The sequence below is a fragment of the Pleurodeles waltl genome, chromosome 5 (genome assembly GCF_031143425.1).
Source record: "Pleurodeles waltl isolate 20211129_DDA chromosome 5, aPleWal1.hap1.20221129, whole genome shotgun sequence".
Lineage (NCBI taxonomy): Eukaryota > Metazoa > Chordata > Amphibia > Caudata > Salamandridae > Pleurodeles > Pleurodeles waltl.
This window is the reverse complement of record NC_090444.1, coordinates 1,303,776,942-1,303,849,030: the sequence shown is the minus strand read 5'-3', so window position 1 is coordinate 1,303,849,030 and position 72,089 is coordinate 1,303,776,942.

Here is a 72,089-nt window from a genome sequence, read left to right as displayed (position 1 = left end):
TTCTATCAGGTTCTATCAACATTAATAGAATAACAGCTTATTTAAAATAAGAAAATAATTGGAAAAAAACAAACAGTGGCCTAGTGACCCTGAAAGGGGGCAAACATTTGCATATTTTGCTTCAGTGGTTCCCCAAAGAGGGCAGGGGCACCACCAATTAATAAAAGGCATTTTGGGCTGCCAAGCATGCAGCAGCCCCAACAAAAAGAATACCACAACCCTTTTGCTTCTGCTGTGGTTCAAAGGTTCTGGAGTGTGGGGACCACTGCTGGTGGGTTCTAAGGCTGCACTTGCAGCCTGTAAAATATAGAAATAAGGTCTGCCATTACAATGTAGTCTAATGTTTAAGCTATAGTGACAGTGACAAAGTTCAAATTACATCATGGTCAGTTTTCATAAAGGTCATTGAGAGGTTTTAAAATGTTTTATTGACAATCACAAAGCTAACAGTTAATCCTTTACTTGTCTTATTGAATGCCATTGGAAGATTGTATCATCCGACTGTGACATACTGCTGCTTTTATAAATGTGGTGATAACCTGACAAAATCCAGTAGGCCTGCATTTTGAGAACTGTACCACATTGATTACATCTAGTACAGTGTTGTGGTACTATGGTTATAAGTTTCAGGACTTTCTAGGGGTGTCACCAAGGGCATATTAAGTAATGTAAGCTTAATAAAGTACTTCTCTATGTTGTAAGTAAAAAGCACTGATTGGTCAATGATTTATTGAGTGTCGATTGTTGCATGCTTACTCATTGAGGTACTTGAGTAGGCTTTGGACTGCTGTGCATCTCTATCCTGAGAGAGACAAGTGCTACAATGGCATACTCAGTTGCCAAAAGAGAGGGAAGATTTTGGATTTTTACTTTAGAAGGACCCTCACGTTTCACAATTAAGGCTAACCCACTTTCTTACAGGACAGATTTTCTATTATCACTCTTAACTGAGCTACAGAAGGGAACCTGTTGACCTTTGGAGGGGTTAGATTTACTACTCCCATTCCAACCTAAGCAACAGTAGGGAAATGGAATTTGGATGGGTCAGATTTACTTTTCCCACTACAACCCAGGCAACAGGAAGAAAAGTGTTGGACTTCTGAAGAGACAAATTTACTATTCCCACTCCAACCCCAGCAAAAATAAGGAAAATTATGAACTTTGGATGGGTGCTATTTACTATTTCCAGTTTAATCTGACCAGCAGTAGAAAAGGGTTAGTACTTCAGAAAACATACATTTAATATTCCCAGTCCTTGTTAAATCGAAGACAATATACTACATAAAATACAACTAACTAAATATAAAAAAACATTAAAACATTACACGATTATTATTATTCCCACTAAAATCATATCAAACACAAAACATTTAGTATTTGAAAAATATTAAGTATTATTATTACTACAAATTAAAATGTAAAAATAAAAGTAATAAAAAAATAGCTATGAAAAATATGGCTAAAATATAAATCATTAGATATAATAGAATGCATGAAAGTTAGAAATAATATTTAATTAAAACATAAATTAATTAAAAACGGTATCTAAATTAACAAAAAAATAGATCAATTTAAAATATTTTATCATATTCATAAAGATAATAAATATGTCACCAATTAATAACCAATCAGTACATTTTAGTTTATTACCAATATATTTATAAATATAACCAAGCCTATTTCCATAAAAATACAATTACACCTGCCCTACTGCTCCATAAACCCCAAAATCTGCGAACAATTAAAAAAAAGTATATAATTTAAATAAAATCAAACAGCACAATATCAGGATTTTATTGCAATGAGATTTAAATTAGTGTATGCTCTTCTATTTCAATTACCGATAATTTAGGACTATGGCAAGGATTCCAGAATTGTGCAATTGTCTAGCTCATGTCTTGTACAGGACAGTTTTTCCTTTCTTTATTTGTTTCCAATTCAAAGGTGGCTTAAGCAAGCAGAAATCGAGCTCACTCTGAAGCTCTTGATTCAGTCTATGCCACATGTGACATATCTTCTTTCCCTACTTTTTCCATTGTGCGGATTCAAGGAGAATTGTAGTAACAAAGAGCTGAAGAAACAAGAGGCAATATCTAAAAGGGCCTAATACGAACATCAGTCACACGCCTTACTCTTACCTGGCAATATTCAAATCACCTTTTGCCCAACAGAATCTGTCCTGTTATTTACCTCCTCTTCTCTGACTACTGCCTTTCAAAATATCTGCCAAGGTACTGTAGTCATCAGAAACTATAAATCACTGCGTTGCCGCCTGGTCCCTTGCATTCTTTGTAAATAGGTGTCATGTGAACTAATTCACTTTGTTTCTGAGTGCCACTGCTATATTGCTTTTTTAATTGCCACTAATTTGTCTGTTTCCTGAAACTAGGTGCAATTGTGATTTGACAGGTGTAAAGCCTGTTTATTGTTCCTGGGTGCATCTAAATAACAGCTTCGTATGCCAGTGGAATCCCTGGATGTTCCATTCTTGTAGCTGGTCTGAACCAAACTGCTTGCTCTCCCTTGAGACTTGTTGGTGAAAAATAAAAAAACTCATTGACCATGGTTCTTCTAGTAAGGTAAAATAGAAGGAGCTGGAATAGCAAAAGAAAGAAGATTTATTTGACCTCAGATTAAATTGGGGGTGTAAGTCCCTTGTTTGGAGATTTAATGCATTCCTGAAAAATATCAGTGTAGCTATATCCAAAGTCGAAAATCAGGCTTGAGAAGGTGAAGGGCATACATCAAGAACTCCAGAAAGATGAAGGACATACATCAGGGCCTTCAGTAGAAAAGGAGGAATACAACCAATCACCAGTGTTTGTTCAGGCTCCTCTTGCAGCAACAATGGCACGTTGGTTATCAGCCACCATGTCACCAGCCTTACTAGTGGCTAATTGCAGAGATTAGAACATGGAGACATGGATTCTGATCCCATCAAACTTTTAACACATTGTACCTCACTGTATCTCCCTCTGCATTCAACTGTAATTATATGTAATGTAAAACATGTAATATTTGTAATGTACTCTTCATATATTGCTCATTCATCACTTATCACCTCACCACTGACTTATGGTGACATTCTGCCTCATTTGTTCCACTACATTGTTTTGATACACAACATTTCTAGCACAAATGCTTTGTTTACAAATGCATTTATTTATTTAGAACGAAAATATGAGCCCATAACAGGACCTTGCATATTCCTAGTTGCATATTTTGGACTTGGCACTTTCTGCAGGGTCATCCCCAAATATTTGGCATTAGCCCATCTATGTTCTGGACCCGTTTATGTTGATGTTTAGGACTCTGCACACTTTCCACTGCTAGCCAGTGCTAAAGTTTGTGCAGTCTCTCCCTTAAGTATTGTGAAATTGGCTTACACCCAATTGCCACATTTAATTTACTTGTAAGTCTCTAGTAAAATGGTACTGCATGTACCCAGGGCCTGTAAATGAAATGCTACTATTGAGCCTGCGAAGTGCCAAACAAGGAGGGGATGAGCCTGTTTAGAGTCAGCAAAGCTATGCCACAACTAACATGTAAACAGACAAAGTTTGCCAATGATGACTAAACATTAATCATAATGTTTAAGGCCACATAACTGAATTATTGCAGTCTTAAATGTATTGAATTATTTGCAAACCATTCATAATAATATCAAAGTGTGACAGTCATATACAGAAAAAACCAACACACAAGAAACATGTGTCAAAGACTGCTAATGATGACCAACAAAAAATTAAACTAAACAGAAATAACAAGAAGCACGCAGCACACAGCTTTGTTCTGCAAGACTTCCGTCACATTGCTTTGAAGCTAGAGCGCTGCTATGGCCTCCTTTTAGTCACTCACTATCCCTGTATACCCTGATCCCTCATGATGAGGGTCTTGCAGCCATTGAGAATTATTTGGAAAAGAGGCCTAGACTGCATCAGATTCACATTGAATTGATTGTCAAACTGGCGCGATTTTCAATCTCATATTAGAAACATTTCTAATGCTCCAAGGTACTATGAGTATTTTCCCACATAGCCTTCTGTCTGCGTTCAGCAAAACAAACTGCTTGTTATTTCCCCTTACACAAGACCTCCAGTTTTGTAGATTGACCGTAACTTAAAACAAAGAATATAGGATCACATTATGAGTTGCCTTAAATTCCCGGGGGGAAGAGAGGGAGGGCGGGTCTGGCCTGTATTCCCTTCTCTGAATCTGCAAATTAAAAGTTGAAGTCTCTGGAATGGGAATTCCAGAATTACCATGTTATTTTCGGCACATGGATCCCACTTCAGGAGCTAGATTCTGGATCCTTTACCTCTGGCATTTTAAATCTGCACTGATCAGTTGCGGGTGGACCTGTATATCATTTTATCAGGGTGTTTTTCCAGCCAGGCCAGTATTCCGGCTTCAGATAATCCTTGTTTACGGAATGCTGTGCCACTCAGTATGGGCCAGAATGGTATTCCCTCTGTTGGAGAGTAAACATTACTAATAAAATGTGGGTAGATAAATCGTATTAATATTGTGTACTAAAAGGCCTAATTAGAGAAACTCGTGCTAAAAAGTGCAGGTCTGAAATGTGGTTGACATGGTGTTCGTCACCTAAAATGATATGCAAAATAATAATTAATGTTGAAAATGCATTTTAATGAATCTTAACTGTTTGAACTGACAAAAGATAATAATGATGAGTGAAACTAATAGTTTGAAATTATTATTGATTAATTAAATAATGTGCTAAATATGGTTTGACTATTAAAACTGTTTTATTATTCAAGTATTAGCATTAGTAAAATACCTGACCTTTAATATTTTACCACAGCAGTCTGTTGCAATTCTATGGTGACTTCATTGAAATTCGTTTGCAAACTTTGTGTATTAAATGTCCTATTGAAAGCTCACATTGAAAATCTACTGTCTTGTTCCAGTCCATTCAATCTGTACTTGCTTGAGATAATTTCTGAATTTTTTAACAATAGGCCTAAGTTTCTGGTAGGAAGTAATGTTAGTTAAAGTGTCATGTTTTGTGCTGTTTTCTACAGTGTTGTTATTCTGCGGAAACTGCTGACTGACTGGAGAGGAGTGTCAACATGGGCCTCTCTCAAAGAAGCCATGAGGAAAGTTACAAACTGAAGAAGAGATCAAATTAATTGGTTGTTCATGGTCACACCACATAGTCTTGTCCAATAGGAGTCTAGTTAGTGGTTTTTGGGACTAGGCAACGTTCTAGATGATGCAGTTCAGAATTTTTCCAGTTATGTTCAGATGCAGTTATGCAGTGTTATGCTCAATTCTATATAGATGGCTTATGACTCAAGCAATTCAGATACATTAAGCCAAACTTCACTAAACTGTTGTCCTTTTCATGTTCCTAATGCTGATCGCTGAAGACCTACTGTTTCCTGTGCTCAGCTGACTGAAACTCTGCTAACTGCTGTCGCTCTTAGGAGAAGTATAACCAAATGTGCATTTGTTTTTCTTTTACAGCTTTTCCCTTGAAAATTCAACTGCATATTTTTGTTAGCACCATAGTTTAAATGTTTTCCAAATTATCTTTTGTCCTATTTTGATTTTTGCATGTGACAAAGCCCATCCCCACACATGTATTTTGAATTAGAATCTGGTAGTAAAAATGCCTGACCCAATAATTAAAATGTTTGTTTATGAATTGATTATGACTGATTCAACTGTACAACTAATGAAATCTGTTGTTATTTCAACAAATAATTTTGTTGTTAATTAGCATAATTCTATTGAAGTGTTTTGGACAGCCTGTGTTGTTTCTGTATTGCTATCATTTGTTTTTGCATATTATTTTTGTGACTTTAGCATTGTTAATATAAGGGCAATAAATGTTTGAACTTTACTAATATAGTGTGGTGATTCATGGCCACATAGGGCATGGTGAGTGTAACTTACTGACTCCTTATTGCATTTTGTTGTTGTTTATGGCTACTGGTTCATATTGTTTGATTTAATGAGCTTATTACTCCAGTCTGAGTCAAAAAATATGAGTCGGCCTCCGAGGGTAGTAGATGTCACTGCCCTATTACATGTCACCTTAGCCTAATTTAGGAGGTCACACGCCCCCACCTCCACCTGGGAAAATGATCTAACCAGCTCATAATAGAGTTCTAATTTGTACCAACATTTTGGTACAGAAGCTTGAAGTCCTGGCTTCCAGTATCGACACCAATGGCATTTATTATTGTAATATTGTATGTATTGCATATACCGAATATTATTGTATGCAATTGTACTTTTTCGCATGTATCAATATGAGCCTTCAATACCCGACGGTTGGTAACATACACAATGGGCCTTTTTGGTATAGAAGATGCCAATACTCTGGTTTAAACCATTTGCATACTCAAGGTGAACATAGCAGAATCAACAGTTTTTTTGTAGTGGAAATCCATGTTTGGGATCCAGAAAAATGTGTTTTTTACACTGTACCCATCTAGGTGAGTAAATGCACCCTCATAGGTTATATTTAGATTGTGTTGCAGATTCCGAGGCCCATATTTATGGGAAAATGACGGAGCGCGATGCTGCGCCAACATTGGCAGCGCCGTGCTCCGTCATTTTCACAATGCAGGGATGTGCCGTATTTAAGTGAATACAGTGCACCCCTCTGTTGTCCCCTATGCTGGCACTAAATTTAGCTGCCAGCGCCAATGCAGGCATCCTTGCACCATTGTGCAAGGATGTCTGCGTTGAGGAGTGTGAATGTTTATGTGCGGGAAGGGGCCCCTTCCCGCACATAAACAATCACTAATGGCACTTTGGCAATTCTGTGTGTGCTGCAGAAGTGCCAAAGTGTCATTTTGAAATGCTTGTTTATGTGCAGGAAAGGAAACATTCCCGCACATAAACAAACATTTCTGGCATTTTGCTCTTTCTGCAGTACCCATAGAAATAGCAAAAAATGAGGGGAAATAAAAGTGTTCCTCCCCGTTGTTCCTTGCTAACCCTACCCCTGGAGGAGGTGGCGTTAGATTTTGGCGCTGCCTCAGGTTTACGAAATCTTGTAAATCTGAGGCAGTGTCAAAATGCAATGGGTATTGCTGTGGCACGCCTACAGCAGCACCCATTGCACGCCTCTCTGACGCAGATAACTGGGTCGGAGGGGCCCATATTTACAAGGAGGTCTAATGCCACAAAAAGTGGCGTTGCATCTCTTTGTAAATATGGAGCAATCCATTTAAATATTTGTGGATATTCACAAACCTTTCATGGCCCATGGTTGTTGGGTGTGAAGAGAAAATCATGTCCCAACAGGGAATATATTTCCCCTTGGAGAATTAAAAAAAAAGTTTTTAAGTCAGATCACACTATTGCAAGGTATGCATAAAATATACGTTTTGCATTAAGAAAATGGCTTTCTGTTTGAGCATCTTAGAATTAACAAAGAATTCCAGAACTATTCTTGAGAAACTGTATCTGTCCTCACTGTTAAGCAGTCCTCGGAAATGTAATCCAAACTTTATCCTAAACTGAAGTGACTGCATTGCTTTATAGTGTAACTACCTAGTCATATACCGGCACTGTGCCATATGTATTGTGCAATCAGATAATAGAGAACCAGTTTAGAAATATGTCGTGATGGGATGCAAATTCGAGGTCAAAATTGAGGCACTGGAGAAAGTTTTCCTTGTGGAGCCTGGTGACAACTTATTATCTTGAGACGGATATGGGGGAAGTGTTGCCTCCACAATACATGAGCGCCAGTTGCTACTGGTGACATTTAAAAGTGGTGGGGCATAAAAGTTGTAAATGAGAATTATGTTGCAAGCAAATGAGTTCTCCCCTCAATAAACTTTTGAAAAAAAGAGCAGTAAAATGTAACATTTTAAAGCATATCTGAGAAGGCTAGATGGTTTATAAAGCAGTTGTGAACATGTAGTCCAGTGGTGTAACACAACGTGTGGGGGCTCCCTTGCAAGATATGCTGAAGCTCCCCACCAATCACATCAGTAGTGACTGGTAGGTGGTGAGGGGCCCTCTCCAGTATGGGTAAGCCTGCGCCCCTCCAAACACCGCAGTGGGCTGCGTGAGCCTCTGTTACGCCTCTGATCTGGTCTAAAAATATTTAAACAAATTAAAATATGGCCCCTATCTTACTGCATTAAATATGATCAATAGTTACTGTAGTCTGCAAATTGTACAGTGTGACAAGTAAGTTTTTAATGTTCTCACCTGTATACAAGTCTTTCTCTCTGCACTACATCTGGCTGGTCAAACTGAAAGATCTGATCTTCATGCCATATTGATGATCTCATAACAATCATGGTCATTGCAAAATGATTCCAGGGCTGGCAGATACATCTGTGTGATAAGTAACATAAGAGAGGTGCACGGCGCACAAATCCCTAGAACAGGGCCGACTTTAGGGCAGTGGACTGGTGTAGCCACACTGGGTGCTGACGTGGAGGAGCGGGACACTGTGTTTAGCAAAAATGTATGATTTAATAGCACCTGCTGCAGAGTTACTTGTGCGCCCAGCTTTCGGGCTGCAATATAACTCTTGTGATTAATATTCTTGCTAAAGACAGAGACTGAGTTTTGGCTAGTGCAGTTTTGCCACGCCATAAAGTAGCACAGAGTGTTAACATGGCTGCTGCAAAGAACAGATCTGTATTTTATGTGGATAGCTGAGTGAATTAGTAAAGTCAACCTTTACTAGTGCTTTAAAACAAATGAAATGTATTTGAGAGATGGGCTATGGAGAGAGGAGGGTCACTTTTGATCGCTGGTAGTGAGGGAACCCGAGAGAGAGGGGTATGGGGGGACATCAAACAAGATTGTTGCACCAGGAGTCACCAGCGCTCAAGCCAGCCTTGCCCCAGGACACGAGAAAAAGGGTCTGTAGCCAGATTACAGGACATTTATTAGATGTGGACAAGCCAACAAATTAGAACCAAGGGTCTGACCTAGATCTTACAGCTCCTGCACAAGCAAAGTCCTGAAAATATTTGAGATGTAAATCATACAATAAATACAAAAAGTATATTTCTTTAACATGTGAACCTTTGCCATTAATAAGGCACATTATAGCAGTAGGAACAGAAGTACTTGTTAAAAGTGATAGCTTTGTACAATTGTTAGTCTGATCTCACAGATTTGAAAGTGCTAGCATATGCGATAATAAAGATAAAAGAGTTTTGGTGAAATAAATTATTTCCCCAAGATCACACAATTTAAGAGGGGGAAGCTGTGATTTATTCAGCTTTTCTGGGTTCATTTTGTACAAGTCAGCCAGGAAATCGGTATTTATTTGTCTTTCCTTATGTTAAGGCTTTGGGTCTCATTACGAGTTTGGGAGTCTGTTGAATGCCATTGCGGTGGTGGTGCTCCGACTGCCGTATTACGAGTCATAGAGGTCTACGGAGCAAAGACTACCATGGTTTGCACCGCCAGGCAGCACAGACCGCTGCAGTCACGAGGCAGCACAAAGAGGCTGGTGGAGCCTGTGTTGCTTCTGGACATAGTATGTGGTTGCACAGCATCAATGTCACCATGGTGGTCCAACGACCATGTCTCAGAAGGCAGAAACGGACAGTATAAAGGGAGACACTCACCTGAAGACAGCCTCACACGTCTGATGCCACCATGGAACCCATCAGACACTTCCTTCTGCTGTTTTTGATCATCAGAGTACAAAATCAATGCTGCGCACCCGACCATAAGTACACACGCCTACCTGTTTCATTAACCATTACAACAGATCGTAGCGTTGTCATCCACATCATATTGGGGGGGGTCACACTACGGGCACCAAGTACAGACATCATCATGTAAACAGTCCAAATCATACATGAAGACGGACACATTCACAGTCACAATTTACCCCTTTTGGGCAGCTCACTCACACTGCACAGCAACACTGCACAGGCACAGGGATAGTGAAGGCTACACAACATTGTCACACACATCATCAACAACGCTCAGACATCACATATACAAATGCAACTCACACACTCACATTCCACACAGACCAGGGACTGTCATCACATACAACACACATATGTATCGATATGGTATGGAACACAAGCAGAAGCAGCCCTGCAATGCACACACATATCACAGTACCAAATGGAAGGACAGTGGCATGCCCAATAGACAGGAAGACAAATAGGCAAAGAGCACTATGCTAGCAGTACCTGCACAATAGGGATGGGGGCATCAGGAGCATTCAGGGAAGGAAGCTGCACTGGGACACATATCTCTTTGCACATGAACCTACAACATCATTTGCGCAGGAAATGTCCCTACATTTGTCTCAGGGGCAAACAGTACTAGACCCAAATGTCATGCCCATCTGCACAATGTGGAAGTGCAAGCCACCAAAGCACATACAACTCCAACTGCATGGGACATACCTCTACAGGAACTAGCTGCAAGGTACACACATCTAAATGGACACATGCATACTCAAATGCAAACGAAGCTAGCACAACTGAACACACTCCATGTCTGCATAAATAAAACTCAAGCTGACACACAACAGAAGAATACATTAGCCATATCAGGGGACAAGTCTAACACCATACATGCTCACATTGGACAACACAAGATGAAATAATTACCATAACAAACAGTGCACAATGCCATGACACCACCATTGCATTTACATCCACATATCCATACACTCAACATATACCCTTCGCTCGGGGGACACCAGCACTGCCCCCAAAGTCAGATACTGCAAACAACAGCAAATGGAGCAGCAAGCTGGCTCAACCACACACAACTGTAGCCACACAATAAGTCACTCAGGAACAACATTAAGGTAGAAAAGGAATTGCAGGGCAAATGTATGCCCAAAAATAACAACTGTTTGAGTTTAATAAACAAAAAATATTTTAAGTCCAAAGGCCGTTGGCCAGTCCAAAAGCAGTTCAGTAATAGCACAGTGTTGTGCCTAAACTTGACTCCCTATTGCCATGGAACCTCCACAGGAAGGTGCATCAAGGGGGTGAAGGGTTTTGGAGGGGGGTTTGGGCTTGGGCTTGGGAGGGCTGGTCTTCTTGGGAAGAGTGGGCTTCTTCTTGGGAGGGAGACGTATGAGTACTTCCAGGGGGCAGGGTAGGCCCAGGAGGTGGAAGGGAGGGGCTGTGAGCTGGGTGGGGGACTCTTGGGTTTGGGAATGGGGTGGAGGAAACAGGGAAAAGGTCCAGGTCAAACAAAAAAAGTTTCTTAGGGACATGGGGACGGTCATCAGAAGGGGGTCGGGATTTGGCGGTTGAGGGAGTGATTGTATGCTATGCTGGTTGTCGTGGGTGTGTGCTCCTGGGATTGTATGCTATGCTGGTTGTCGTGGGTGTGTGCTCCTGGGATGGTGTGCTTGTGTGTGGTGTGTGTCTGTTGGGTTAGTGAGTGAGTGTGTTTGTGTGTCTTGGGGGACTGAGAGGTGGAGGTCCTGGGGGTTGGAATGGTAGATGTGTCTGTTGTGGTAGTGACTGCGGGTTGGCTGGATGTTGTGGATGTGTCTGTAGATGTGGCATATGTGGATATGGTGCCTGTGGTGGATGTCTGGGGGTCTGCTGAGGTGGTGTCTGCAGGTATGATGGATGTGGTGGGTGTGTCAGTGACTGTTGGTGTTGTGCCTGTGTGTGGAGGTGGCTATGGAAGTTGTGACTGTTGTGTCTGTGGTTGGATGTTGTTTGCTTGTGTGCCAGTGTGTTTTTAGGTGCTTGTGTGTGCTCCTCTTGTGTGTTGATGTGGATGTGTGCAGATCTGTCGGTGTGCTTTGGGGAGTAGGGGAAGGAGGAATTTGGATTGGGAAGAGAGAGGTCGACAGGGGACGGAAGGTGGGGGTGTCTGGCTTCCATCACTGAGGAGGCCAGAGCCTAAAAAGATCTCTGCAGGCCAGCCATTGCACCATGAATGCCTCCCAGGAATTCATTGGTGTGTTGCAGTTGGGTTGCCAATACCTGGATGGCATTCACTATGGCTGATTGGCCCACAGAGATCATTCTCAGGAGGTCAACAGCCTCCTCACTGAGGGCAACAGAGTAACATGGGTTGGGGCGGAGGTGCCTGTGGCGAAACAAATGCACAACCTCTAGGGTGAGTGGGCATGGCCAACTGGGTGGGAAACGACAGGGAGGGTGGTGGTAGAACGGGAGGTGGCAGACAAGGATGGTAGTGAGGGATGCCCTGATGGGTCTGCCACCACTAGGGAGTGTATACTGGAGGAGTCCCATGACAATACACTTGATGTTGTGGTCTTCCCCATGGAATTCCTCTCACCCTCCAGGCCTCTGGGTCCCTTTGTGTCAGTGGTGTCTTGACCCGATGTCCCATCACCAGATGCTTCCCCATTTGGCTGTGCCCCCGCTTGCCAGTGCTGATGCTTCAAATACAAAGAGAAATAGGGTCACCACATGCCCATGATCACACTTGAACAAGAGCTCTGATTAGCAAAACTTACCATGATGTTAATTCGGCCTCAGCAACAAACTCCACCTAAATGGCCCAAACATGCGCCATACCATATGCATGCATTCAGTATGAACTGTCAACATTGGCCCACAGGCAATTCAGGATCTCACACAACTACAACTGCATGGCTAAAGTTGTGCAATCACAGTAAACATTCGACCATCAGGAGACACCATCACCCTCATATCTTTGGCCCATGGAGCAGACCACAGTCACCTGTTGGCATACAATAGTAGACCAATACAAAATGCACCTTCACAGATCCCACACAAGGTCATGCACACATCTAATTGTCACATACATGATGACCCAACAATGAGGACTGATGATACAAAATCATACCATGTTGATGATAAAAGTACAATTTCCTGAAGAAGGTGACATGGAAATAACCATGTCACACTGGAAATTATATCTACAATGTACAGTTCACCAAGTACTATTCGTCCCAATAGATTAAAGAAGGTAGTATTAATGTTGCTCAGATAGGCCACATGTGTGGCATGGAAATGAACCCTGTAGACATCATGTGCAGATGTCAGGAAGAGATGCCCCAAAATACATAACACAATTAATCAGCAAGCCCAAGGGTAATCACCACTGTCTGCCACCCCTTACAATAACATACTCTGAGTGTTTCAGTAGAAGTCATTAGACCTTTGTATGTTGGAGAAACACAAAAATTTGCAAGGACTTGTAGAAGGCCCTCAACATGTTGGCCAGTGGGAAGCTACATCACTGTCTTCATTTTTCTCATGCAAACCCAGATGTCTGTCTGTGGATGAAAACCTGTACCCAAACACATGTGATTTAACATAACTGCAGGTCACTCCATGATGCATACCAACAGTCAGGATACAAACCTTAACCATTACACGTGTGCAGTGCAGTTTTCCACTTGATGCCACATCTAGGGCATATATATTCACATTGTAGCTCTAAACTCTAGGCCTCCCTGTCATGCACGTCATTGCTAGTACAGTTGTACATGCCAAATGGCATGCTATGATGGGTGAGGGTATGTGTCAGTCAATAATGAATGATGACACACTCCTGTCTGTGGTACAACATGAAATGCACCCCCAGTGTAAATGTACTTTTCCACAAAAAGTCTGACATGCACATAAGTGTGAGGGAATACAGACATCATCCCAACAACACAGGTAGATCATGCATGAAAGTGCAGCTTACAAAGAGAAAGGGACACATGCTGACATATAAGCACAAGGAATGTTGGCAACAATGTTGGCGCATAAATCATGTCAATGGACATTTCCCACTTACCAAGTGAAAGTAGTGACCCATAACTGCATCCAAAGAACAATGTAAGTCCTGTCACATATATGTTTGACATTACATTCTGCAGTGAAACACCAGCACCCCTCATTCGCTGAAGAAAACTAGCTTCTGGGTGGCAAAAGCCAACATACACCTTTACCCAGACACATGGCAGAGGACAGTGATCCCTCACCTACTTACCTTTGGCCTGGAACACTGAGGAGTAGTTGTCTATCATATAGAAATTACACCCACTACAACAACAGACATTACATGATTGATCAATGTATGCAGACATATGTGATCCCTGCAGAGCAAGTGGTTTGTAGATTCCACACAGTTGTGTCCTAGGTCACTGGCCCAATAGACAAGGAACATCAGCATACAACACATGACAGCTTAACACAATCACTCATCTACTATGTGGCACATGGCGTATCCCTAATTGTCAGGGAGGGCTGTCAGAACCTCCATCAATCACTTGGCAATGGGACAATGGCAATTGGAATATGCCCTGTACTCACCCATTTGTGTCTGCTCTGCTACACTCAAATGCCCATCAAGCTCTGGATAGGCCACCACCAAGATGCATGCTATTAAGGGGTCATAGTCCAACGGGCACCCTGCCCGCATTGGGAGAACAGACCCAGCTGGGCTTCCACAATCTTCAGGGCCCAGCAACTCAGGTCTTCACATCCTTTTATATAGTGGGTGCTCCATCAGCAGAGGACCCCCAGTGCCCACACCTTCTTGACGATGGCTCTCCATATCCACTTCTTTTGATGGATGTTGACCTGCATGGATGCATAAGACAAATCAAGAGATCATGATCACAAGTTTCAGCACAAATAGTTGAGTCACAAATATTTCAGTAACATCAAGCTAGAAATTTCCTATTTGTCAATATTCCCCAGGTGTGACACATACAAGCCAATACGTACAAGGCCATGACTACAGAAAAACATTTCCCAAGCTGCAGACCACCCTGCTCAGGCCCTAAAATGACTGAGCAAGCTTAGTGACATCATGTGGGACATGCTGTATCAACCTTGCTGAGATGTGAGTCACTATGAGACACATCACACCTCTGTGGCTTCTGTTGGGTAAACTCCTGGAACACCATATTCACACTCTGTAGTAGTCCCTACAGGCTAATGCCAGAGTACAAAGTCAAACATCACACATGGGTAACAATAAAGGAAATGGCATGGTGGGTACAGAAACTGTCTTCCCTGTCCATGTGTGGACATGTAGACTAACAAATGAAGACTCATGTCACTTCAGGGGGCCGGGTTCTAAGGTCTGTACCTGTACCACTGAACACTCTTTCTCCTTTGGATGTATCCTACAGAGATGACATCCAACAAAGGCATGTGTTGTACATTTTCTGCTATGTGACCAGACCAATGAGTTACATATCATGGCCTACCAGGAATCAAAACGCTGTCTGCACTGTGGTACTGTCATTTATGTAATGAGCCTTTACAGGACAAATAAGACCTGTGGGGAGGTGACTAAAGGGCTTTGGAGTAAGGGACCTGTCATGAGTCAAAGACACACATTGACAATGATGCAAAGTGCACATATGGACTAGTCTAATGACGTACCTCTGTACCCATTCCTAATCTAATCAAAAGAATGAGGCATTCTGGGTAGGATTTTACACCAGAGCCTCATACTGATCACATTACAGGATTTGCTGGGGTACAGGGAGTGGGTACAATGGCACAGTGACCCCCACCCCAGCCTGGACTAGGACCCATACTGGGAGATACATTTGTCAGGCTCTGCTCTCTACAGGCTGAGCAGATTGAACCTACATGACACTCCATTCCCATCGCTTCCATGCATGACAATACATCATGTAGCCAACAGCAATTTAGCATGTGGTGTATGAGGCAACCTGAAGGGCTGAGTGGGTTATGATAAGCCTTTCAAACAACAGTTTAGCAAGGGTGGATGTGTTTTGGAATCTCTGTGCCACCATATATATTGCTTACATTACTCTCAACTGACTCATACATCATGCATGCACAGCTCATGCTGCCATGCACATACATGTTGTCTCCCATATACAACAATCAAGATGAAAAAAAAAATACACACACCAATATGAATGAACTCAGCATGTGGTACTAGCCACCAATACCTTCACATTGTACATCCCATTAAAGCCACACAGACTGCGCCTACATGGCACACGAGTAATCAATCTGGCACACATAGGCACAATCTAGCCTGTGAGGAGGGAAAGGATGGTGAAGTACAGAAACATATGTGCACATGAGGCACTTACCTGCTCCTCTGGTGCGCCATACAGCTGTCCATTCAGAGGTAGGACCTCAGTCACTAGCCTTTTCAGCTTCTTGGGCGAGAAGACAGGGGGATAGCAGAGGAGGTACACTCCAGCTCAGTAGGAAAGATCAGGAGTCAAGTGAGGAAATCTGCAGACCCTGGTTGTCTCGTCTGCCATTTATGCGGTCATTATCACCGGAAGACACAGCTATTGACCCGCAACCGCCATTGGCAAAAACGTTATCCTAAGGCTGTGACCACCATTGTTGCAACCACGTACTGCTATGAAGACCTCCGCCAGCGGTCGAGGGGGGGGTTCCTAATGTCCAGTGGAGTAGGTCAGGCAGCTGCCATTTTATAGGCCTGAAAAATTTACTGGGCTTCACAAACTGCATTACACCTACAGAAACATGCTTTTACTGTCTTGTCATGTAGGTCCTACTACTCAAACACCATTGTAGAATGTTGCAGGGCACAGATGGCATTTTACCATGGGGCACAGTTCACCCCATCAACGGTAATTTTTGCAGTAGGGATTTCCAGTCACATTTCGAGGGGCATTTGTGATGTACATTTTTGAGTTAGGTCCAGATACATGTTGTGTACACATGTGTGGCAAACCATGGGGGCCACATGTGACCCCTGTGTCATTAGCAGCTGTGATATGTACTGTTTGCCATGTCCATCCCTTCTAAAATGTCTTGTCACATGTTATCAATGACATGCATGATGCATGTAGGTGGGGACACAATGACTAATGTGAGAACTCATTTCTTGTCATATATTGGTACCCAGGGAGAGGGAGGATGTGTCAACCACCTGTCTACCATTCACTGCCAGAACTACAGACCATGGAAAAATGCCATGTCATATTCCTATATCTTCTGAATCTGCAAATAATAGTGGACTTATGTCCTGAGTTGAAGCCAGAGCTATTAGTTATCCAACCAGCATACCACCCATTGTACAAGTCATCTCAGTATTGTACTTCCTAGCCACAGGGCCCTTCCAACATACAGTGGCCCTATGTGCTGGTTTGTCCCATCCTATGTTCAGTCTGGTGTTGAAGTATGTCCTCTCAGCAATGCTGAAATACATTGACAGCTACATCCAATTTCTCTGATGTGAGGATTTAGCCCATGCGAAGGCTGACTTTTATGGTTTTGCATACCTCGAACATGTGGTGGGGGCTATTTATGGCACACATGTTGGCTTGGTCCCACAACATACAAATGAACAAGTATAGCACAACAGAAAGAGTTCCATTCCATCAATTTCCAAGTTTTGTGTATGGTAGACCTGTACATTTCACAGGTCTGTGTCTGTTATCCAGGTTCAGTCTATGATTCCTTCATAATGCAGAATGGCGCTATCCCCAAGGAATGTCACAGCTGTCCCCAGAGAGGGCCTGGCTGGTTGGTGAGTCACATCTGACCTGTTTGTGTGCGTGCAATGTCTGGTGACACAATTCTGATAGCAGGGACTCATTGTTGCACATATGTCCAATTCCTTAACAGGAGACTGTGTATCCAACTTGCACTTGGTTGTTGACACTGCTGAGGAATCCTACTAGGCCAGGGGAAGTCTGCTTCAGTGAAGCCCATGGAGGAACAAGGCAGATAGTGGAGCAGGCTTTTGGGATCCTGCAGGCCAGATTTAGGTGTCTGGATCGCAATGGTGGAGACCTCCTCTACTCACCCAGAAAAGTGTGTCAGATCACTGTGACATGCTGCATGCTCCACAACATTGGGCTGCAGAGGAATATCCCATACATCCCAGAGGAGGGGGAGCCTGCAGTGCCACTGTTTGAGCCTCCTGAAGTGCCAAGTAAGGATGACAGTGGTGAAGAGGAAGGAGCTAGCTACTTTTCATGAGTGTAAGTGTATCATGTGATATAATGACTGTGATTGTACGAAGAACTGTAGTTGTCAGAATGTGTTGAGTAGAGTGTTTTGGCAAAAAAAAAGGAGCAAATGCTCTGCAATATTTAGCCAAAGGGTGCTTGAAAGATAAACCTTTGACATATCCCCACTTTGAGTTAGCTACATTCTTTGTGTCAGTCTCATTGTAATGTACTTTCCTTTCCAGATGCTTGCCATACGAATTGTTTAATAGGACTTTTTTCAAGCCTATACTCCTGGGTTTGTCTTTGTCCATGTACCTTCACCTTAACATCCTCATGTGAAGCTGTTCTGACATAGGAAGTGGACATGGATTGTTCCAGGTAATGTAGGTCACAGATTTGAGTTGTGTGAGACCTGTGCCAAGGTAGCTTGAACGGTGCTTGTGTGGAAAGTATGAACTGCACATTGTACTTGTTTATTGTGCTGTGTTGGGTTGGTGGCATCATGTGTGTGATTGTGACCATGAAATATGTTGTTATTCAGTGCAAGCAAGGCATTCACCCTTCACATAAGCTAAACACTCCTCTTGTATGAACTATATTTAGCTGTATTTGTGTTTCATCATGGCAGGCCACAGTGCCTGTGCCACAACACTGACATAGGTTGTCATACCACCAAACGTGTGGTCCTTGTCTTTTGGTGGACCTGTTATCAGGGACTGTTGCACTGCCCTCTGTCTGTAGCTTGGTTTATGTGATGTTGGATTACTTTGGTTTGGTATGTAATAATGCTCAAGCTGATGATATCAACCACTTTAATGTTTGCCTATTCTACAGGACAGTGTCTGACAAATCCCTTCCTTCTGTGGTCTTGGGGTCTGTATCTTGAAATTTGTTCATCTACTTGGTGTGAGTCGCTCATTCTTGTTTCTAAAAGTCCAGACATATTGACAGCCTAAGTGCTGAACACTGTAATAAAAGTTTTGGTTTGACCAGACACTTGCACTAATGTGTTGGTGTGTATTGGCTGTGATCCTGAACTGGACACCTGTAATATCTACATAGCATGGCCAGGAGCTTCCCCAGTAGCCTCACCCCGCCCGCTCACAACATCCCTCCCAGGTACCCTACCCCCACAGACCTGTACCCTTGCCACACGGTGCTCCCTACCACCGGTTCCAGGGCCATCATTGCCTGAAGTGTGGTGAGACGACTCAGGATCCTGGACTCGGGGGCACAAGATGGTTACCACGGTGCTTGGTACAAATGTTGGAGGCGCGAAGGGCTGCCTGTGATGTTGAGGCAACAGGGCTAGAAGGTGTTGGTGTGGCTGCAGTGAGACGCACAGTTGGGATATGACTAGGTTGTTCAGAGTGTCTTGTTCACTGAGTACTCCAGCCATGGGGGTAGTGGCAGTCTTTTCTGTGGGCTCTGTGTGCCCAGTGGCAGCTTGATCTGTTGACGCAAAAGATACAATGTTACTGGTTGCAATGTGACATCTACCCCAACAATGTTTTTTTACATTAAGCATAGACATTGTACACGTTCATTTGCAGTTAATGCTATTGTGTCAAGTAACCATGGCATTGATTTGTATTGACCTGACATTTGTGACAAATGCCAAATCCATTTAAGTCAAGAAGCTGCTAAAACTTGCAGATCATTAGCGCTTGGGAAGATAGCCTGATCATTTCATCTTGTCAAGAGTGCAAGTTAAATTCTGGCTAGGCAAGATATGTCTTTGGTCATTTTGGGGCCTAGTTGATTATGATCCAGGCAGACCCAGGAGTTTGTTGTATATGTGACTGGAGTTATCATGTGGTCAGTGCATTATGAATGTGTCTGTTGGCAATACCATTCCGATTATGCATCTTGGGGCCTCTGGGATCTTTGTTTTGCACACTGAGTAAGCTGCCCTTCCTGTCCTCAATAGTTTCATCTTGGGTTAGCAGGTCAAGATGGAGCTAGGTAGCCAGGCACATTTCGGAGTTGAGCATGATTTGTATCATGGTGTCAGGAATCCCCAAGGTGCCTCCTGCGTTTTCTGTCAGCATCCCCAGGGATGAGGGTTAAATTATATCTCTGTTCTTGGTTAAACCTTCATGCTTCTAAGTAAACATAATGTGCTCTGTTACACAATTAGTTATTTCAATGCTTGTTTCACCAATGCTTGTTTGCTAATGTGAGCAGGTGTAGACATGTGCTTCTAATTGGGTGTGGTGTAAGACATGTGCTTCTAATTGGGTGTGGTGACTCATCCACATGTGGAAACTCAACTGCTTTCCTGATTGGCTATAAATAGCAGTGTGAAGCATGCCTCCCTGCTTGGCTTTGTTTTGCTTCCTGATCTCAGCATCTGATTTGGCAGTCCAGCCCCTGCAGTCATCCTCGTATTCAGGACTTTTGGGGCAATTGTACCATGTTCATGTACCAGCTGACACCTGGCATTCCTCCAGCACTCCGGAAAAGACTGCAGCTAAGTGACTAGTATTCTCCAGGGAGTTTGTTCTTTGAGTGCCGCGCTTTCCTAGAACAGCTGGTATATTTCAGACCTCGTATTTTGGCAGAGTGCTTATCTTGAAAAGAAAATAGCATTTCTGAACATTCTACATTATTATTGTAGTTACTTGCCTAAATGTGCTTCAAAAAATCTGCTTGAGCTCAAGTACTACAAAAAGTGACAGTGCAATTTTAAAAGAGCATTTACGTGACTTTTCTTTCTCTAATAGCATAGCACTTGGATTTAAATTGTGTCATTCATGCCTGTGTTTCAGGTTTGAGGAATTTGCTTTTGAAGGGTTTTTCGCACACACAGTGCCACCCTAACTGTTTAAACCCAGAGTGGACATTTGTATTTCTTGGATTGTTTTTGTTCCTTTTAGTTTAACCCTATGCATGCAGGAAAGTTATACGTGATATCATTAATGCCCTTGTTTGTCTTTCTTGTGCATGATAATTGCATTCACAGTTCTAATTGTAGTGTGCAACAGTGAACCTCTGTGAAGCCAGCCCTAGTGATGCAGTACTTATTGTTATGGTACTCAGTTTGGGTTTTTAGTAATGCAGTGTTAGCAATTGTGCCAACAGTTATTATTATCCGAGAAAAGCACTGGAACATCCCAGTGTTCTTCTACTGCTCCCGTACCCATATCAGAAAGAGAGATTCAGTTTCAAGGAAGCTGAGAGCACTAACTGTACTATCACTCTGTCAACAACAACCTGCCCCCGAAGATACAGGGTGCCTGGCTGGACCGGCAAGATGTGGCAGTGTTTTGTCTCTTTCTCTTCCACTCCCCCTTTCCTTTTAGGACACCGCCCGGGGTTTCTGTGTCCACCAGGAAGTGCCGAGAGGTGTTCCAGGGGATCAGGGGGCATACCATCGCCCCTGCAGACATCCTGCATATTAGGTGAGTGGCCCGTCTCGACACATGGTCACTCCCAGGTGAGTAAACTTCAATTGAGATTTAGCAGGCAAGGGTATTTGGACAAATCACCACTGGTCTGGTGTTTGGAGTTACTGAAACAGTGTTTCCTGGGAGTTGCAGTCATATCACTCTCCATACTACACACACTTGACAAATGTTATCCTCCCAGGTGAGTACACTTTAATTGAGAGTTCATAAATAGATGGATGTGGGCAAGTGAACATTGTTTTTGTTGGAGTTAGAGACACAGGGAGTATTGGGGTTTGCATTCCGGTCACTCCCTTTTCTTCCCACCACCATACAAATGTTATCCTCTCAGGGAGTAAACTTCAATTGAGAGTTCACAAATAGAGCTTGAGCTGTTGATGTGAAAGATGCAATGTTAATGGTTGTATTGTGGCATTTACCTCCAAAGGTTTGCAGTGACATTTTGCTAATCCTGTGTACATAGATGATTTGCAGGTTATCGTATTGTGACAGGTACCCATGCTATTGGTTGTACTGACATGCCATTTGTGAAGTATGCTGATTCCACTTAAGTCAAGCAGCTGCTGAATTTTGCAGGTCATTAGCACTCGGGAGGATGTGCAGAGAACTACATCTTGCCAGCTGTGCAGGCAAAACAGTAGCTGGGCAGGATGTGGCTTTGACCTTTTTGAGGCCTAGTTGATTTTTATGCAGGCAGATCCAGGACGTTGTTGTATATGTGATTGGAATCATCATGTAGTCAGTGTATTGTGAATGTGTCTGCTGCCAATATCATTCTAGTGATGCATTGTGTGTCCTCTGGGATCATTTTTATTGCCCACTGGGTGAGCTGTCCTTCCTGTCCTCAATAGTTTCATCTCGGCTTAGCAGTTCAAGAAGATGGAGCTAAGTGGCCAGAATCATCCCAGAGATGAGCATGATCTGTGTTTTGGTCCTTTCCAGATGAGCAATCTTCAATTGAGAGTTAGCAGGCAAGAGTTTTTGATAAATGTTCTGCTATTTGGAGTCCCTTGAGCAGTGCCTCCTGGGAGTTGCAATCAGGTCACTCCCTCTACTTCCCAACGCATGACAATAGGTAACCTCCCAGGTGAGTAAACCTCATTTGAGAGTTCACTAACAGATGCATTTGGGCAAGTGGACACTGGGCTGGTGATTAGAGTTACAGTAACAGGCCCTCCTAGGAGATGCAGACATGACACTCCCTGTACTACACATAGTGTACAAAAGTTATCCTCTGAGGTGAGTACTCTTCCATTGTGAGTTAACGAACACGGGTATTTGGAAAAGTGACCACTGGGCTTGTATTTGGAGTTGGAGAGACAAAGCCTTCTGGCTTTAGCACTTGACAAATGGTATTCCCCCAGGTGGGTATACCTCAATTGGGAGTTCACAAACAAGGGTATTTGGAGAAGACTACATTTGGCTCGTTGAGTGGAGTAACAGTAACAGTGCCTCCTGGCCTTAGCAGTCATGTCAGTCCCTGTACTACATACACTTGACAAATGTTACCCTCCCAGGTGGGTACACTTCAATTGGGAGTTCACAAACAAGGGTATTTGGAGACGAGGACACTGGGCTGGCTAAGTTGAGTAACAGTAACAGTGCTTCCTTGCCTCAACAGTCATGTCAGTTCTTGTACTACACACATTTGGCAAATGGTATCCTCCCCATGGGTACACTACAATTGGTAGTTAACATACAAGGGGATTTGGAGATGGAAACACTATGCTGGTGGTTTGGTTAAAAGTAACAGTGCCTGCTGGGAGTTGTAGTCATGTCAGTCCCTGTAATACACACTTTATACACAGATGTTGTTCCCCCAGATAAGGCAGCTTCAATTGTGAGATGCCAGACAATGGTCTTTGGACAGGTGGACACTGGGCTGGTGAGTAGAGTGACAATGAAGGTGGCAAAAGGTGAGCTGTGGGCATGCATGACATGGAATTTTTGTGTCATATTTTTGTGTTCTGACTTGCCAGGCTCCACTCCCTCAGGTATTCCTGTCAAGCCATCAGGACGCAGGATGGCCAAGACCTTCTTCTCCCAGGGATTGAGTTGCCTGCAGCTGGTGCCTGGTGACCAGGAAATGGACTTTGCCCCTAACGTCGTTCCACCTCTTCCTAATGTCCTCGCTTGTGCGCAGGGTGGTACCTACGACATTCACTATTTTGACTATCCAGTCCCACGTATCCATTTTCCTACTAAGAGGAGTGTGCTGGACTTGTGCTCCAAACAATTGTGGCTCTGATCTTATGATTTCATCTACCATGACTCTTAACTCTTCATCTGTGAAAAAGGGATTTTTTTAAATATTACATAGTGGAAAAAAATGGGTGACAGTGACTTACTAAAGAGGGATAGTGTAAAAGGGTGTGATTGGACAAAAGTGTGTGCTGGGTGTGAAAAGAGATGGTGAGAAAAAAGTGATGCCTAGTATCTGTGCTGTATGGTAAAGAATTGGCCTGTGTGTGTTGCAGTGTAAATGCAAAGGATTGTGGTGTGTTTTACAGTGTCCTTTGCAGTTGTGTCCAGTTTTGCAAAGCGTGCCAGATGTGTTGTTTTTAAATTCATCCAATGTGCAATTGTGTATTACTTTGGTGACCCAGGACCGCCATTGTTCGGGCCGCCATTGGCTGACCGTCATGGGTGCCCGCTACTGAGACTTTGGGCTTGTAAAACTGTAAGTGGTTGGTCGCTGTGCTGTCGGTGCTGGAGGTTGGTCAGCCTATTTCCAGGTCTCTGCACCGCTGCGGCCTGCTTTTTTTGTTTGGCGGTCCTGCTGTGTAACTTGTGATACCACGGTCTATAAGACCACCAACATGGCGGTCTTTTTGGGACAGCCAACATGTGAGTCTGGCAGTCCGACCACCAAACTCATGATGAGGTCCTTTGCTTTTACTTCTTAGTTAATTTTTCAGCAGTTTTTAGAAGCAACACCAACTCAACCTCAAGGGTGAGAGCTTTAGACAAGCACCAGTTACATGCTGTGTATGCTGTCATGCCATAGCAGAGTGTGGAGTGAGACAACTAAGAGAAAAGCACCATCAGTTGTATTGGGATCCAGCTGTAGAGCATGGATGTGGCACGAACAACAGGGCACCCAGCCTCTACTGTGCAATTGGAAAGGAAATAAACGGGGATGAAAACACGCCTGAATGTGAAGGCTTTCTGTCTGTCTCAACAACAATCAGAACTGTCAAAATTCTTATACTGATCAGTGTAAGGGAATTCTTCTCCGGATAGTGGCATATGGGTTGACCAGTATCTATGATATTTTAATTCTGAAAATGCAAAGGGAAATTGCAGTAGGCGCTTTTTTTGGTTTTAGTAATTTTATATTTGAAAGCTAGAGGAAAGTCGATGAGATAACGGAGCGTGGTTGTTTTCATAAGTGTTTATTTATCATTTTGAAGAAAATTGAATAATGGGAGAGGAGTGCAAAACCACAGTAAAAATTAAAAGGAGGAAACATGTGAAATAAAGATTTTGTGCAGGGCTGGATATTTTTTCATGTCAGCAAAGTCTACATAATTTATTTTACATAAATTACGAATGTCAGAGGCACAAACAAATGGTCAGCACCTCACAGGAGACTAGTTTGAAAGAAAAACTTCCATTGGAAATAGTCCGCAGCCAGTATTTAGTGTGATGTTTTAGCACAAAGATTGTCTTCACTTACAGAATGTTAGTTGTAATTAATTGATTGAAGAGAGGGCTCACGATTAATACTCTGTAGTGGTGACTGAGTCAGGACTTACCTTACGCCATGGATGAAGATGCTGGCAAACATCTTTGCAAGTAACTTTCAGTAAGTCTCTCAGTCAGGCCTCGCCCTCGTCTTTCACACCCTCTGTCACCTCAAGCAGCGCGCTGGACATGAAGAGGAATAATTAAAGAGTATAGCAAGGCACAGAAAATGGGCAATCACTGCATGGCTTCAAATAAAGCCATACAATGATTGGCCACGTTCTGTGAACCCACCTCCCGCTCCGCGCTTTTATGAAACTACTAGAACTAGACCTACTCGTGTCATTGAGCCAATGCAGAGGCTCCTTCCTTGATGTTTATATTAACAACCAGCATAAAAGCAGCACCTCGTTTGGCTGTAGTAGGCACAACCAGCGCTTCCTAGGAGTCCCAGGAGCTGCGGCTCGCTAAGTTATTCAAATAGGATAGGCCTTCAGTGCCCTTGTCAGGTTGGCCACAGACAAACACCCGCCCAACCCTACATGCACACTTCACTTACGTGCACAGTAGACCCAGCCTGCTGTACTGTCAGCAATTAAGCCCTAACCCTGCTGGCACACTCATGAGGATTCCACACCCATGGCCTGCTTGCAGTGTACACAGTGACTCGACCCAACCCAACCACGCCGCAGATAAAATAAAAGTACCGCAGCTAGGACAACAGAATTTTTTTTCTCCATTATTGAAGTAATTACATATTTTTATATTTTAAATTATATTTTAATATGGGGGCCACGGAGGAAACAAATATAGGGGGTCAATGCCGCAGCACCCCATTTGAGGAAAACCCCTGATGGGCATTTAGGCACCCAGGTTCCTGCTTGTCTGCATAACTAAGCCTATGCACCACAAACTACTAGCCAAAACCCTAGAAGACAAAAGCAAAAAGTGCTAAAAAAAGCTAGCCAAAGTTCTACCCAACATTAGCCACGGGATGGCCAAAATGCTATTTAAATGCCACTCACCACTTTAAGCCTAGGCTCCTGCTTTCTTGCAGACCTAAGTCTAGGAACTACTGACCATCTGCGAAAGAGCCAAAAAGCTGAAAACAAAATGATGCTAGCAACAACCTAGCCTAAATATTAGACAACATTAGCTAACCACTGGCCAAAATGCTAGTTAAATTGCTACTTGCCTGTAACTTGTGTCTGAGTATCCACTGGAGAGCCAACCAACCAATTGAGGTGTGTTTGGGGCCAATGCTCTCATGCCAATGTTATCAAGGTCCACCATAATCTGTAGTTGGGAAAAATTCCCCACAGCATCTGGAGTGGAACAAGGTTGTGTGTTGCCACCTCTTCTTCTCACAATATAAATACATGGGATGGCAGATAAACTTACCTCATTAAGTGCTGACATCCCAATAATAGACAACAGAAATACACCACCCCTGCTATACAGAGATGACTAAGGCCCATATTTATACTTTTTGACGCAAACCAGCGCTGGCGCTGGTTTGCGTCAAAAAATGGACTGCCGGCTAACGCCATTCCTACGCACATGCAGGCGCCATATTTAAGGATTGATGTTAGCTGGCGCTGCGGGCTGGTCAGAGTGAAAAAAAATGACTCAAACCAGGCAGTGGCGGCATAGGGGAAAATGGGGGTTGTGCGTCAAAAAATGGTGCAAGTCAGGTTTGAGTCAAAAATCATGGCTCAAACCGGACTTACGCCATTTGTTTGACGCACAACCCCCATTGAAATGACTCCTGTCTTAGCCAAGACAGGAGTCATGCCCCCTTGTCCAATGGCCATGCCCATGCCCCTATGACACTTTAAAAACAAAAATACTTACCTGAACTTACCTGTACTTACCTGGGATTGGTCCCCCCATCCATGGGTGTCCTCCAGGGGTGGGCGAGGGTGGCAGGGGGTGTCCCTGGGAGCAGGGAAGGACACCTCTGGACTGCTTCCATGGTCAGAGACCATGGAAGTGAGCCCACAGGTCCCTTAACGCCTGCCCTCACCCAGGCGTTTTTAAAGCCCGCCCCCTCCTGTTTGTCAAAATGACGCAGGAGTATAAATTAGGCGCACAGGCCTGAAAGTCATTTTTGGGACGAGAACGCCTACCTTGCATGTCATTAACGCAAGGCAGTTTCCCGCATCCTAAAAATGACTCACACAGAGGAATTTTGAAGTCCACGGGTTTGGGCGTCATAGTATAAATATGGTGCACGGTTTGCGCCGAATGTGCGTCAAAATGTTTGATGCACATTCGGCGCAAACAGAATATAAATATGCCCCTCAGTTCTTTAGGCGTAAACCTAGGACACTTTTCTAAAGATGACCAAAGTAACATAGATATTTTGCAATGATTATGACATCACTATAAATATGCCGAAAACTGATATGATGGCATGGAAAAGCCTACCAGACACATTAAAGAGAAGACACAGCATGATGACATGAAATGCCATTGGAAAAATTGAAGAGTTTCACCTATTTAGAGTAACACCAGGAACACTGTTCATTCGGAAATACCAATATTTAAAGTGCAGTGAAGAGATTAGAGAGGAATGCAGAAGATGGGGCAAGATTCACCAAACTAGGCAATCGTTGACATACATCCCAGAGAGTTTTGGATCCAAAACAGAAAGGCAGAAGTATGGGTTTGCACTCCTTGCTTCAACAGCTATGCAGGGTGCAAAGAACATTTTGGAAATCCCTACTCCAAAGCCCCTTTGCAGTATAAAATGTCCTTTTGGATGCTGGCTAAGGCATAACAACTCTAGAACTAAAGAGCAAAATGATAGTGATGTGTCTAACCAAAATGAACCATTTGCTTGCTAGAAACTCAAAAATATTTGATTCAGAGTAAATCTTCACAGCCACAAAAAATGGTTCCTGAAGGAAAGAATGGTCCTTTGATAAAGCATTCTTCATGGGCATGGGGAACAGACCAAGCATGCCATAAATAAAAAAGCAGCTAAAATTACATTTATAGAAACAAGAAAGAATACTTTTGGGAAATCAAAATGGAATAGGCAAAACACCTGCCGCAGGGAGATGGCTTCAGCTACTCTAAACACGTACAACCTTGTATAGCCAAGCTTCAGAACAATGAAGGCAAGCGATTTTTCAGATTGGCAAAATTCAACATCTTAGACTTACAAGATTGGAGATGTCACTGAGACCAGGGAGAATCAAATTATTTTAGGTAAAACAATGGGCAAGCACAGAATCTATAACAAGCAGTCATGTTATGTAAATAAAACATGTTTCAGTGAAAGAAGATTCTATGGAAAGTCTGCAAGAACACAGGCATTCGAGCTTCAAAGAGATGACATCACACCTACTATGGAATGTATTAAGTCAAACTTAATCACAAGAGAGCACTATCTAAACATTATAATGAAAGAGAGAAAACAAAAAAATGGCTACCATCAATAAAGAAGAACGCTCCAAAGGAGAAACAATACATTAAAGCAGGGAGGACCTGTAAGATCGATAGTGAACTTTTGATGATGATGAAAATTAGATGCATGTCACATGTTATCCATTTATTACCAGTGAGAAACTAGGTTGTTGGTTGAGGGGGATGTAAGCCCATCTCAAGCATCAGCAACATTCCAAGTCAGGGTGAACCACAAACAGTCACCAAATTAACCTGGGCTTAACCCTGTGGCAGTATGCCACAAAAGCAGTCAGGCTTAACTTAGAGGCAATGTGTAAAGTACTTATGGAGCACACAAACAGCAATAAAGCGGAAATACAATACAAGACAATGTCCAAACCAATTTAGAAAAATAGAGTAAAAATAAATACATTATTTGCCACTGAAACAACAGAAATCCAATCAGTAGAACTGGAGAGATGCATTTTTTAAGGTAAGTATAGCTCCTAAAAGGTCAAAGCACCATCTGTGATTATTTGGTTGAGCTAGACCAGGACAAAGTCACAAGTTCAGGTTGGCCATGCTGGAAAGTGGGCCAGATACAGGAACCAAGTTAGTCCCACTGAGAATTGTACCTTATGTCCTTGACGAATAGTGGTGCATCGTGTTGCATTGCTTCCAATGAGGATCTGCAAGGGCTGTGATGCAAGTTCTTCTCCCGAGTTGCATCGTACTATGTCAGTTCTGATGAGGAGCTGTGCATGTTGCAATGCAAGGTCCTGAGCAGAGCTGCAGCATGCTGCATCTGTTCTGATAAGGAATGATGACGGCTGCGATGCGATGTCCTGCGTCGAGTTGTGTTGCCCTGCTTTAGATTCAATCACAGCACCAATGAGGGGCTGCAAGGTGCTGTGATGTCAGATCCTGCATCACAATGAGTCACTCTGTATCAGTTCTGAGGAAACCTAGAGTTGGCCCGGGAGGAGTACATTCTGGTGCCAGTCAAGGGTATAGGACCTGGGCAGATGGAGGGCAGGTCTCTAGAGCTTGTTATGTCCCTGTAGCTTAGAACAGGGGGCTAGTCAGCTAACTCTTGGAGTCACTCTAACTCTAGTGAGTCTTGGTTCAAGGAGAAGGTCCAGTCTTTCTTCCTCAGGCAGCAGAGCAGTAGGGCTGCCCTTCTTGCAGTAGGAAGCAGGGCAGTCTTTCCAGCAGCAGGGCAGTAAAGTAGTCCTTCTGAATCTTCCACAGGTCCATGAGTATTCTGAAGAGTGGGTCTAAGGGTCCCATTTTTCATAACTGGTACAAGTGCTGCAGCACCCGAGGAATCCTAGCTATTATCTCAGACCAAAATAGTGGATGTCGCGCCTTAGGCCAATGGACTGACACAACATTGAATAAAGAGGATGTCAATAGTATGTCATAATCATCACAATAAACATTAATACACAAGAAATTGACTATCTGATTACACTGCAATATCCACACCAGTTTATTAAAAAGGTTTGTAAATTTATTGCCCTATATTAACAATGCTAATGTCATGAAAATAATTCTCAAACACAAATGATACATATAAAGAATCATCAATGGTTGGTTAGAACACCTCAAATATCTGAGTTTAATCAAAGCAAATCAACAAATTAACTCAAGAGTCATGACACAACTTAATAGCACTAAAATCTGCGCCAGTGAAATAATATACATTGAAGCAATAGATCAAAGAACGTCAATCTGAATCATGAGCATGTAAAGACAAACTCCCTCACTAACCACTAATTAGCATTAGCATGTTGGGCTTCATGTAAAAGTTTTAGAAACACAAATTTAGAAAAACATTCTAGCTTGGGATATAACAAAAAAAAAAATATTATTATCCAGCTACAAGTTGAAGCTGGTACCTGTAAAACAAAAGACACACATAACAATTCACAATTTATACATTACCCATAAGATCTATGAATAACAACAGGAATCACTTGCCAGCACCCAGCTGCCCTGCTGTGTGGTTGTCTGGGATGAATTCACAAAGATCAACTGCCAACTACACCTAACCATGTGACCCAGGAAACAGGTTGCAGGCACCAAATGGTTAAGGCAAGAAAATGTCAACTTTCCAACAGTGGCTTTTTCAGAATTGTGACTTAAAATCCAACTTTACCATTAAAATGGATTTTACATTACAATTCTGGGAACACCAGACATAACATTACTATATGCCCCCAAACAAACATTATGAAATGTAACAAGATAACCCAATGTTATCCTATGGGAGAGATAGGCCTCACAGTAGTGAAAATGAACTGATGGGTTTTTCACTACCAGGACATGAATAACTTAACAATACACGTCAAACTTTTTCATTACAAAGAACCCTACCCTATGGACTGTTTAGGGCCCACCCTATGGGTGACATATATCTTGACAGGTTGAAATGGCATTTAAAAACAGCACACAGGCCTGAGCCATGTTTTAAACGGCTACTTCAGATAATGGCACATTAAGTGCTGCAAAGCCCACTAGTAACATTTAACTTACAGGCTTGAGTACCTGCAGTATCACTTTACTATGGACTTCTAAGTGAATTAAATGGTCAATTGTGTGTAAATCGGCTTTACCACATATAAAGGAGAGAGCCCAAGCATTTTAACACTAGTTAGCAGAGGTAAAATGCACTGAGTCCTACAAGTCAACTAAAACAGTTTGTGAAGAGGTCTTCCGTGGACCAGAAACGCACATCCTAGGCATCTGTCAGTCTAGTCTGACTGATGAGTGGTGATACACCGAAACCTGTTCCAGGACTCTTGTTTCTGCTCCAGGGAGGACCTGGCCTGGCTTTCCATGGGGAGCAGGGTCAAGACTGATTTGCGTATAGCTGGGTCCAAACTGGGGTGGCATGGTGAGCAGGAGAAATGATGGATTAAGCCCAGATCTGAGACTGGGGGTGAAAGTTTGGTTTGTTCTGCATTCCGTCCATCAGCTGTTCTTTTTCCTATTGATTACATCTTCATATGATTAACATCACATTCATCTCCTTCCACATTCAATAACCAACTTACTCCACTACTATCCAATCGCTCTAGAGCCTCCTCCATTTACAAAACACCAGCATTCCAGGACAAAGAAACAAAATGGAAGTTGAATTACAATGGGAACAGGATTTCCACCCTGTTTGGTCCCCGTCCCTTTGAGAAAAAATATGGGTGAAAACTCTGAAAACATCAACAACAAGATCTGCTAAAACGATCCAAACCCTCTTTTTTATCTATAACAGATTCATGATTACACTAACCAATCCACATAAGATTAATCCTGACTCCTCATCAAATTGTTGGTCATGTTATGCTGCGTCTGCAGATTTGTACCATGTTCTATTTTCATAGCCATATACCATTCAATTGTGGCTAAAAGTATGGTCCCAAATCAATACTATTTTTCAATATTTTTCAATTTTCATCTTCAACTATTTTCCTTGGAAGTCTTTGGGGTGTTTGGCAAAATAATGCTTCTATAACTGTTGTATTGGACTTACTAATTGCAGTGGCCTTTGAGCAGATCACTTAGAATTGGAAACAATCCTCACAACTTTCCTTTCAAGCCTGGTGGTACAGTGTTTGTTATAATCACCAATTAGCAAGGGCATTTATTACTCCAATTTCACTTATTATTAAAAGCGATATTATTTGGTCACCTGTTACTATTTTTCCAGATACCTGTGTTTGAATTTCTACTACTCACAGACCCCTCTTAGAAGAGGTCCCCAAGCCTCCGTGAAATCTAACTATATAGTTTTATATATATTCTTAATAATTTTATGAACTGTCTGTGATCAGTGAATCTATGTTTATACACTTATTTTTTCACTCTCCTCTTTTATCTATATTTCACAAACTGTTGACAATTCTCATGTCTTTTTTCTCTTTACTTCTTTCTTTGCCCTCTTTGTATTGCTATGAGAATATCAATTATTTCCATGCAACATATTCTGTACGAGCAAAATGTTATATTTACTTGCAAGTTACCCTGTTGTTGAACATATACTTATAATCTGCTATTGTAACTATGTAATCTTTGTTGCATTCTTCTTTAATAAACTTCTTTTTTAAGCTTAAAAAACAGAAACGACCACCAGAGCGCCATGGGTATAGCAATTCATTATGAAGCGTAAGGGACACTAAAAATAGAAAGAATGTCCACTCTCATTGAATACCTGGAGGACTATGAAGACCCTCCCTCTTGGAATTTGGGGCTTCCCTACGAAAGCCTTGAATGGAAATTCAGATTTTCCTAGCTTTAGTGAAGGAAAGTCTAGATTTTATTAAAGACATGGAGGTGAGTATTATGCTTCCTTTTCTTGCTTTAATGTTAACAGCAGCCAAGAAAAAATGAACATTACAATACGAACTACATAGCCCATGAATCAACAAAATAATATGTCACACGTGAAGTCGCAAAAGGATGACCAATAGCATGCTCACAACCCCAATAAGTGTCATAACTGCGAGCAACAAGCCCTCTTTTCTTGCGAGAGCATGTCAAGGGAAGCGAAACAATGGAATAATAATCAATATAATGGAATAGCCATGAATAGCGTAAAAAGGTATTTCGCAAAGTCCAGAGCTGAAGGGGAAACCAAATTCGTCCAGTCCACAAAACGACTGGAAGAGAGAGACCAATCTTCATGAAGGGTACCAGATGCAGAGACTTCTTGAGGAAAAAACTTGATGGAAGGACGAACATCCTCATGAAGAAGTGAGTGGTGCAGGGGAAGCCGGCACCGAAATAGAAATGGGAGGGTTAAGAAAAGCAGTGAGATAATACTCACCTCTTTGTCTTTATTAAAATCTAGACTTTCCTTCACTAAAGCTAGGAAAATCTGAATTTTATTACAAGACCGGGGGCTCCTATTATGCTTGTTTAAAGCATGTTAATAACAGAATCGGCAACAGTAGAAATTGGTTTACAATAAAACATTCTAAAAGTGGAAACATTAGACCAGTCTGCCGATCTAAGAGTGTCCTCCAAACGAGCCCCGGCTCAGTGGGCCTTAGAAGCCATAGCACCTCTGGCGGAATGAGCCCCAAAGGAAGAGGTGTCAACACCCGCGAGGGTCATAACCCACTTAACCTGGAGAATGGTTTATAAGGTTTGAAAAAGGAAATCAGCAACTGGGGAGAGGAGGACGTTCTTAAATCTGCAGTTTTTGCTATGTAAACTTTTAAACAGTTACCAACACAAAGTTTAGGATGTGAAGGAAAGTACGGATAATGAACCATGGACAGATTTGTTTTCGTTCTCCTATGAATTCTGAAAGACACATTAGTGGGAGAAAATTGGACAGAGGACACATCTAAAGCTCTAACATCGGAAACACGTTTCAAAGAAACCAAGCATAGCAACATTGTTAACTTTGCTGAAAGGCATTTCAGAGAAATAATTTTTTTATGGTGCCAGGAATTAAACAAATTCAGGACCAAATTTACATCCCATAAATGAATATATATCTAGAAACAGGAGGATTGGAAAATCTTACTCCCTTCAAGAGATGACACACCAAAGGATGTTCGCTGACAGGTTTTCCATTTACTTGAATGTGCTTGGCAGAAATAGCAGATCTATAGGTATTCACTGTTCTATATGCCCTGCCCTGGGAGGCTAGAGAGGCCAAAAAATTAATGACTAAAGTCACATCGGCTGAAAAAGGATTTGAATTCCTGTCCAAGCACCAGCCACTCCAGACCAACCAGGCGGACTTGTAAGCTTTAGCCGTTCCCGGTGCCTAAGAGTGTAGGATATACTGGGCAGCCTCTTCTGAAATTCCGGGGGTTCTCCAAGCTGTCCCGAAATCTTCCATGCCACCAGAGTCAACGTATGATCGAGAATCATATCGTGAGGACGACCCTCCGGATCGAGAAGGAGTTCGGGAAAGGTTGGAATTAGAACCGGAAAATCGATTGACTACTCCAGAACCGAAGAGAACCAGGGTTGGGTTTGCCAAAAGGGAGTTACTAGCACCAGAGAAGCCTGTTGACGACGAACTTGGGCCAAGACCCTGGCTATCATCATGAAAGGAGGAAAGGCATAATTGAGATGGGGAGACAAATCCTGGAGAAAAGCGTCCATAGCAAGAACTTGAGGATCCGGTCTCCAACTGTAAAACTTGGGAAGGTGAGAACTTAAGCGAGAAGCTAACAGATCCACCGTCATGACACTGAATTTCGAAGAAAGTTTGTTGAATACGAAAGGGTGAAGACGCCAATCGCTATAGTCTTTTAGATGCCGAGAACACCAATCCACAATGGTGTTTAGTTTGCCTAGAAGGTATTGCGCTCTGACCGACAATTTCTGAAGAAGGCAAAACTCCCAAAAACTTTTGGCTAGATCCGCAAGGGGTTTTGATTTCGTTCCTCCAAGATGATTGATGTATTTTACTGTGGAAATATTATCCATCTTTAGAAGAATAGAGCAAGTTACCTTTTCCTTTGCGAAGGTCTTCAATGCAGAGGAGCCTGCAAGCATCTCTAAACAATTGATGTACAGTGCAGACTCCTTCTCTGGCCATACGCCTCAGTCGAGATGTTACCACACCTTGCGCCCCAACCTGTCCGACTTGCATCGGATTCTAATACTAGATCTGGGGCCGAAGAGAAAATTGCTCTTCCGTTCCATGCTTCCAAATGGTCGAGCCACTATTCTAACTCTGCTTGAGAGTCCACGTCCAGCTGAATTATATCCGAATAACGAAGACCTTTGCGGAGATATTGAATCTTCAACCTCTGAAGGCCTCTGTAGTGTAATGGACCTGGAAATATGGCATGAATAGAAGAGGCCAAGAGGCCTACAATTCTTCCCAGAGAACGGAAAGATTGAGGACTTGCCGAAGTTCGTGTTTTATACGATTCACCTTTTGTTGGGGAAGAGACATGGATGTTGTTTTTGAATCTATGAGAAACCCCAGGAATTCTTCTTGAGTTGGGGGAACAAAAGAAGACTTTTCCATATTGAACAGAAAACCCAGGGAATGCAAGAGGCGAAGGCAAATGTTCAAATGACTTAATAGAATGTCCTTGTTCTGAGCCATAATGAGAAAATCGTCTAGATAAATGATCAGTCTTATTCCCTGAGCTCTTAGATGAGCTACAGCCGGTTTCATCACTTTTGTGAAACACCAAGGAGCCGAAGTGAGCCTGAAAGGAAGAGTTGTGAACTGGAAGATCGAGCCTTGCCACTGGAATTTCAGGAATCTTCTGTAAAAAGGATGGACAGGAATCGCAAAATAAGCGCCCTGGAGATCTAGGCGAACAAACCAATCGCCTTCCATCAAAATGTCTCTCAGATGGAGAATACTCTCCATTTTGAAATGATTTTAAACCACATAATTGTTGAACAATTTCAGATTTATCACTGGACGAAACTTTTTGTTTTTCTTCTGGACTAGAAAAATGGTACTGAGAAACCCTGAGGGGTGAAAACGTGTTTCCTCTATAACATTTTTTTAAATCAAAGAAAGAATCTCCAGTTTGATCAAATGGGTTTGTTCCTGGGAAAACCTTAGGGGAGTAGGCGGACAAGACTGGTGGGGAACTTGATAAAGGTCTATACAATACCCTTGAATGATCTGAAGAACCCATGGATTTGCAGTAATTTGATACCAGTTTGAAAGAAAATGTGCCAAACGACCTCCCACCGGAAGAGGGCCAAAATTTAAATTTCTTACCTGAGACCTGTCCTCCTCTTTGACGATAACCTCTGCTCCTGAACCCTCTCCCTCTTTGAGGGTAAAACTGAGGTCTGTATTCAGGGGAGTAGAAAGAGGAGCCTCTGAGGGAACTGCCACCATGGGATTCGAAGCAGCCGATAAAGCGGCTCCTCCCTTTACCGGCCCTGCCAAAAACCCTGGAGTTGAAGATTTTCTTTAAGGAGAAATGAGCCTTATTCAAAGTTGCGAAGGTAGAAATATATTTACTCAGTTCTTTAATAAAAGAGTCCCCAAAAAGAAGGCCATTAGGTTGCTGACCCTCCTCTCTGCAAGCAGGGCTGCCCAACTTGGGGTCTATTTTAAGCAAAAGACTTTTACGCCTCTCCTTGGAGATAGCGGTGTTCGCATTGCCAAAAATACATACTGCCTTTTGGGCCCAGTTAGATAACGTAGTTGGATCACTTTGTAAGCCTTCCAACCTGGCCTCCTCTGCTAAATCAAGAATTCTGGTCAAAGGACCTACCAGATCTAAAAGCCTGACCTGGTAAACGGACCAAGCTCTATCGACCCCTTTTTTAGGGTCCTTACCATATTTGGAGAAAAACAAAACAATATTAGGATCAATAACTGGAGTAGTAGTAATGTAATGAGGCAGGGAGGGACGGGGACAACTCGGAACAAAGTTTATTTCTTGTGGATTTGTCCAAAGAATGTCTTAAATGCAGAGAAACGTAATCTGCCACATGCTCAGACGGGAACCATTCAGTAGAATTTGGATGGTGTATTAAAGTGGGATCAAACATTGGTTCCCCCAATCCATCCAGAACAGTATAATCATTTGTATCCGCTGAAAGGTCTGAATAAGAAAGATAAATTTTCCGCCTTTTCTCTAAAGGCCCTTGGCCAGAGGTCATCAAATCCCTGGGTATCATCATCATCCCCGTCCTCAAATTCCATGTCATCATCTGTGTCCCTCAGGTGTGTAATGTGAAATTGAGAGGGAACCTTTTCCACCGTATGAACTTCCTTACGGGGGAAGGACCAGCAAGTTGGGAAGAATCTTCAGCGCCAGCAACATATTGTACCCTGGAAAGAGTACGCTTCTTTCCTTCATTTGCCTCATAAACGTTAGAATTTTGAGTGGCCAATTTTTTAAAATATGTTTCTAATTTTTTTGACATCTGCAGCATAGACGCTGACACAGCCTGTTGTACCAAATCTTGAATAAAAGTATTCAAGTTGGTGCGAAAATCCTGAAAATCATCATTATTAGAAACTTCAGAATTATTTTTGAACATCCTTAAATGTTCAGAATAATTATCAGAGAGAGAAAAGCTCACAAATTGAAAGAAAAAAGCTTCAATGGAAAAGATAAATGCTAAACTAAATTCAACCCAGTAAAGAAAGGGTTAAAATATGTATTGGGCAATGGGCGTGAGCAAGGGGAGTGCAAAAAGGATGGAAGACACACGCCCAACTCCAAAGACGGCCAACCAAGGCGGGACACACCCACAGGCTCCTCCTGAAGAAGAAATCTAGCTCTGGGCGGAACGTGTGAAGGACGCGGTGTCAAAACCGCTCCCAATCCAACCAAAAAAACAGAAAAAAAAAACAGGAAGAAAGGCAACGAGAAGGCGCACCGCCAAGTGTGAAGTGAAGCCGGTGACGGTAAGCGTTTTCTGAGGCGGGTACCTCAGAAACTGACAGGAGAATGAAAGACGAACGTTCTGGAAGAACGTTTGGCTCTCAAAATAGCGAGCGAACAAGACGCTTGTGACGCCAGTAAAACCCGATCAGAGAATTGTAACATGAACAATGAAAGCATGCACAAAATCAATAACATAAGTAATAATAATAATAATAAAATTCACTGAATATAATAAAACATATGAAGAAATGTTTAACTTATCTTGACTGCGAGCAGCAAGAAAAGGGGACTTGTTGCTCACAGTTAATACAGTTATTGGGGTTGTGAGCATGCTATTGGTCATTCCTTTGTGACTTCACGTGTGACATATTATGTTGTTGAATCATGGGATATGTAGTTCGTATTGTAATGTTCTTTTTTCTTGGCTGCTGTTAACATTAAAGCAAGAAAAGGAAGCCTAATAGGAGCCTCCGGTCTTGTAATACAACTGAATACTCACCACATGCGCCTGATCCAAGTTGGCCACTTATCTTCTTACTTTTCTTCTTTCACACATTCACCTACTAACCCGATTTTTTTGTATATCTGTAAAGATTTTTATGTGAATAGAAAGGCACTTTGACAACCGAAGCCATACATAAAATGAGAATTAATAGGCTGAATGTTCACTGATGAGGTCTGTGTGAAGCCTTCAGTTTGCTTGTTTGAATCCAAGAGAGAATGACTTTGCCTTGCATCATTTGTAGTCGATAAAGTGATTACTATTTAATTGTCCTAATGTAACACCGCTCCTTTGTTCTGCTGTCAAACCTCAAAATCTGAAGAAGCACGTTACATTTAAGAATAAGGCATTACAATTATTGTCTTTCCAAAATAGTTTCTATTTTAAGTATTATTTTTGTAAAACGTCTTCTAAAATCTGGGTTTGACATGGCAGTGCGTTTTAATTACCGAGGACGTTTAGCACAACAACATAACGTTTAAACATTAAACTTGCTGGTTCAAAATTGCTGCTTGAATGATTGCACCATGATAACATTTGAAATCCTCCCTGTAGAGTGATTCACGGCTCGCCAATACATGCGATTCATTGCTTTTATTCGACAAAGATTAATCTCTTTTTTACATGAAAAACATACCTGTGTAATCCAGCCAAGAGCTGCTTGCGGAGCCTTAAAAAGACATCCGCGGCTTGTCAGTGCTGACCCTGGCAGAGTATGATATTAATAGGTTATTGACTTGCTAGGTCTTGAGCAGCCAGAGGGGACATCACTTGCAGTCGCTGCAATGCACTGGAGATTTGTTTCATTGATCGGTCTGTTTAACCCATCATCTCCGGGCATTTAAACAATGATATACGCTTGACAAACCTAATATTTCATTTTCCATCTGGGGACAGTGAAAATGAAATTAGAGGAACGAAAGACAAATGGACAGAGAGGACCATAAAACTGCAATAGGATAACCGGCTTTGATGCTCTTTCTCACACCCCATGCAATTTGCCTCGGGTATTTTTTCTTATTTCAGCAAAATCCCCCATTATTCTAGCCCTTTTCAGGACATTTATAAAAATGTGGATTCCCAATCGATAACGATTACACGTGAAAGCTTTGGTATTAGAAAAGTGTTTGTGAGGAATATGAAAACGAACAGATGTTGTTCTACAAGAAAGCAAGTTAAGGACTTGCGCTGCTTAGGACGACGGGAAGGGAGATATAATTCCTTTGTAGTTATCTGGTTGAAACCTTTGCAGTTTCAGTACCAAGGAGGCTGCGCACCGGGGCCTTCAGTGAGAGACGGGCCAATGGAGACCAGCAGAATTAAGGATCGGGCAGCGAGCTTGAAAGTGCTGCGTGTTCACAGGCATCCATATGTCAACCTTCAACTTCTCACATCTGTTGTCTGAGTTCAAGCGCATTCGCAATCAATCTTGCCAATTTATAAATGCCAGGCTCGATGGGAAACTGCATCAATAAGAGCTGGTGGCAACAGCCGACTAATAATGTACCTTGCCTCCACCAGAACCCCATTTTTCAAAAGGCTTTCTTTCCTTCGTTGCCGGTGGCAAAACGCAGCAGAAAACAAACATGGGCTGTTTGTTTATTTCTATGCATTCTCAGACAAAATAACGTATTAATCCGATTACGTTAAAACAAACATTTTGTACATTTTATGCATTGTTGTAGCGTGTTTTTTGCTCTAAATATTGGCAGAATATTTAAAAAACAGTTAATAATTTTAATTCAACTTAAAATAAATATGTTTTATCCGAAGCTTTATTTGGTGTTCTATACACGTTTACATTTTCAGAAAACAATCTTTGTTCATATGTCTTATATTTCATATGTAGCTGACCAAATCAATTATCCTCACGAACCAACTCACAGAACTCCTTCATAGCTCTTTCTGTAATTACTTCAGTCAAACCACACAGCGCCCACAAGTTCACATCCTGGCCAAGAGATGACTTAAGCAAAATATGAAGGGAAAGTAAAAAGTGAAATAATGAGGTAAACAGGGGATAATCAAGGACACAATCATGTTAATTGTATTCTACGCACTAGTCCCTCTTTTAGCTTTATGCCCGTTGTTTCCACTCCTCAAAAGGTTCCAGTTTGCTTGACAGTGAATTTTACTCACCACTGTTCAGCCATCCAGTACTTTTGGGCAAGGCGAAAGGAAATACAGCAGAGTATGCAACCTGATATGGGTGATATGGGTTTCCGGATAACTTCATGTGTGTGCAAGCATATAGGTGTTAGTTTTCAGTAAAAATAGTACCATTGTGCAAAAAGTCTTCCTTGATGTATTCTACATTTTTAATGTTCAATTTTCTTCCTATTCTATCATTAAAGACAAAGCAATCGCCCATTCCGATGAAACAAATAGGTCATTTTGAACATCGACATATTTTTAGGTCTATCATAAACACTGCCTTAGAAGGCCTGCAAGCCTCATGTTTCCAATAAATAAATAAAAAACACACAAAGAGGCTTCTAGTTAATCCTCCTTACTCATTAGGCTGCTTAAATGTCACTCAATTATGGTTCCTCCCGCCAGATGTTAACCTGCCATAGGATACTTCTATCACAGCTACAGGAAAAAAACAGCTTAACGAAATTAAAGCTAATTTAAAAAAAAGTTCGAACTTTGCTAAAAAAGTGTTCTTTTTATTTTTTGGTGTAAATGCAGTCTTCCGATTTTGAGAAATGTGAGTTTAACGAGGAGCTTGAGGTGGTCATGAAGAGGTTAGCGAGTAGGTATATCTGTACTGTTGGCATCCAAATATGCGCCGACTGGCCACATTAAAGAAGACTAGTCAATACTGTCTGAACGGCCACAACCTGGACACTATGTTGTGGCAGCCATTACAGGACTAAGGGTAAATGACCCCTGCATCCAAAAAATGTCTTAAAGTGAAGGAAATGTACTTACGTAATAGTTGCAATGTGAAAATTATACCAAATAATATTAAATGTACCTATGTTTCAAAATGTCCACCATTGGATCTGGCACATTGCTCCTGTTTTATTGGAAATCTGTTTTCCTTTCTTTATGTTTTTGCACTGAAATGACCTGTTTGTAGTGAATACGTTTCAAAGGCTCCCAGATCCGTGCGAAAGGCCGAGTGCTGAAATGCACTTGACTGTTAGCCAACACAATATTGGTGGTGAAGCACGTCCTGAGAGAGCGCAGTTTCTTTTTGCTAAACTGCTGAAACATTGTGGATCTCATTATATGGGCAGCCCTGCTTTTCTGTGTTTTGGAACCACTTGTATAATATATATACTCTGTGTGATTGATATATACATATATATATATATTTATATATATTCACTGTAACTGTAACTAGCGCCCTCGCCATGCACAGTTTTTCATCAAAAATTTTACTGCAAATATTGTATTGATATTGTCAAAGATGCTATCACAGATGTCATGAGTGCTGTAATTTGTGGAGTAATTAGCAGTGCATGGCGAGGGCTCAAGTTACAGTTACCTTAAGGTACGAATTATAGTTACTTGGGATAACTCTAACTATAACATGTACATTTTTCTGTAACCTTTTTTTTAAAGTGAATTTCTATGTTTTTTTTTTAACCTACGGCCAAAGCCCCTATCCCCGAACAACTCCCCACCTCTCATGGTCTTCGACTGTGCACAGCTGATTTGGCTGCTGAGGCTTTGCAGCCAACTCCCTATAAAAGCCCAACTATGCACCACACATGGCCTTCAGCTGTGCTCGGTGGGGTTTGGCCACAGGGCTAGGCCAGAGCAGGGTAACCGCCCCACTACATGCCACGCACAGCCTTATGCCTTGTGCGGTGGGGGTGGGCCTTGCTGCCAACCCCCTATAACCACCCATAGAATATTTCTAGACTTTGATTAATAATATATTTAGAATGAAATATTTTAGGGAAAATTGAAAAGAGAAATATAATTGTCAAGTAAAAAAGAGTGCAATCACATTCCAAAATATACCTAAAATATTTGAATTTGAAAAGTAATTAAAGAAGGAATGTGGCTAATGACACACCTAGACTAGAACCCTCAATGTTTAGGGCTAGAGCCTGACACTTTAAACTGTATGCCACAGGTGACTCTTTGCTATACAGTTTCCAGACATACATAGAACATGCAATGCAAAGATTTGTATCACAAAAAGATGTAAATGTTTCATCACTAGGAATGTTTAACAATCAAAACACTAGTGAATAGACAGACACACTGCCACAAGATAATAGGATTTGAACCTTCAACCTACGGAGTCACAGTCCAAGAGCTTTACCAGTAGGCCACAGGTGACTGTTCTCAAAACATACTTATGACATTTGAAGCAAACATTTTGCTTGTGCGTCACTTTAAAATCATTTTATGGAGAGGCTATTGTTATTTCAATAGTCTCTCCATAGAATGACTTCAAAGTGGTAGTCAAGGAAGGTGCTTTCTGCCAGGAGAGGACCACTGGGGAAACCCCGGGTTGAGGGGAGCCTGATGACTCCTGCCATTCTAGCTGGCTCCCAACACCTGCGGATGCTGGCATTTTTGCATTCAGGTAATCAGATGAAAATTCCACTTTCTGCAAGTGGGAGATGTTTGACCACTCCCACTTGCAGAAAGTGGATTTAGGTTTATTTTTGCTTGGTAGGAGCCGTCAGCTCCTGTCAAGCAAAAACAAATAGCTACCCCCCAAGGCCGGGCACCTTGGGCCATCTATGGCTCCATGAGGGGGATGCGCTGCCCCTCTCCATTGTTTAATTTAGGCCTGGGGAAGTGGTGGTCCCCGCAGCTGGGAGTCTGTGACAGGCCCCATACTTTAATTTATTGTGGCCCCTGGGAGGTAGTGGTCCACAGGGCTGAGGGGTGTATGGCCCCCCCATAAATTGTATGACGTGCCCCAGGGAGGTGGCAGTTCCTGGGTCATGGGGAGGGTCAAGTCCCCCGCATAAATTATACTGATTGCTCTGGGGAGGTGGTGGTGCCCAGAACTGTAGGGGGGCTGTGTGGGCCACTCTACATTCTTGTAAGAAGATTTGCCCTGGGAAGTTGGTGGTTCCCGGGGCTGTTAGTGTGGGTTTTCAGGTCCCCCCGCATTCATGTTAAAAGTTTTAATCGGGGGTTGGCAATACCCAGGTTGCAGGTGAGCCCAGCAGGCTTGCCCGCATACATAATGTGCAATGCCCCGGGGAGGTGGCAGTTCCTGGGGATGCGGGGGGCCACGCTAACCCTCTGTATTATTTTATCAACTTTTGACCTGGTGAGATGGTGGTATCTCGGGCTACGGGGGGCACGTGGGACCCATCTGCATCAACATAACAACTTTTGCCCAGGGGAGCTGGCTGTCCCTGGGTCAAGGGGGCCAAGTGCCCCCCCAGTATATTATACTGATTGCTCTGGGGAGATGGTGGTCCCCGGTACTGCGGGCGAGCTGTGTGGGCCACCCCACATTCTTGTAAGAAAATTTGCCCCAGGGAGGTGACAGTCCCCAGGGCTGCAGATGTGGGCATGCAGGCCCCCGCATTCATGTTAGAAGATTTGCCCTGGGGAGGTGACAATTCCCAGGGTGCGGGCAGGCCCAGCAGGCTCGTCCGCACATATAATTTTCTTTGCCCAGGGAGGTGGCTGTTCCTGGAGTTGCGGGGGCCATGTGGGTCCCATGCATTATTTTATCAACTTTAGCCCTGGTGAGGTGTTGGTTTCCGAGACTGCAGGGGTGGCCATGTGAGCCCCAACTGCATCAACGTAAACACTTTTGCCCAGGGGAGGTGGCTGTCCTTGGGATGTGAGGGTGCTGCACGGGCACACCCCTGCAAACATAATGAGCAGTGACCCGGGGATGTGGCATACCCCAGATCTTTTATAAGCCCTTGGAGGAGAGCCCCATGCACCCCCTCCTATATTCTTGCTATGCCCTCAGACTTGGCCCACCTGGGGGGGAAGGAAAAGCTAGCGCAGGAGATCATGGATTTGACATGATTTTCGTTGTGATTTTAAAAATTACTGTGAAGCCTTGGGTGGGTCCCTGGGGGACCCCTACACCAAGGCTAGAGGGGTAGGGTACCAGTACCTTGCCGCCTTTTAATTTTTTTCGCTTTTTGTTTTTTAGACTCGGCTGAAGCCAAGTCCCAAAATGGCTGCCAGTACTTCTTGGTTGATGTGTTTGGAGCCAATCAAATCTTTGCATGAGATCAGGAGTATTTGCAAAGCCTTCAAGCCTCCAGGTATCCTAATATGGTTTTCTTTTAATATTTCAAAAACTACTGGACAGATTTACACCAAATAATGAAAAGGCTTCTCTCTGGACCAAAAGCTACCTTTCTGCCAAATGTGGTGTAATTCTGGTCAGCAGTTTGAACTGTAGTGGTGTTAAAAATTAACTTGGGAAACAAACTTCTTTTGACCCTCCCCTTTTTCTCAATCCCCGTTTGACAGACTGTCCCGAAACTTTCCATGCACAGCAAAACCCTTGAGCACACTTTTTTGGGAAAAGTTTGCGAAGATTCGTCAAACGGCACCAAAGATAATGGTAAGTCAAAAAACACTTGGAATGAAAACAATAGAAACGAGGTCCTAACTATAACTACCTACATGTGACTGCCAGAAGTAACATGTATGTAAATATATATATAAATATATATATGTATGTGTATATGTGTGTGTGTGTGTGTGTCACACTTGTTGCTGACAAGGCATTGACACAAAAACAGTCACACTCAAAAAATCAGGAACATTCTTTGATCAATTAGCACAAAGAGGAATGGCAATAAAAAACACCTGATGCATTTTTATCCCTCCTGGACATTGCTCATGGGAATATAAGCGTAATCTTCTGTCGATGTTTACATTAGATCATTATGTTCTGTTTTTTCACCAACTTTCGTTTCTTACAGATCATTTTTAAAATCCTATTCAACTTAATGAATATACCCAGTGCATTAATTTTGCAAGTAAACACCACGTGAAAAAAATAATAATGAAACAATATATGTTCTACTGAAAATCCAAAAGACCAAGCAAAATCAGCTCGGCAGGGGATCACTATTAGAACTAGTGTCAAATTATGCTAAATTATTCTTGGCGCCATTTGTTAAATATTTAAAAGGTACTGGAGACCTACTTCATCATTTACATGGATGTAGTTTCACACTATACAATTATGGAAAATGAAATTGGATTGGTGGCCTGTGAATATTTTCTGAGAAAAAGGAGCAAACACCTTCACCGTCAAAATCTGATGTTATTGGAAATGACCAGAATGTGTCTCACCAACAACATATTTCTGTTCATCAAATATATATTTGATCAGATAAGAGGAACTGCAATGGGTTTATAATTTTCTCCCAACTATTTAGCAACGGTCTGGTGGGAACAACATATTTCCTGAGCACAAGAAAATGATGAATATGTAAAAAAAAATGGTAATGTGGCTGAATTTCATCACCCATTTATTTATAATTTGGGATGGAAATTCAGAAGAATTTGACAAATATTTTAATATTCTGAATCCAAAAGAAGCTAATCTGAGATTTACCTGTGTAATAAGTGGCCCTAGAATGATGTTCCTGGACACAGAGATCTACACTGATGGCAACATGATACAAACAACTCTACACAGGAGCACAACTGCCACAAATGCGGTCTTACATGCGGAATGCTTTAACCAACCCAGCCTGAAATGAAGTATCCCCTATGGGGAATTCCTGAGAATAAGAAGAGACCGCTCACAAGAAAGAGTGAGAAAAAACATAGGGCCCGATTCACAAAGGTAAACTTAGACTTATGGTTTAAATTTAGAACAAAAGTCTAAGTTTATGACCTTCCAGAATTCACAAAGGTAGGTTACGAGTAGCTTTTTTGTGTCCGCACTTGAGTGTAATCTCACACCCTGAGTGCAGAGATTCTACTCCACTGCCAAAGTGTAATCACCACACCTCGAGTGCACTCTCTGCACTAGAGTGGAATCTCTGCACTTGGGGTGGAAGATTACACTGAGTGCAGAGAAAAATATGTTACTCTTAACTTATCTTAGTGAATACTTAAAAGTCATAAACTTAGACTTTTGGTATGGTCCTAAAGGGTATATTCATTAAGTTGATTAGAATTTTAAACATGATTTATGAGAAACAGAAGTAGGTGAAAAAAGGGAACATAAACATCTACAAAAGACTACGCTTGTAATCCTGTGAGCAAGGTCCAGGAGGGAACAAAAGGTGTTGGGCGTTTTTTATCAGCATTCCTCTTCCTGCTAATTAAACAAACAATGTTCCTGATTTTTTTCGTTCGACTCTCTTTGTGTTAGTGTCTCAGCAGCAATGTGTGTGACATGTACAGCAGTGTGGTCCTGCCGCCTGAGTTCGCACCATCAGCAAAAATGAACACTGCCTCACCCTGACAAATGGAGCATCTGGAAAGAGTACTACCAAAGGTTTCTGGAACATAATAGTTAGGCTGAAATTTGGGATGTACAAAACCATAGAAATTCAGCAGTTATAGTTACTTCACCTAACTATAACTCACGCCCTGCAATGTACTGCTTATGACCTCACATATTACATCACTCATGAGATGATCCGTGACATCAATGATGACATCACTGATGATGTCTCCAATTACATCACTGATGACATCAACCACTGAGTGTGATTGTTGTGTAAAAGTGTCTGAGAGTTTATGATATTTAATAACTGTTGCATTAGTATAATTAGGATTTGTGATACACTACTAATGAATGATAGTAATTATAATATATCTGACCTGAGTTATTATGTGACTGTTTGTACAATTGTGTGAGTAGAAGTAATAGTGTGTCATTGTGTATATGAGTGGTTGTATGAATGTAACAATTGGTTTGTAAGTGGTGTTAAACCTTTTTGATGGGTGTGTAACTGATTGTGTAGGTGTTTGAATAGATGTGTAAATTGTTATTTGGATTTATGAATGGGTGTCGGTGGTTGTATTAGTACATGAGTGGGTGGGCAAGTGGTTGTATGGATGTGTTAGTGTTTGTACAGAAGTGTGAATTGTTGTGTAAGTTGTTTAATAGTGTGTAATTCTGTATTTAAATATATGTATTGTTGTGTATGTATGTCAGTTTGAGTAGCTTTGTTGCCTGAGTGGTTTTGTAAATGGTTGTATGTGTGTTTTTATAGCTCTGAGCTCTCTTTTATGCATGTGCGATTGCGTTTGTATGTAAGCGTGTACGTTGATTTGTGAATAGTTAGGTTGGTATGTCAGTGGTTGTGTAAGTGGTTATATGTGTGTGTTAGTGGGAGGCTGTTGGACTTTTTTTCTTATGCACGGTCATCCCCAATCTTTTTGACTCCTGCCTCCTATTTTTTCTGACCTGTTGCTGTTGGCTTTTGAACTCTGAGCACTTTACCACTGCTAACCAGTGCTGAAGTGCATATGCTCTGTGTGTAAAATTGTATGAAATTGGTTTATCCATGATTGGCATATTGGCATAGGGACTAGTAAGTCCCTAGTAAAGTGCACTAGAGGTACCAGGGCCTGTAAATCAAAAGCTACTAGTGGGCCTGCAGCACTGGTTGTGGCACCCACATAAGTAGCTCTGTAATCATGTCTCAGGCCTGCCATTACAGTGTCTGTATGTGCACTTTTAACTGTAAATTCGAATTGGCAACAGTACCCACTTGCCAGGCCTAAACCTTCCCTTTTCGTACATGTAAGGCACCCCTAAGCTAGGCCCTAGGTGGCCCCAAGGGCAGGGTGCAGTGTATGGTTAAGGTGGGACATATAGTAATGTGTTTTATATGTCCTGACAGTGAAATATTGCTAAATTTGTTTTTCACTGTTGCAAGGCCTGTCCTTCTCATAGGTTAAAATGGGGGCTACCTTTAAATCTGATTAAAGTGTTGATTCCCTTTGGGAGTGGATGGACATGTGGAGTTTGGGGTCTCTGAGCTCACAATTTAAAAATACACCTTTTAGAAAAGTTGATTTTAAGATTGTGTGTTTGAAAATGCCACTTTTAGAAAGTGAGCAGTTTCTTGCTTGTACCATTTCTGTGATTCTGCCTGTTTGTGGATTCCCTGTCTGGGTCAGTCTGACAGTTGGGCTGGTTGCACCTCACACTAGACAGTGAGACAAAGGGAGCTAGGGTGTAGTCTGCATTTCCTGATGCGCCATCTGTGCTAGGAGGAAGGGGAGAAGTGGTCACTTGCACCAGAAAGGGCTGTGCCTGTCCTCACACAATGACGTCTCCGACTCCCTGGTGAGTGTCTGGGACCTGGCCTGGGAAAGGCAGGATTTAACATTCAAAAGAGACTTTACTTTGAAGTAGGCCAACTTCAAAGGAGAAATTGGGTATAAGAAGGGCACCGAAAACCACAGACTTTAGAACACTTGTGGAAACAAGATGAACCTCTGCCTGGAGAAGAGCTGAAGAGCTGAGGAAGAAGAGCTGCCCTGCCTGTGACTGTGCTTTGTGGAGCTATCCTGCAGTTGCTGCTTCTGCCAGAGTAAGAGGGCAAAGACTGGACTTTGTGTACCTTCCATCTTGTAAAGAAATCTCCAAGGGCTTGATTTAGAGCTTGCCTCCTGTTGTTTGGAGTCTCAGGGACAGCAACGACTTCTCTCTGGCAGCACCTGGAGTCTCTGGAGAGACTCCTGCTCTGAATAGTGGTGCCCTATCCAGTCCCTGGGCCCTTGAAAGGAAAGCTGGTGGAAATTCAAGGAAATCAACTCCGGGCGACTTCAGACCGCCGCTGCTGCTGAATCCGGTGACGCCACCTGCAACCGACTCCGTGATCTTCGCTGGAACGTGATGACCTTTGCAGGCCCGACACCGCTGCAGCCCCGCTGCAGCCCCGCTGAAGTCCGCTACTCCGTGGAAGTCGCCGCACCACGTCGTGACTGACGCCGCTCAAAGTGTGCTTGTTCAACGTTTCGCACCGACGCCGCGATCCCCGACTTTGAGCATCAACTTGTTTTCACTCTTCACCAAAGGTACTGTACTTGGCGGTCTACGCAACTCCGAGTCCGGCGCCGCTGGTGTCGGCTTGTTGGGAACGACTTTGTCACGATGCCGTGTTAACACCTCATCGAAGCATTTTGTGTTTCTAAGTGCTATTTATGAGTTTAATCTTAAAAAATTCATAACTTGACTTGTGTATGTCAGATTTTTGTTGTTTTGGTCTTGTTTTGTTTAGATACATATTTCCTATTTTTCTAAACTGGTGTTGTGTCATTTTGTAGTGTTTTCATTAAGTTACTGTGTGTGTTGGTACAAATACTTTACACCTAGCACTCTGAAGTTAAACCTACTGCTCTTTAAAGCTACCAAGGGGGTAAGCAGGGGTTAGCTGAGGGTGATTCTCTTTTACCCTGACTAGAGTGAGGGTCCTTGCTTAAACAGGGGGTAACCTGGCTGTCAACCAAATACCCCATTTCTATCAGAGGCCAAGTATATCTGTGGGTGTTGTGAGTGAGTGTGTGAATGTGTTAGTTTGCAAATGAGTGTGGGAGTGGTTGTATTGGTCTCTAAGTGCATGTCATAGGGCCCCATTACGAGTTTGGTGGTCAGACCACCAGAGTGCTGTTTTGGCTGTCTTCCAGACTGCCCTATTATGAGTTACACAGGCAAGACCGCCAACCAACACCCACAAAAGGCAGAGCGCAAGTGGCACAGAGGCCTGGAAATAGGTGATCCAACCTCCAGCATCATCAGCACCACAACCAACCCCTGACCTTACTACAAGGCAATCCGAACCAGGGCGGTCACCAAAGTAATACATAACATCACATTTGATGAATTTGAAAACAACAAAGCTGATACACATTGCCACACTGGACACACCTGCAAAGGTGATTATAAAATGCACCCCTTCACAGACCACAATCCTTTGCATTTCCAGTGCAAAACACAAAAGCCAGAGTGCCTTTTTTCCACAGACTACATATATCAGGCACCCCTTTTTCTTACCATCCCATTGAATGCCCTGCACACACCTTTGTCCATTCACACCCTACTGCACTTCCCCTGTTAAATAAGTCACTGTCACTCATTTTTTTGTGTTGTTCCATCATGTCACTTTCCAAAATCCCCATTTTTCCGAGGATGAGTCAATAGTAATTTTGGATGAAATCATAATAGCAGAGCTGCAATTGTTTGGAGCACAAGTCCAGCACACTCATCTCAGTAGGAAAATGGAAATGAGGGACATGATAGTCAACAGAGTCAATGCTGTAGGCACCACCCTGCTCACAAAGGAGGACATTAGAAAAAGGTGGAATGACCTCAGGGGCAAGGTCCGTTCCCTGGTCTCCAGGCACCAGCTGCAGGTCAAGAAGACTGGCAGTGGCCCTCCCAGTGCCCAATTACATCTCTTTCCCTGGGAGGAGAAGGTCTTGGCCATCCTGCATCCAAAGGGCTTGACAGAAGTACCTGGGGAGTGGAGTCTGGTAAGTCACAGCACAAAAAAATAACTAAAATGTAATGTCACGCATGCCCACAGCTCACTTTTGCCCACTTTTATTGTCACTCCACACACCAGTCCAGCATTCACCTGTCCAAAGACCTCTATTTGGTAACTCACAATTGTAGTGTACTCACCTGGGTGGATAATATTTGTATAGTGTGTGTAGTACAGGGACTGACATGACTCCAACCCCCAGCAGGCCGTGTTTCTGTAACTTCAAACACCAGCACAGTTGTCACTTGCCCGTCTACCTCTGTTTGTCAACTCACAAATTAAATATACACACCTGAGGGGATAATATTTGTATAGTGTGTGGACTAAAGAGATTGACCTGACTGCAACTCATAGGAGACACTGTGTCAGCTACACCAAAACAGTGTTTACTTGTCTAAAGACCTTTGTTTGACAAATCACAATATAAGTTTACTCAGCTGAGAGGATATCATTTGTCAAATGATGCCAGGAAGGCCCTGTGTCTATAAAACAAACCATCAGCCCAGTGTTCACTTGTCCAAATACCATTATTTGGTAACTCTCAATTAAAGTGGACTCACCTGGGAGGACACCATTTTTATAGTGTGTGCAATACAGGGAGTTACATGACTGTAACTCACATAAGGCTCTGTTACTGTCACTCCAACCACAAGTCTGGTGGTCTCTGTTCCAAAGACTCCTGTTTGGTAACTCACACATGAAGAGTACTCACCTTGGGGGATAATAATTGTATAGTGTATGTAATAGAGAGAGTGACCTGACTGCAACTCCCAGGAGGCCTTGTATTTGTAACTCCAAATACCAGCACAGTGGTTACTTGCCCATATACCCATGTGTATCAACTCCCAAATGAAGTATATTCACCTGGGGGGATTACATTGGAGAGGTGTGTGTACTATTTGGAATATTATAAGACAAAATAGTACACTGTTCCAACCAAAAAGAATAACAGGAGCGAACCAAATTCTTCAGGAGCGAGAACCCTCATGCATCACACTGGATGACTGGCTTCATCATTGGGAAAGCTCCTCGTCAGGCCGGTGCTGCAATGCTTAACGGGCTCCCCAAACGGGGTGCTCTTAACCAAATTGCTCAGATAGTAGCAGATGCGAAACAAATCGTTTCAATCGGGTGCCCAATTCTAAGTACCCAAGCAATAGTGGAGAGAATAGAACGTTAAAATTGGTTCACCATCAACAAATAAATCATAATTTTAATCAGTCTTAATGTGATGGGGACCAAGATTAAAAACAAAAAGGAGGAGTAACGGGTGATTAGTAATGTTCACCTACTCTCACTGAAAAAAGAGAGGATAAAAACAACTATGGTACCTCACTGTAACAGGTCTACATGTTTCGCGTCTAGGTGGTCCAGCCGGATCCAATGACGCTTCATCAGGACCAATAAAAACCTTCTCCAAAAACTAAACTCAAATAATCGACAATGCGTGAAAAAAGCAGTCACTTACTTAGTTCTACTCGTTAAATCAATAAGGTCGCCCTAAGTAAATGAAAAAAAAAATTAGCCATGGTCAATAAACATGAGTGAAATTGTAGTCACAAAAGTTGGTGCACGTGTGAAATTAAAGTGATCAAAGCGAAACACTCATGTGGAAAGTATGAAAAAAACGTAAGCTTACCATCCCCAGTGTCAGGATAGAGCTCAAAAAGGATTGCTTGTCAGAACAAGGAACTAAAATTCTGTAAATTAGTAATCATGAAGAATAACAGATAAAAAAGATCATGACATCATGAGTTAAAAAGATACTCAGCTCACAGTCCATCATATCTAATAATTCTAGACATGGAAACAGTTATTTATTTCAGACAAGGCGCAGCCACAAAACAGGGAAACCCAGCAAATTCCATATCACTATATAGTATTGGTGGACACCATCTCGCCACTGGTATCTAAAATCAATCAGGTAGAGGGATGGCCTTTATAATGAAATAATAAATAGGAACCAATATGGCAAGAATTCAAAAAGGTACTTGTTTATGTAGTGGGGGAAATTAAATGTAATGCACATTTAAAGTTAGTGCATAAAGTCGAAAACGAATATGTACTTTAAAATTTCTAGATTAAATTACAGGGTGAAAATTAGCAGAATCAGTAAAGCGTGTAGAGATCCATAATGACAGGAATATAAGGGAAACTTACTTCAGTGTCCTGAATGTAGGCAATTACACCTACCCCTCCGACACGCGTCCCCGAGGAACACAGGCGCGGCGTTCGGCCAGGTCTTTTAAACCCGATGTGCGAGACCCGGAAGAAGCTGCCGGCTCGCGTAATAGTAAACAGTGAAGACAGACTAAATCTGTAGTCCGAGGGCGTTCGTCAACATAAACTGAATGACCCTCCTCGTCTCAAAAAGGCAAAGTGGGAATTTAACGACTAATGCCTACAAAAAAGGGGGGATTGATATCCAATGAAGCCGACTCTTTTTGAATAGGAAGATGATAAATGTAACTTAAATGACCCTGCTCACGTGGAGAGGCAGGAGCGAAAAATGAACTAATAATGCCTCCACGGAAGCATAGTTATCAGTGGATCAGATCAAAACATGGGTATATACCGGGAGTGTCGCCTATATAGACTATTGTGTGGAAACCCAAGTCAGTTCAAAAATTAATGTCATTAACCCAAACAAGTCCAAAAGTTTTTCAAGGAGGGCAAAAATAGAGGAATGGTAAAATTGAATTTCAAATCAAGGTAAAAGTAGGTTATAGACTGAAAAGAGGTTTACTGATATAGTGGTCAGAAAAACATGTCTAGGAAGAGAGAGTAATCCAAGGGATGTCATCGTTCAGTCCCCGTGATGCCGTCCCCAATTTAAAAATCCATCGTTGTTCGATTCTAAAAAGTGAATTGGAACCATTGGGGAGGGCTCTCGGGACTTCTAGGACAACCCATTGGAGGTCATCTGGCGTATGTGCAGCGTCCAAAAAATGGGCACAAAGTTTCGTAGTCACTCTCTGGCATCTAATATTACTCCTGTGCTCATTTATGCGTATCTTAACCGGGCGCGTTGTCATCCCCACATAGCGTAACCAACTTGGACAGGTGATCATATAGATACAGTTCTTAGAATTACAATTCGTATGTGTCTTTAAAAACCACCTTCCAATCTGGTCTAGGTCTAATGACGTGATCCTGCTAGTTAAGGGACAGACATTACAATTCCCGCAGGGAAAATGGCCTTCAATGGGAGGGAGGTCCCACAATGTTTTTTGTTTCGGGGTGTCACGACTCCGTGGGCGTGTATGGACCACTATATCTTTTATATTGGAAGTGCGCTTGAAGGCAAAAATGGGTTTTGGCATTTCAGAACCCCCACTCTCCAAAATCGACCAGCGCTTATTAATCACCTTTTTGATGGAATTAGACAATGGGGTGAATGTAGTAACACAGGTTATGCATGTCTGGGGAGTCCTTACGTCTTTAGCCAATAAACATTCCCTATGATTATTTTTTGCTCTCTTACGGGCAGCATTTACAGTCTTGGTTGGATAATGTCGGTCCTGAAGTTTTGTTTGAAGGATATCAGCTTGTCTATCAAATTCCCGTATAGAACTACAGTTACGCCTCAGCCGTAGGAATTGGCCCACTGGCAAATTGTCCCTAAGAGCTTTTGGGTGGTAACTTTCATATAAAAGAAGACTATTTCGGTCAGTTGGTTTATGATAGGTAGTAGTACTCAGTGAGCCATTGTCAATGGTGATCATCAAATCCAAAAAAGGCATTTGGGTAGAAGATACTGAAGCTGTAAATTTTAAGTATGGATCAAGGGAATTTATCCAAATAATAAATTCCTCAGTTAGTGATAGAGGTCCTTGCCAAATGATCAAAACGTCGTCTATGTAATGCTTCCATAGATTGATATCTTTTTCAAAAGGGTTAGTTGATGTTAGGATATACTTCTTTTCGAAATCATACATATATAAGCAGGCTAGGCTAGGAGCAAAAGTGCTACCCATTGATGTACCTCTAATCTGGTGAAAAAATTGTTCTTCAAACTCAAAATAGTTCTCTGTCAAAGCCAACGTAGCACATTGCATGATGAAGGTTATAGGTGTGGATGAAATAGAAGAATCATTCCGTAATGCCGATTCAACTACCCGTAAGGTAGCTTCTTGAGGGATATTGGTATAAAGTGCTTCCACATCTAGGGTAATAATACCCTGTACTTCGCTGGTCAAATTGACAGATTCGATTAGGTTGAGGACATCCTTGGTGTCCTGTAGATAGGTAGAAGAATGTCTCACGAGGGGCTGAAGAAAATGGTCGCAAAAAATTGACAGTGGTTCTAGGACAGAGCCAATACCGGATACAATCGGTCGTCCAGGCGGAGGTTGGATACCCTTGTGAATTTTGCGTAGACAGTAAAAATACGGTATTCTGGGGTGCACTGTATCAAGGAATTCAGCTTCCTTGGGGGAGATCCATAAATTGCTTTTCGCTTCTTCCAACAGGCTTCTAATCTGGATTTGGAGTCTCTCAGTTGGATCTCTAGTTATCCTCGTGTAGTAAGTAGTATCACTCAAGAGGCGTAGGCACTCACGTCTGTACTCCACTGTATCCATAATTACGATGACTCCACCTTTGTCGGCTTGTTTGATCACAATATTGGGGTCAATTGCTAGCTGTTGTAGTGACTGTTTTTCTCGCTTGGGAACGTTAATATAAGGGTGTTTTGGACATAGACGAGAGACATCGGCTAGTACTGCTTTTTCAAATGTCAGTACTTCACTAGTCATTAACGTTGTTGGAGGTAAAAAGGTAGAGAGTTTTTTTTAGGCCAGAGTCACATACTGGTTCAACTGGTTTATCTTTAAAGAACACATGGAGGCGAACCTTGCGAAAGAGCTGGGCTAGTTCAATATGTAGGCGGAAGAAATCTTCATTAGGAGTGGGGACAAAGCCTAGACCCCTATTAAGGATGTTGGTCTCATCAACTGAGAGATTTCTCTGGGACAGGTTAACCACTAGGTTCTTGGTGTGGGATTCTTTGTGTGGCTCCTGGTCACCATTTGTGGTTCTTCCTTGGACCATTGAACATATCTGCCTCTTCCTCTTCTTCTGCCTCTGCCTCTGTCCCGGCCGCGGAATAAAAAAGGCACAAATGGCATAATGGGACGGGGTTGAAAAAATGGGTAGGGTGGTTGCAAAGGCATTGGTTGGTTAATGGGGTAGGGAGAATAATTATAGAAAGGTTGTGGTATTCTCATCAGTACTCCACCCATCGGATGATGATCCACTGCTGTATTGGCGTTGTTTTTTGTATGAACCAGTAGATTCATCAGAAGAGCGTGACTGAGTGTCGATATCATAATCCTCCTTGATGTAAGGGTAAACCTTACATCAAGGTTTACCCTCACCAGTGGCGAGATGGTGTCCACCAATACTATATAGTGATATGGAATTTGCTGGGTTTCCCTGTTTTGTGGCTGCGCCTTGTCTGAAATAAATAACTGTTTCCATGTCTAGAATTATTAGATATGATGGACTGTGAGCTGAGTATCTTTTTAACTCATGATGTCATGATCTTTTTTATCTGTTATTCTTCATGATTACTAATTTACAGAATTTTAGTTCCTTGTTCTGACAAGCGATCCTTTTTGAGCTCTATCCTGACACTGGGGATGGTAAGCTTACGTTTTTTTCATACTTTCCCCATGAGTTTTTCACTTTGAACACTTTAATTTCACACGTGCACCAACTTTTGTGACTACAATTTCACTCATGTTTATTGACCATGGCTACTTTGATTTTCATTTACTTAGGGCGACCTTATTGATTTAACGAGTAGAACTAAGTAAGTGACTGCTTTTTTCACGCATTGTCGATTATTTGAGTTTAGTTTTTTGAGAAGGTTTTTATTGGTCCTGATGAAGCGTCATTGGATCCGGCTGGACCACCTAGACGCGAAACATGTAGACCTGTTACAGTGAGGAACCATAGTTGGTTTTATCCTCTCTTTTTTCAGTGAGAGTAGGTGAACGTTACTAATCACCCGTTACTCCTCCTTTTTGTTTTTAATCTTGGTCCCCATCACATTAAGACTGATTAAAATTATGATTTATTTGTTGATGGTGAACCAATTTTAACGTTCTATTCTCTCCACTATTGCTTGGGTACTTAGAATTGGGAACCCGATTGAAACGATTTGTTTCGCATCTGCTACTATCTGAGCATTTCGGTTAAGAGCACCCCGTTTGGGGAGCCCGTTAAGCATTGCAGCACCGGCCTGACGAGGAGCTTTCCCAATGATGAAGCCAGTCATCCAGTGTGATGCATGAGGGTTCTCGCTCCTGAAGAATTTGGTTCGTTCCTGTTATTCTTTTTGGTTGGAACAGTGTACTATTTTGTCTTATAATGGTTCTATTGGGAGGCCGTACACTGGACCATTAATCTCCCGGTCCCTCCTCTATATTTTTCTACTATTTGGAATAAACTGACTGCAACTCCCAGGAGGCCCTGTTTCTGTAACTACAAACACCAGACCAATGTTCTCTTGTCCAAATACCCTTGTGTCTTAACTCTCAATTGATGTGTACTCACCTGGGAGCATAATACTTATATAGTGTGTGTAGTACAGGGAGTTACATGGCTGCAACTCACAGGAGGCTCTGCTACTGTCACTCCAACCACAAGTCCAGTGTTCACCTCTCTAAGGGCCATATGTAGCAAAGGTTTTTACGCATTCTGTGTCTATGGGAAAATGTTTTCTTACATATGGCCCTAAATACCTAATTTTGGAAACTCACAAATGAAGTGTACTCACCTGAGGGGATGACATTTATCAAGTGTATGAAGTAGAGGGAGTAACATGACTGCCAAGGCCAGGAGGCTCTGTCTCTCTAACTCCAAACACAAGCTGAGTATCCACATGTCCAAATACCCCTGTGTCCTAGCTCTCAAATGAAGTTTACTCATCTAAGAGGATAACATTTGTATGGTGGTGGGAAGTAGATGGAGTGACTGGAATGCAAAGACCAATAGGCCCTGTGTCTGTAACTCCAACCACAAAACCATTGTTCACTTGCCCAAATCCATCTATTTGTGAACTCTCAATTGAAGTTTACTCCCTGAGAGTATAACATTTGTATGGTGGTGGGAAGAAGGGGGACTGACTGGAATGCACACCCCAATAGTCCCTGTGTCTCTAACTCCAACAAAAACAATGTTCACTTGCCCACATCCTTCTATTTATGAACTCTCAATTTAAGTGTACTCACAGGGAGGATAACATTTGCCAAGTATGTGCAGTATGGAGAGTGATATGACTGCAACTCCCATGAGGCACTGTTTCAGTAACTCCAAACACCAGACCAGTGGTCATTTGTCCAAACACCCTTGCCTGCTAACTCTTAATTGAAGTTTACTCACTTGGGAATGACCAATATACAAATCATGCTCAACTCTGAGATGTTCCTGGCTACCTAGGTCCATCTTGACCTGCTAACCCAAGATGAAACTGTTGAGGACAGGAAGGGCAGCTAACCCAGTGTGCAAAACAAATATCCCAGAAGCCTCAAGATGCATAATCAAAATGGTATTGGCAGCAGACATATTCATAATGCACTGATTACATGATGACTCCAGTCAAATATAGAACAAACTCCTGGGTCTGCCTGGATCACAATCAACTAGGCCCCAAAATGACCAAAGACATATCTTGCCTAGCCAGTAATTTCCTTGCACTCTTGACAAGATGTAATTATCAGGCTATCTTGCCAAGTGCTAATGATCTGCAATTCTTAGCAGCTGCTTAACTTAAATGGATTTGGCATTTGGCACAAATGTCAGGTCAATACCAATCAATGCCATGAGTACTTGATACAATAGCATTAACTGCAAATTAACTTGTACAATGTCTATGCCTAATGTAACAATACATTGTTGGGGGTAGATGTCACAATGCAACCAATAACATTGTATCTTTTGCTTTAACATATCAAGCTGCCACTGGGCACACATTGGCCACAGAAAAGAATGCCACTACCCCCATGGATGAAGCCCTCAGTGACAGACCTGGTAAGCTGAACATGGAGGATGGTTCTGGCCCATCTGGGCAACATGGTCAGATACCAACAATGAGTTTCACTGTGGCCACATCAACACCTCCAAGCCCAATTGCATCAACATTACAGGCAACCATTCGCCCCCAACCTGTGTACCGAGTATGGTGTATACCATCTTGTGCCCCGTTGTCATAGATCCTCAGTTGCATTCTACACTTCGGACAATAATGCTCCAGGAACCAATGGGAGAGGACACCCTGTGGCAAGGGCACAGGGCCATGGGGGTAGGGTGCATGGGAGGGATTCTGAAGGCCAGCAGGTGAGGCCACTGGTGCTGTCCAGGCAAGGACAATATCTGCCATGTCTTGGGGGTCTATCAGGAGACCCAAGACTTGATGGGCCAGGTCTTGACTGGACTCAAAGAAATCAAGCAGCTACAGAGGGACATGCATAGAAACATGTGAGAACAGATGGAAACCCACAATACCAACACAACCTCACTAACAGGGGTGATGAGGGACATTCACACAGTTATTAGCAGGCCTTATTAAAACCAATCTTAACCTTCCTTTGGCTCATCAACATCAGACACATCTAAATCGGTGCCAGCCACTAAAAAGGGAGGCCCTGCCAGTGGAAGAACAAGCCATAGACACCCCTGCCTCTGTAGCAGCAGATTCCCCGAGCACAGAAGCGGGATTGTCCAGCAAACAATCCAGGAGGTGCCGATAGCAAGATGCAGACCACTACCAGCAAGTGACCTCTTCCTAAAGGACCTCCTTTGTGTGGCACACCTTCACTCTGTTGACTGATCCTGAACCACTTACCAGTTCCAATGGGAGGAGTACTCTGGATTTTGGACTCCGAAATGTGTGGCATCTACTCCAATGATTTCATTCACCATAATTAACACCTTTACTTTACTCCTTTGTTTGTTTCTGTCCAAATTTTATTTATTGTATCAGCATTGCAATAATTTCCCTTATCACAAACCCATTGTCTGCTTACTTAGTTTCAACATTTTGCTATGTAGAGATGTAAGACCATGTGAACCATATGATGAAGACTTAGCTTACTTGTGCATTGAGGTATATGCTACAGGTACACAGTGTTCTGCTTAGGTTAACAACCATTACACACAAACACATACCTACAAGTGGCTGGTCACACCAAACATTTTATTTCAGTATACAGCAAATACTCTGTCCATATGTCTTGACCTTTTTGACACAAGAATGTGTGACTGATACCGAGTCAAAGTACATATTCCAAGGTTCAGCCCTTCAGACCACAGAAGGAAGGGATAGATAAACATTAAAGTGGATGTAGAATATGCAAACATTAAAGTGGATGATGTCAGCAACTTGAGCCTCATCACATACCACACCAAAGTAATCCAGCATCACATAATCCAAGATACAGACAGATGGCAGTACTACAGTCTCTGATCACAGACCCATCATACTCCAGTGACCATGCATCTGGTGGTATGACACAAACATATGTCAGTGCTGTGGCACAGGCACTGTGGCCTGTAATGATGAAAAACATCTACATCTACATACAGCTCATATAAGAATATTGTTTAGCCAATGTGAAGGGAGAATCACTTGTTTGCAAACTATAACTACATATGTCATACCCATATGATGCAATCAGGCCAACACAGCACACAAAATAAGTCCAATGTGCACCTTTGACACAAACAAAGCAACATCAAGGTGGGAATATGTTAAAGGGTAACTCTTCAAGCAGCCTTTGGCCGATTATTGCAGCTTATCAGCTCCCTAAATGTTGTTAAAACACTGAACTCAACACATTCTCACAATTACAGTTCTTTGTATAGGCATTACATCACATGACACATGCACACTCATGAAAAGTAGCTGTTGATGAGATCTTCCCTCAAGTTAGCTCCTTCCTCTTCACTACTGTCCTCACTTGGCATTTCAGGATTCTCACCTGGTGGCACTGCAGGTTCCCCCTCCTCTGGGATGTGCAGGATAGTCCTCCGCAGGGCGATGTTGTGAAGCATGCAGCAGGCCACATTTATCTGACACACTTTTCTGGGTGTATGGAGGATTGCTCCACCAGTCCTGTCCAGACAACTAAATCTGGCCTTAAGGAGACCAAAAGCCTGCTCCACTACCTGCCGTGTTCTTCCATGGGCCTCACTGAAGTAGAATTCCCCTGGAGTAGTTGGATTCCTTAGTGGCGTAAGCAACCAAGGATGGTTTGGATATGGGGAGTCTCCTGTAAAGGAATTGGACATTAGTGCAACAGTGAGTCACTCACTTCATGATTGTAGCATCTGACATTGCATACACACAATCAGGATGGATGTGACTTACCAACCAGCCAGACCCTCTCTGGGTACAGTTATGCCATCATCTGGGGTATCGTGCTGTTCTGCATTATGAAGGAATCATGGGATGAACCAGGATAACGGACACACACATGTAAAATGTAGAGATCCACCAGACACCTTGCATGTTGATGGAAAGGAAGCTCTTTCTGTTGCAATAAACTTGTTCATGAGCCTGTGGTGGGACCAAGCCAACATGTGTGCCATCAATGGTCCCCACCACATGTGGGATGCGTTCAAAACCATAAAAATCTGCCTTCATATGGGCAAATTCCTCACATCAGGCAAACTGGATATAGCTGTCAAGGTGTTTCAGCATTGCTGAGAGGATATCCTTCAACGTCAGGCTGAACATAGGTTGGAACATACCAGCAGATAGGGCCACTGTATGCTGGAAGGACCCTGTGCAATACTGACATGACTTGTACAATGGGTGGTAAGCTGGTTGGATAGCTAATAGTTGGCATCAGATCTGTGTCCAATTGACAACATATTTCCACTATTGTTTGCCATCCAGGTGGTAATTCATAATTATGTGCCTCTGCTCCATGGTCTGAAAGTCTGGCAGTGGACGGTTGACAGGCGGTTGTTGCATCGTCCTTCTCCCTGGGTACCTATGCATGAAAAGACTTGATTTCTAACATTTTTCAGTGTGTTCACAGCAATGTACAAGATGTAACATGTAACTCAGTGATATCATGTGATAAAGCATTTCTGACTGCATAGATATGGCACCCACTACACATCACAGCTGCAAATAATACAAGAGTCACATATGCCCCCCATAGTTTTTGACACATGTCCACAACATGGATATGGACAAAACTCAAAGATGTGCAACACAATTGCCCTTCGAAAGGTGACTTTATAGCCCTACCACCAAAATGACTGTCGGCTGTGGTGGATGGTGCCCCACTGTTGAATGCCATCTGTGCCATGCTACAATGGTGTCTGAGTAGTAGGACCTATATGACAAGACAGAATAAGGATGTTTGTGAGGCCAAAAAATCTTTTTTGCAGGTGTGACACCGTTTATAGGGCCCAATACAGCATTTCAGGCCGCAAAATGGCAGCTGTCTAACCTACTCCATTGGACATTAGAAACTGCTCACGACCGCCAGTGGAAGTCGTTATGGGGGTCGCAGCTGCAGCCGATACAGCCCTAGGCTAACGGTGTTGACAGTGGCAGTTGTTAGTAATGACTGCTTCCATGGTAGACATGACCTCCATGTTATACAGATTCACTCACTTGAGTCCTGACACTGCTGCCAGCAACACCTCCATGACCTGAGCTGCTGTGTGTCTCCTCTGGGAGCAATCATACCACATCCATCAGGTGATAGGGACCTGCCTTCACTCCAGAAGAGCTGGAGAGGCTGGTGACTGATGTCCTTCCCCTGTATGAACAGCTCTATGGCTCACCGGAGGAGCAGGCAAGTACCTCATGTTCATAATTTTCTCTGTACCTCACCATAGGCTAGAATGTGCCCGTGTGTGCCAGTTAGACTTCTTGTGTGCCTGTTGTTGCAGTTTGTGTGGCATCAATGGTATGGACAATGTGCAGGTATCGGTGGTCAGTGCTACATGTTAAGTTCAGTCGCATTGTGTTGTGTGAGGGTTTTTGGGTCCTAGATCCTCCTTGTGTTGGATGCATATAACTAGGTAAGGAGGCATTACTGCCATCCACTGCCATCTCTTTCTTTAGAATTGTTGTAAATGTCAGACAACATGACAGCATGAGCTGTGTATGCCTCTTGCATAAGTCATTTGAGAATCATGTACGCAAAGTGCATAGTGCCACAGATCTTGAAACCCACATCTGACCTTGCTAATCTCTCGTGTGGAAGGCATATCATGACTCACTATACCCCTCAGGTTGCCACACACACCACATGCCAAATTGCTGTTGGGCACATGATGAACTGCTATGCATAGAAGTGATGGAAAAGTAGTTTTATGTAGGTTCTGTCTGCTCAACCTGCAGAGACCAGGGCCTGTGAAATGTATCCCCCAGTATGGAACCTAGTCTAGACTATAGGAGAGTAACTATGGCTATGAATCTGGGGCACTGTGCCCACTCCCTCTACACAAGCAGATCCAGGCATGTGACCAATACGATGCGCTAGTGGTAAATCCCGCCCTGAATGCCTCATTCGTTTGACTGGATTAGGAATGGGTACAGAGACAAATCATTAATCTAGTCCATATGTGCATTTTGCATCATTGTCAATGTGTGTCGTAGACCCATGACACGTCCCTTACTCTCACAGGTCTGTTGTCACCTTCCCACAGGTCATATTTGTCCTGTACAGGTGCTGACAGCTCCACAGTGCAGACAGTGTGTGGATTCCTGGGAGGCCATGATATGTGGCTCAGTAGTTTGGTCACATAGCAGAAACTGTACAATGTATGTCTTTGTAGGATGTCATCTCTGTAGGACAGACACATATGTCCAAAGGAGTGGTCTGTGTTGCAGGTACATGCCACAGAACCCTACCCTCCTAAGTGGCATGAGTCTGCATTTGTTATACCACATGTCCACACATGGATCCACCATGTCAGCCCCTTGTTTGATTGTTACTCATGTGTAATGTTGAAGTTTGTACTTTGACAATTGTCTGTAGGGATGGTATGCTCTGAGTCCTTCTCACATAGTGTGAATATGTTGGTCCATTCATGCCAAAGGAGTTAACTCTTCAGAAGCCACATAGGTGTGCAGTATTTCTTTGTGGCTCACATCACAATACAGGTTGCTGGAGCATGGGCTACCTGATATCAGTAAGCTTGTTTAGTCATTGTAGGCCATTAATGGGGTACTGGGTCCGTCTGCAGAGACATATACATATGTCTGTATTCAGGTCCTGATACTTATTAGCTTGTGGGGTTCACACTTGTGGAGTATTAACAAATGGAAAATTACAAGCTTGGTGTTACTGACATATGTGACTCAACCATTTGTGAAAAACTTGTGATTGTGTGATGCTATTAATTGTGTTTGACCAATGCCTTTGTGTTTCACCACTGCGCAAATTAGTTGCTCAATGTTCACCAGTAGCACATTACATGTTGTGTTCAGTTTAGCTGCCTATTGGCTTTAACATGGAGTTAGCCATTACATTCTGTATTCAGGTAAGCTGCATATTGGCTTTAACATGGCATTAGCCATTACATTTTGTATTCAGTTTAGCTGCCTATTGGCTTTGACATGGCATTAGACATTACATTCTGTATTCAGTTTAGCTGCCTATTGGCTTTGACATGGCATTAGACATTACATTCTCTATTCAGTTTAGCTGCCTATTGGGTTTTACATGGCATTAGACATTACATTTGATATTTAGGTTAGCTGCCTATTGGCTTTAACGTGGAGTTAGACATTGCAGTTGAGACATTGCAGATGAGCTGTGTTTTTCTAAGCTGTGTTTTTCCACATGGTAGACCAGGCTGTGTTTTCCACACCAGACCTTAGATGATAAGAGCACGTAGATTTTGTGTTTACCTCTCAATCCAGTCTAAGAACGAGTGAGGCTTGGAGAATTGGCCCCTCTCCAAGTTTCTTCGGTTCTCACACTGAGTTTGCTTTTAAGGATGACTCTGGACTACAGTAGAGTTAGATTGAATCTGCTTGACTTCGAACAGGAACGGAGACGTCAGTTGCCTGTCTCCCGTTTGGGTAGAAAATCTCTTTCTCGCAGTTGACCGGAGTCATCAACTTGCAGACCCCAGAAAGATGAAGCAGTAATAGGCCCTAGGGTGATGCAATTTTGACTTTTATGCTTTGCTTTGAAGTTATGCTATATATAATCACATGTATTTGCTGTGTACATTGCAACTGAGAAGTACTTTGATATATTTTGCTTTCATTGCTGCAACTACTTTTGAACGTGTGCTGCCAATCTACTAATTTCGTCTCTCAGGAACCGCGTGGTGAAGTAATAATAACAATAAATGTTTTCTTTAAACTCAGAAGTGCATTCCAGAGAGGTTCTGTAAGCTTGGTTATGAGATAAGAGCAGGAAAGCAGAACAGATTGTAATCTCTTGATTTGTCTTTTACATCCATGCAGGTCAACACCCATCAGAAAAAGGAACTATGGAGAGCCATCAGCAAGAAGGTGCAGACCCTGGGGACAACAGCCAGAAAAGTGCTCACTGTCACAAGAGGTGGGAGGACCTGAGATACTATTGTGCCACATACAGCAGTGTGACACCATTGTTTATTGGCTGACACATACCCTCACGTATTATAGCATATCATTTGGAATGTACAACTACAGTAGAAATGAGGGACATGACAGGCAGGCCTAGAGCTTTTAGCCACAGCCCGCATTTCTATGTCATTGATGTGGAATCATATTGCAAAATGCTTAGCACATGTAAATTGGGTAAGGTTTGTAACCTGACTCTTACCATGCATTATGGAGTGACCTGCAGTTATGTTGAGATCACATGTGTTTAGGTACAAGCATTTATCCACAGACATCTGGGTTTGCATGACCATAATGAAGGCTATGATGTAGCTTCCAGTTGGGCAACATGTTGAGGGCCTTCAACAAGTACTTGCAAATCTCTGGGCCTCTCCAACATACAGGGGGCTAATGATGTCTACTGATGCACTCAGAATATGTCATTGTAAAGGGTGCCAGACATTAGTTGTGATTTCTTTGGGGCTTGCTGATTAATTGTATTGTGGCTTTTATAGACATTTTTCTCTGGCATGTTGCACATTATGTCTACAGTGTCCATTTCCATGCCAAATGTATGACATATCTAAGCAACATTAATGCTACCTCCATGACTCCTTTAGGACTAATATCACTTGGTGAAGTGTACATTGTGGAACTGCTTCCATTGTGACATGAGCATTTCCATGCCATCTTCTCCAGAGTATTGTACTGTTGTCCGCAGCATGGCAGGATTTTCGAGCATCATTTCTTACTGGTGGGTCATTAGGTATGTGACAAATAGATGTGTGCATGACCTTGCGTGGGATCTGTGGTAATGCAGTTGGCATTGGCCTTCTATTGACAACAGGTAACTGAGGTATGCTCCGTGGGGCAAAGCACTGGGGGTGATGAGGTCTCCTACTGGTTCAATGGTTTCTGTGATTGCACAGTTTCACATTACACAAGGGAGAGCGGATGGGAGCAAGGGGAAAAAAACCAAAACCGCACTCGGCTCCCACAAGAACACAATCACAAAAAAGGGGAGTGCGGGGTTGTATATAAAGTGGGGGGGTCAATAGTGTACTAATTGTGACGCTAGACCACTCGTAGTCCTCAACTAGAGGTGAAAATTGGGTGGACTGTGTAGTTATGTTAGGTCTGGGGGGAAGGAGAGGAGCTGGGGAAAAACCACGGAAAGGAAAGTTTCCTTTACGGACTAGGTGGTCTCACACACTATATAGTGTCATGCTTCATCATATGACCACCTAGCCCCACCCAGGTAGGACAGTGCCACCTGGGCGGACTCAACCTCACTGTTAAAAGAACAGGAGGGAGTGCGTAAATTAATCTTATTCCTGGAGATAGGGATCCAGCTATACTAGGGAAATAAAAACACCTACTCAGGTACCCGAGTAACTTTAATGGGGGTCCTGTGTGGTGTGGTAAAAAGGATGGGGAACCAGTGTGAGAGCAATGACTCACAAGGTCACCTGTCTAAAATGGGGTAGCCGACATGTTTCTGCCCTTATGGTGGAGCTATGGAAAGTCTCTGGGCATTCATCAGGGCATTGGATCCCTGTAGTGATTCCTACTTAAACACTGCGAAAATAATCACAAATGGAAGGGAGGGCCTACCTTAACCAAGAAAATATCTGGGGAGGACCCTCACAGTTGAGGCTACTAGCCTCTGGTATCTTGGATTCAAGCGGTCCTGAATGAGAGGTCGGTATAGGCGCACAGAGAGCGCCCACCTTTGATGCAAGTCTTACTATAAGGGGACGCTCCCTCTCCAGGATACCAGAGGCTAGTAGCCTCAACTGTGAGGGTCCTCCCCAGATATTTTCTTGGTTAAGGTAGGCCCTCCCTTCCATTTGTGATTATTTTCGCAGTGTTTAAGTAGGAATCACTACAGGGATCCAATGCCCTGATGAATGCCCAGAGACTTTCCATAGCTCCACCATAAGGGCAGAAACATGTCGGCTACCCCATTTTAGACAGGTGACCTTGTGAGTCATTGCTCTCACACTGGTTCCCCATCCTTTTTACCACACCACACAGGACCCCCATTAAAGTTACTCGGGTACCTGAGTAGGTGTTTTTATTTCCCTAGTATAGCTGGATCCCTATCTCCAGGAATAAGATTAATTTACGCACTCCCTCCTGTTCTTTTAACAGTGAGGTTGAGTCCGCCCAGGTGGCACTGTCCTACCTGGGTGGGGCTAGGTGGTCATATGATGAAGCATGACACTATATAGTGTGTGAGACCACCTAGTCCGTAAAGGAAACTTTCCTTTCCGTGGTTTTTCCCCAGCTCCTCTCCTTCCCCCCAGACCTAACATAACTACACAGTCCACCCAATTTTCACCTCTAGTTGAGGACTACGAGTGGTCTAGCGTCACAATTAGTACACTATTGACCCCCCCACTTTATATACAACCCGCACTCCCCTTTTTTGTGATTGCACAGTTTCAGCCATGCAATTGTAGTTGTCTAAGATCCTGATTTTCCTTTGGGCAACTGTTGACAGTTCAGCTGGCACGTATGGTATGGCACCTGTCTGGGCCCCTTTAGGTGGAGTTTGTTGCTGGGGCCTACTTGGCATCATGGTAATGTTTGCTAATCAGAGCTATTGTTCAAGTGTGATCAAAGACATGTGATGACCCTCTTTGTATCTGCAGCATCATCCCAGGGAAGAGAAAGTGACAGGGCACAATAGAGTGGGGATGCATCTGGCCACAGGACCTCGGTCAAGACATAACTGATGCAGACGGACTCAGTGGCCCAGAGGGTGAAGGGAGTGCCACAAGGGAGACCAGATCAACATCCTCTTCATCATTAGATTCTTCCTCCAGTGGCCACTCCCTAGTGGTGGTGGGCCCATTGTGGTGTACCACTGTTCCATCTTTGTCCACCACCCCCATTTCTATTGCCACCCTCCCTGTTATTCCCTACCCATTTGGCTGTGCCCCCTCACCCAAGATGGTGGGCATCTCCTCTGCTGCAGGTACCTCTGCCCTATCCTCTGCTACCCTTTCTGCCCTCAGTGAGGACTCTATTATATTATTCTCCTGAGGAGTATCTTTGTAGGTCAGACAGCCATTGTGAATGCCATCCAGGGATTGGCAACTCAATTGCGGCAGACCAATGCATTCTTGGAAGGCATTCACGGTGCACTGTCTGGCCTACAGAGATCTTTTCAGGTTCTGGCCTCCACACTGACAGCAGCCAGTCACCCCACCTTCCGTCTCCCCTCCATTTCCCTCTTTCCAATCCCCATTCCCCTACCTGCCCCAAGCACACAGACCGATCCACATGTACCTATCGCAACACACAAGAGCAGTACACATAGACACATGCACCACAAAACACACTGACACACAAGCAAACAGACACCCACACATGCTTCAGTCTCCAATTACCCAGACACCTCTACCACCCCACCATAAAACACATGACATGAAGCATTCCCACAAGCACCACCACAACAGTCAGCGACACACCCACCATACCTGCAGGAACTACCCCAACAGACACACAGACATTCACCACACCCATCATATCTGCAGACACCACCCCAATAGACACACAGACAATCGACCACATCCAGCATACCCACAGACACCACTTCAACAGAAACACAGTCATCCACCACTACTAGCATACCCGCAGACACCACCCTAACAGACACCCACAACCACCACTCCTATATCACCCAGCACCTCGACCTTCCAGGCCCCCAAGACATGCAAACACCCACACACACAAATGCAACAGACACCACCCAAACACAAGCATACCTCCCACATGCACACACCCAAGAAAACCACACCAACACAGGGGACAACCACTCTCTCGACCTCCAAAACCCCACTCACTTCTGATGACTGTCCCTGTGTTCCTAAGTGTGATTTTTAGTTTGACTTTATACTTTCAATGGTTCCCTCCACCCCCGGTCCCAATCCCAAGAGGCCCCTAACCACCTACCAATCCATCCCATCCACCTCCAAGTCCTCCCTTGTCACACCTGTCCCCTGCGAGCACCCGTAGCCCTCCCCCTCAAGAAGAAGCCCAACCCTCCTAAGAAGCAGTCCACCCCTCCCAAATTCATCCAATGCACATCTGACTTACCCCCAAAGATGATCTCTGAGGTGCTTGCCTGCCCTCTTGATGCCCCTTCCTGTGGGGTTTCCATGGCAGTTAGGAGTCAAGTGACAGCACAGTGATGTGACTGGACATTTTGATATGGACTGGTCAATGGCTTCGGACTTTTCAAGTCTGGTTATCAATAAACCCAAACAGTTGCTTTTTTGGGTACACATTTGTCCTGCAGTTCCCTTTCTACCTTTATATTGTTTTTGAGTAACTTGTATTGTCTTCCTACAGTTGTGTGTTTTTCAGCCTGCCTGCTGATCCATTTGCTGTTGTTTGCAGTGTCTGACTTTGTAGGCAGTGCTGGTGTCCCTCAAGATATGTGGGTGTAAATGCATGGTGGTGTCATAGCATTGTATATTGTTTGGTATGGTAAGTATTTCATCTTGTGTTGACCAATGTGAGCATGATGATGTTAGACTTGTCTCCCTGAAAGGAACTATAGATGAATCTAGTGTGTGGCAGCTTGAATTTTGTTTGTGCACACAATAAGGCCTGAATTTATATTTTTGGTGCAAAACTGCGGGAATACAGTTTTGCACCAAAAAGTATAGCGCCGGATTGCGCCATTCCTGGGAAACAGCCGGGCGCCAAATTAATAGAACGGCGCAAGCTGGCACTCAGCTTAGCTACCATCAACTAAAATGACACTAACCGGGTGGGGGTGGTGGTAGGGTAGGAGGAGATTGTGCTCCAAAAAATTATGCTAGCTTGGTTAGAGGCAAAACAAATGCCTCTATCCAGACTAGCCCCATTTCCTGGTGCACAGCCACCAAAAACATGACTTCTGTTTTAGTAAAGACAGGAGTCATAACCACCACCCCAATGGCCAGCACACGGAACAAGTGTCCCCTGGGCATGGCCATTGCACCCTGTGCCATGCAGGAGACCCCAAGTTAGGCCCCCTATTGCACTTAAAAAAATAACATACTTACCAATACTTACCCTACTTGCCTGGGATGCGGTCCCCATCTTCCGGTGTCCCTCTGGGGGGTGTGGGGGGTTTCGTGGGGTTTGGGAAGGGCACCTGTGGGCCTACTCCATGGTGTTTAACCATGGAAATGGATACACAGGTCCCCTAACACCTGGTCTGACCCAGGTGATAAATAATGGTGCTAAGCAAGCTTAGCATCATTATTTATCCTTGCCTCCCACCCATTTGTCATTTTAGCACGGGGATACATATAACGCTATGGGGATAGCACAATTTTTTGGATGGGCACGCCAACCTTGCATCTCATTCACGCAAGGTATGTTCACACATCCCAAAAATGGTGCAAACTCCAACATTTTGATCCTGGAAATGTCTAGCATCAAAATATAAATAGGGAGTTAAGTTTGTGCCACATTTGCGTAAAAAAAAAAATGACACAAATGCGGCTCAAAAAAGTATAAATTTGGGCCCAAGTATGTTCAATTGTGCTACCTTTGTTTGTATTTGATTGTGCATGTGTCCATTTAGCTGTGTGCACCTTGCAGGTGCTTCATGTAGATGTATGTTCCATGCAGTTGGAGTTGTATGTGCTTTGTTGACTTGTACTTCCTCATTGTGCAGATATGCATGTCATTTGGCTCTAATATTGTTGGTCCCTGACATACATGTGTGGCCAGTTCCTGTACAAATGTTGTTTTAAGGGAATGTGCAAAGTGTGATGTGCCCCAGTGCAGCCTCCTTCCCTGAGTGCTCCTGATGCCCCATCCCTATTATGCAGGTATTGTTTGCATAGTGAGATTTGAATGTTTGTCTCTCTGTCCACTGTGCATCCCATTGTCCTTCCTTTGTGTTGCAATGTGGATGATGTGTGTGTCCATTGCAAGGCTGTTTGATGGTAGTGGTGTTTGTGCTCCATGCCACATCTATACATATATTTGTTGAATATGACGAATGTGAGTTGTGTTTGTTGATGTGATGTTGCTGTTTATGTATACTTCACCGTCCCTGTGCCTGAGATGAGCAAACATGTGTTTTTGTGTAGTTTTGCAGTGCAGTGTAAGTGACCTGCCCAAAGAGGGCATATTGTGACTGTGTCCTTATTTGTATACGATTCCGACCCAGGACACAATGACAAGTGTACTTGGTGCCAGTAGTGTGATGTCCATATCATGTGGATGATGGCATGACAATCTACTGTCCAACGCAATGACACAGGTAGGCGTGTGTATTTACAGTGGGTTGCATCCATGGTGGTGTGGATTTTGTTCACCTTCAATGATCATCAGCAGCGGCACGACGTGTGTGATGGACTCCATGCTGGCACCGGACGTGTAAGGCTGCCTACAGGTAAGTGTTGCTCTTTATACTCCCCGTTCCTGCCTGCTGACATGTGGTGATTGGACCATCATGGTCACTTTGGTGGTGTGCAATGTGTTCAGCGGCAAAACAGGCTCCCCTGGCCTGTTTGTGCAGCCCCATGACTGCAGCAGTTTCGGCTGTCTGGTGGTGCCAGCAGGACTGTCTCAGTCATTGCTCCATAGGCCCAATTGACTAGTGATATGGTGGTCCGACTGCCAATCTAATGGCGGTCGGACCGCCCATGCCGCCATGGCAGTCCACAGATTGCCAAACTCGTAATGAGGACCTAAGTGTCTGTGTGTGTATGTCAGTGGGTGAGTGTGTGTTTGCATAGGTATGTTAGAGAGTGAGTGATAATTTCTGGATTTCTGTATGTGGTTGTATGGGTGTGTAACTGGATATGTGAATGGGTAAGTGGGTGTGTGATTAGGTGTGTGGATGATGTCTTCAGTGATGT